Source organism: Hakea prostrata, chromosome 3 (assembly GCF_041222555.1).
Source record: "Hakea prostrata isolate BN-2017 chromosome 3, UWA_Hpros_2, whole genome shotgun sequence".
Classification (NCBI taxonomy): domain Eukaryota; kingdom Viridiplantae; phylum Streptophyta; class Magnoliopsida; order Proteales; family Proteaceae; genus Hakea; species Hakea prostrata.
This window is the reverse complement of record NC_142602.1, coordinates 71,037,853-71,109,941: the sequence shown is the minus strand read 5'-3', so window position 1 is coordinate 71,109,941 and position 72,089 is coordinate 71,037,853. Positions and strand designations below refer to the sequence as shown.

Here is a 72,089-nt window from a genome sequence, read left to right as displayed (position 1 = left end):
CAAGTCAATACCATATGCTCAAGCTAAGTCAAAGCCAAAATCATGCCAAGATGGACATGAAGATAATCATGAAGAATGTAATACAAGAAGACTCAAGAACTTCAATGATCAAGACTTAGGCTGAATTAGGGCTTAGGACACTCTCGCACACACATATATGTAAATGCATCAATTATATGTAATTCATGCTACTAGAGTGACCTAGGACATGTTAGTGAGGTGTACAATGCTTAGGGTTGACCAAAAAGTCCAAAAACCCAAGTCATGTCCCAGCCCCAAACTTGTTCAACAAAATAGAGCTCAAACGGTGGACCATCTAGTCTATGTTTCTAATTTTTTAGAAACAGAAGGCCAGATGGAATTTCTATCTGGGCTAGTCAAGCCAGACAGACGACCGTCTGGCCCTGACTAAGTCATAACGGCTAGTTTTTTAACGGATCTTTTCCAGACGGACGACCGTCTGGGCTGAAAACAGGACAAAAATTATGTCCGTTTTCTATCCGTTGGGGATTGGGTTTAGGCACTCAAAGGTGCTCTATATAAACCCAATTTACCTCATTTGAGATGGTGGAACCTCACACTTGATCAACTACTCCCCAAATAATCTCAAGCTCTCAAAATACAAGAAAGCCATTGGGTTTTGTCTCTCACCCTCTCTCCAACCTTGAAGAATATACAAAGGTGTTAAAGTAAGCTTGTGGAAGTCAAGCTTGAGGTGATTGAAGGCTTTGGTGGTGCATGCATTTCATATCTTGAGCATACAACTCTTATTGCATCACACACACACAAGAGGTAAAGTGTCACACCTCTTGTTAGGGTAACATCCTTCTCTTGTAACTGTTTTCAATTCTAGTCTAGGTAGATTAGAATTGGTTTTGGGTACTCTTGCCCGTGAACAAAGATTGGTTGGGTGCTCTTGCCTATGAACAAAGATTGAAGAGGGTGCTCTTGCCCTAAGATCAACAAAGATTGTAAAGGGTGCTCTTGCCCCATAACAAAGATTGTAAAGGGTTTGATCTCTACCCATTGTATTGAAAGATAATCACTAGTGGAATACTCTCTTGAGGCCAAGAGAGGAGTGGACGTAGACTTGCAAAGTCGAACCACTATAAAATACTTGTCTTGTGGTTGATTGTATTGTTTAATTTCATTTGAATTTTCAATTTACCTTGTATTTCCGCACAAACTGAAAAATTGGGACAATCCACTAGTTGCAACCTAATCACCCCCCCTCTAGGTTGCACCAACACAGACGTTGGAGATGCTTCAGGTGAGAACTCTAGCAGTGTATGCGGGGGGTTCAGATGGTGCACCATGAAATGCATATCCACATCTCTATTATCCTGATGAATTATTGCCTCGGAAACTGTGAAACCCAGCCCTAACCTTGACCCAAAAACCCTGTTGTTTGTAGGTCCGACAACCCGAAGTAAAGCAAGAAGTCAACTTTGGACCATTTTAGTTGAAGACTTGGTTACTGGCTTTGAATCCGTGAGTGTTGATGTTAGTGTTCCATTTATGGAAACTGCATCCTGATGAAGATCGAATTAGTTGATAGACTTGGAGTGCTCTCTGTCTTGGTTCAAAGGCATTTCTACCTACTAGGTAAGTCACTTGGTGTGTGTGCAAAACCCCTTTATGTTTGGATTTGATATAGCCTTCATTTCCTGTTTTGGACTTGCTGTCCTCATTGGTCGACTGGACCAGTTGACCAATCCAATCGACCAATGGGTTCTGTTTTGCTAATTAGGTCTTTGCTTGCTCTATTTAAGTCCAATCTCGAGTCTACTTCGTATTTTCTGCCTCCAAACTCTTTGGAACGTACCAGAGCCCTTTGCAAGTCATCTCCCTTGCATCCTTGGTGATTATCTTGACGGATCTTCGTCAAAACTCGTGCTTTTACACAAAAAGGTATGTGATCATCCTCTTCTGTGTTTCATCTTTGATTCTTTATTATTTTTATTTCCTTTTCTGATTGAGGACAATAGTAGTGATGTTGTATCTCTGTTGCAACCATCACTATACTCTTTCCCTCTCTTTTCCTAAGCATCTAAAGCTTGGTGGATGATCTTCATCAAGATCATTACTCGCTTTTGAAGGAAAACTTGTATACATTCGCTTTCCTAATTTAGATTCATGTTCTTTAGTCTTATCTAATTTTCTTGAAGATCTATGCATGTTATTTATGATTTCTTATTCACAATCAGTTATCCATCATCCTATTGTTCTTGTCCATGATTTTTACTATGAATTCTTCAAGCACCATGATTGATCTAATTATGGTAACTTTTTGTTTCCTAATTTATAACTTGAAAACTTGATTTGATTAGTGTTTTAAAGTCCTCTATATACTAGTATGCTGCCATTGTAGTTTCCCCTTTGTTTAGTACCCTTTTGAACCACCAAATTCGGTTTCATATTCTAAAAACTTTGATTTTTTAAGGCCACTGTCTCTGTTGGTCGACTCATTGGTCGACTGAGGCAGTAGACCAAGTTAATCAACCAATGAGTATAGTAACCTCATATTTGGTCTGTTTTGGATGTTTTGATATCTTTCCTTCTAGGTATCTTTCCTAATATGTTGTATACACTTGTTTAGACTTTCTTCCCAAGTTTAGTCAAGGTCTTACTTGATTCCCTAAGATTCCTTTGCGAGTTATATAAGGTAAGGATGGTTATTTCCTTAACTACATAGATTGCATATCCTAGTTTCTACATTTGAATCTTGTTAGTTTATTTCCTTAATTAGATTCTTACAATGATATACTACTGTTGCATAGTCTTGATTACAGTAGCATTACTTGTTATTACTAAATTGATTCATGTATGATTTACTTACCAATTATATGCAAGTTATATATTATTATTGATTTCTTTCCATATATGAAGTTACCATATATGTGATGTTATGGAATTCTGTTTGTGTATGATTAAGTATGGTTTGGAAAGGAGAGGTGTCCTTTTGACACTTATGTCCTTGGACTACTACGTGAATATTATGGGATGTTTCCGGAGATGCCCTCTGGACACCTTCCTAAACTATTGGATGACATATTTAGGACTGTCTAGTAGTGTTTGGCTAGGATGTCCCGTTATGTCAGACCCTAATCGGAGGGGTATTGAGACAGAACGACCCGTGGTAGCAATGGGGATTCATGGGCGCTCAAGACCGGTAACCAATCCATGAGAGGACATGAATCACATTGTGGGGACCATTTATCGATTGGGTTGCATATGGTTAGACTTGGGCTCATGGGCGCTCAAGACCGGTAACCAACCCGTGAGAGGACGTGAGAGCTTCCCGTTTACCATATGTGGATGACCTATAGGGTTGATGAGTCCGTAGTCAGGGACTATGAGGACTCTAGTGTGAAGGATACCGGAAAAGATCGCTAGGGGCGAGGAATGGACGTATCTAGATTTGATTTGATGTAACTAAGTAGGAGACTTGCATTTGGCTAGGCTTTGACCCTCACATGCGCCGGTACTTAGACCAATGGTGATGTGAGAAAGTGGTGACCTATACCCGCAGCCAAGGAATGTCCCGAGGGATGTCGGACCCACTACCAAAAGGCATTGTGTGATGAGACCTTCCTAAAGAAGTACGGTGCTATGACTTGAAGCATATCTACCAATAGAGACCAACATACATAGAGTTAGAATCATATTGCATCATGTGTTTCATATCATATAGCATTTTACATTGCTTTGAAATCCTACCATTTGTGTTGTTATGGATTAACTACCTTACTGAGTTTCTTTGAAACTCATTCATTTTGTACAATGTTTTGTTAGACTACTCTACAGGTTCTGAGTATCATGACTGCACGTATGAAGAAGCGCAAGGAGAAGAGGCATATCTCCAGGAAGGTGATTGCGGTTACGACAATTACACTGAAGATTCCGCAGGTGGTTATGCTGCGTACGATGCTTAGTCCGACCATAGAGTGGAAGCGCCCTTGCGCCATTTTTGAGATTTACACTTATAGAGATGTTATCTATGAGATTGAGAACGATTTAGTTACTTATTGTACCTGCTATTGGGATTAGTTTTCATTCTTTTTCCTTTCCTTTTAGTACTACTTTCCGTTGGTTGTAGAGTGGGATTCCGCCTCACTTTACTTATTGATTTAGACATTCTAGTTGTCTTTCGTACTCTGATGATATATGATTTAATCTTTCCTTATTTGGATCTTTTGTTTATCTTTCGCACATTGATTATTATTGTTCATGATTATGTTATTGTCTATGTGGGAGGTTGATTACCTCGATACTTGATCTTCGGGGCTGTGGATTACACACTCGGGTATGCCAGGTAGGGTACCGGCTGGGTGGATGTGACAGAAACCCTTGATGGTTGTAGATCCGGTATCACCCTTGGTGGTGTAACTTCTCAAGGGATCAGGGCACAAACGTTATAGATGAATGCCAGTTTCAGAAAACTATGGGTAAGAGCTTCCATTCTACTAGTAGGAACAGGATCATCATGCAAGACTACATTGTTTCGATCCCTCCGGATGGCAGCCTCATCATAGGCTTCCATGATGAGCTTAATATGATTGTTTCTTTTAGGAGGAATAGCTACAAAAGGTATATGCGAAGCATGAGAAGATGAAGCCCCCCTTTGTTGTTGCGCAAAGATACCATTTTGTGAACCTGACAATCTGTATTGTTGTATCCCATTCGGATACAAAAGGAGCAAATAAGTGAAGGCCTAAGCTCATAGGCGAATTTCACTTGTATAATTTCCTGAGGAGTAACTTCCAACAGAACCGAGGGAATGAGATCTTGATAGAGAGGTATGATAATGCGAGCGGCTGGAATAAAAGGCATAGCACCATCCCCACGGCGGCACTCCACCTTGATCACATAACCCACTTTAATCATGCTGAACACATCATGATCGTAGAAGCGCCACAGCAATTTGAGAATCTGAACCCACATGATCACATAACGAAAAGACATAACTGAGGCAGGGATGTTGTGGTCCCAAGGCTGAAACACAAGCAAGTGTGCCTTATAGTTCCATGGCGCCTGAGCAAAAAGAATAAGGTTTTGAGTCTTCTCATTTCGGCATTTGACAGTAAACCGATCAGAGGCTCCTTCCAGTTGGTGAATTCCATCTACTTCAAAGAAGTCAGAACTGAAAGCTTTGTTGATAAAGTTATGGAGGTCATACATTGTGAAAACGATACCATCAACCACCCACCCAAGAAGCGTATACTTCATGTTTTCTTGAATGTCTTTAAGTTTACTTATAAGCAGGGACACGGTTTCCATAGGACGAATAGGAAAATCCAGTTTAGCAAAATCAGAGGCAAGAGAAGCACAGCGAGAAGAATACATGATAATACTCCTGACTCACTGCAAGAGAAGCGGCCTTGAGTTACTGAAAACGAACCTCCAGTTACAAGCTCCAGCTCTCGGTTGAGGAAGCAGACTTGATCTCCATGTCCCGAGTGAATAAATAGGTAAGAAGATGGAAGAAATCCCATCTGAAATTGCATATGAGTCGTGTGTTGCAAGACTCACCGCCTCTGATAGACTAATCCCAGTAAGACAATCCATTCGATGGTGGCAGAAAAACCATATCCGGTTGCCAAGTAACCCAGCAAACTTGAAATTTGTTTGACAGCCTTTGAATTCGTGTGATCCGTTGATGACTTCCATTTAAGACTCATGCAGTGTTCTTTGAACAAATACCAATAACAACAGCAAAGAACCAGTAAGAAGTATGGTTAAAATGACATACCTATAGGAAAGTGTCGACTTAGAAAGATGGCTTATGCCAAGTAATAAAGAAGAGCCCGTTGCATGTAGCCTGATGATGCCACACCATAAGAAGATCAGAGATAGAGTTCCGTGAATTACGGAAACTCACAATCGCACCCAATTTCAGAACAGGGGACTCACGATCTAACTTCTAGGTATCATAGAGGTCTTGCTGCCTGAAGGTCGAAAGAAATTAAGATAAGAATTCTCCTGCTAGGTAGCGATGGCTGTTGTCGCAACAGTCTGCGAGAGGATAGCTCTACATAGATTGGTGAGAGCAATCGGTGTCCATAGCTAAATCAGCTACCATGCATGAAAGTAAGGGATAAGCACATTTGAGATGCAAAAAGACTACTGTTCCCGCAGCATGCAGATAGCAGGGAGAAGCTCAAGTTGCAGAGCTTCTCTCTCCTCCCACCGACTCTCCCACCGATTAGAAGTTTTATTCAAATTTTAGCGCAGAAGCTCATCACAGTAAATCTTTTTTTTTTTGTTCTTATTGTTTGAAATACCATAGTTTTAGTTTTGTACTCTCTTTTTTTCTTTTCTTACTTTTGTGTGAATATTTTTGACATTTTAGTTTTTTAATATTAATAATAATAATAATATAGCATATAATATAGTATGATATATAATAAGAAATCATCTTTTAAAAAACAGGGTTTCTCTGAATCTCTCAATCTCTCTCAACTTCCTCCGCTTCAAAACAAGGTTTCTCTCACGAAGGAAAGATGGAGCCATAGTTTCTCTCAATCTCTCTCAACTTCCTTAGCTTCAAAACAAGATTTTTCTCTCGAAGGGAAGACGCAACAAGTGTTAATGATATCAACCCATAAACTTTCCTTAGCATCTTGGTTAAACTCGTAAACCACTGAAACTTCAAAAACTTGATTCACACCTCACCGAGAGACTTTGAGGTGGATTAGTTGAGCTATGGAGTAGAGATTGGTGACTTCCAACAATGAGTTATCCTACAAGGCCCAAATTCGACCCCTTGCGGATTCAAGGTAATTATTGATAATAGTCCAACTATGCTCAAAAGCTTCCGCAACATAATTGAACTTGCATGGTTTTACTCTTGTTTCCCGGAGGCCCCCAAGAGAGAGTTTAGTTTTAAATAACCATTCAGCAACATCTCCATGTTTACTCGGGTCGTTGAGACCTCAATTGTTCCATACACCAATCTTCATTATCATGGATAAAATTAGAGAGAGTGATGAGGGGATGGTCAAACTTAATCTTTATGGATAGGACTCCTATCTCTGCAATGCGGGGAGCATTCCAAATCATCCAAAATCATTATCCTTCTCCTGGAAATCATCATCACCGATCAAACTCTGGAATTGGTTTCCAGTTCTCTCGAGCAATTTTGAAATTTGAAGGAGTTTGCCCAGCCATAAGAACTGTAGGTTGAGTTTGGATGTGTTGGGTTTGAGTGTCTTGTATTCTGTGGGTCCATGTAATTATGGTTTTTGTTGTATTTATAATTGAAACAGGGTTTGGGTCAATTACTAATACTAGGATAAAATTGTAATTACATTGGGATTAGGGTTTTAGGTTTCCCTATAAATAGTCTCTGTGGGATAACCTAATAGGCACAAAAGCAAAGGGTAATACTTTATGGGTGGAAGAGTGGTGTGAGGTTTTCTGAAATAGTGGAACTCCTTTTCTCTCTGGTGGATGTAGGCAGGATTTTGCCGAACCACGTTAAATTCTCTTTGTGTGTTTTACGTGTGTTCTTCTCTGTTCGTAGTTGTGCATCCATTATCATTAACAGGATGGTCCGGAGCATGTTAGAATGATCTTGGCCAACTTGAATAGCTAAGGTGTTGATTCTTTAGTGGTGGGAGAACTCACATGTTATGTAGACTTCTCAGCATCTTGGAAGCAATGGTAGCCATTGGATTCACATATATGTTCTGTGTTTTTAATTGGTATTGCTCCACAGAGAATTTTCTGGTTTCTACATAAGCAGTAGTCATTTCAATTCCATAATGACGTTTGGCAAAACTGTGAACTTCTTTACCCATCAGTGTTACTGATGCAGAATCAGATCCATTTTCAGCTTCCCAGTCATCTTCATTGTCCTCTAAAATTTGTCCACCTACCATGTAGCAAGGAAGTTCTTCCATTGGACAAAACTTGGGCTTTCACATGCACTGAGCTTGGGCAACCAGCAGTGTGTTTCATGTATTTTGCTGAGAAGAAGTTTACAATGAGGTTCAAGCTGTTGGAAAGGAAAGAAAATTTAAGCATGGATATATGAGTTGTCAGGAGATAGAGTTTCTGGTGGATATTTTACCTCTGCCATTCAGGAAGATTTAGCATTGTGTAAGCAAGCTTGATTTTATTGACAACCCTAGATAGGAATTTGAATTCTGCAGCTGCTTTTCTAACAGCCAAAGACTCCTTTGGATGCTGCCAAGCCCACTCAAACTGGAATTTCAGCAGACGAGTACTTTAGTTTGTCAAAAAGTGAAAGTTAAAGTCTTATGAAATTACAGCAAAGCATTAGATTATTTGGGTGCCTTAATGAAATATCATCTCTTTCTTTACACTTCTCAACAAATTACAATTAGAACTCTGGCAGAAGATCACTTTTATTATCATGACTATCAGGAACTGTAGCAACACCAACTATCAGATTGACCCATCAATACAATTGTTATGCAGCCAATAAAACAACCAGCTGACTACTGATTGAATAATTTGAATCTATGGTTAGCTAGCACATATCTCTTCTGTTTTGGAAAAGGAAAAAGTACTACATATTACATTGATCAAAGATGCAAAAGACCATTTCAACAGAAGTAGAAGAAACAGCTTAAGACAAACTAAATAAAGAACTTCTAAAAACAATTTAGGGTTTAGTATCTATAACCTGAAGTGCAGATACTTGTGATGGGAGACCATATATGCAGAATACCATTTCCCACGGGCGCTTTGTCTTTGTCCTCCATGCGCAATAGTTTATTTCACCATTATGTTGAAGTCCCTTGGATGAATCCATCTGTAGTACCTTATTATATTAGTAATCCATGACAACATCTTCATTGTATCCATTTTTTTAACTCTCTATGTATGCAAATATTTTCTTTTGAGAATTAAGGTTGTCTCATCAAGAACGTAATCCTTTTACCCAAACAAAGAAAAAGAAAATCAAGAATGTAATCCTTGAATTTTGTTATTCCCTAGTTAACCATCCATTTTCTTTCAAATTTTCAAAGCAGCAAGTCTTCTTGTCGCTGCAGCCCTTCTTGGAGAAGCTCCGCTGTTGTGGATCACTACGGACAAAAGGCTCATTCTCTGTTCTATACCAAACAGCCCAATAGGTAGCAACAACCACTCTACTGTCGGATGGATGGGCAGCAACAACATGCAGGTACAGCTTGTAGCTTTGTTTTCCTTCTCTGTCTCCCGGTTTTTTAACACCAATATCTTTTTTCCTATATTACTTCTCTCACCTCCTTCAACAGTTTCCCTTCTTATTTCTTCTGTTGTTCCCTTGTTACTTCCTCTCTCATACATGCACACATGTCCAATGTAGAAGAGACAACTCTTTTTTGGCAACACAGGAAATGAAAGCCCACCGGGACCACAATAAACTCTACCTAGAGCACAACAATGATGGGATTTTTAAGTCTAGTAACCCCCCCTCGGAAACCGCCATCCGTCTGGATTAACTAAAAGAAACTCTGGGAGCAACACTTAAAATAGTCTACCTAACAGGTCACCTAGAGCACGTGATGGGTCTTGCCTTATTCTTCAGTCTTCACTTTTTCATTATTTCTTGTATAATCTCGTTGATACTTTACTTGCCGTTCATCCATTACATTGAAATTTATCGGTGCCCATTGTTCATCATGTGCATTCAAGGAATAATATTGTTTCAAATCCTTGTTGTTCTTCATTGAAATCAATCGTATCTTATTTGATTTATTTAATGCCTTAATTTTTAGATTTAGATCAATGTCAATAGAGGATATCTTTATTAATATCGAACAATAAGCAAATGTTGTCATTTAGGCTTTATTTGTTCGTGCAATAATTTGTAAGGTTTGCAAATGTTTATTTCCTTAATTTGTGTTTGAAACTGTTAGTCACACATTTTGATTGTAAAGGCATTGCTTTACCATATTATATTGTTGGGAGTTAATCATCTTGCATTTTAGGACTCCTTTCTTGAGTTCTACCAAAAAATGTTTTCTTTTGTTGTTGTTGGATCCGTTTGTGTAATTTGAATAGTTTTATTCTTATTAGAACTTAGCATGATCTTTCGTCCTCACTTAATTTTCTAGTAGGTTAATGTTTGGCTGAAAAATTTATAGCATTTTATTAATTATTTGAAAATTTATGAAAAGCTTATGATCATGGGTTTATTTGGAGCCTCACTTTCATCTCTGCCATGCTCTCAGATTCAACAATAATGAGGTGAACGATTGGTTGGTGATGAAAGTTTCTCTAAAGGGCCATGAAAGATAAATATCACCAGAGAAGTAGTTTTGCCTAAAACATGACATTAACAAGGAAGTTCTTGTAGATTCGTTACACGGGTTTACTTCTTCTCTTTAAATCTAAAAACTAATTCATTGTTTATTATGTATTGTCATCTTCTAGATTCTGGATGCTTACTTAAGTTTTCATTGCTTGGATCATTTTGCTTCAATGGAATTCATAGGTTAAAGCTCCGAATTTGGTACTAAGAAGGATTGTCTCAAATTAGGGGTGTCAATTTATAGCCGGGGGGGGTAACCCCCCCCGGGGGGGGGGGGGGGGGGGGGGGGGGGGGGGCCCCCCCCCCCCCCCCCCTTTTTTTTTTTTAATTATATATTATTTTTTCTCAAATGAAGTTTTATTGAGTGAAGTAAAAATGTGACTCTTTATTGCATGCTTTGCATATAGTTGAGTTTTATTGAGTGAAGTAAAAATGTGACTTTTTATTGCATGCTTTGCATATAGTTTAGTCTATAATGTTGTTTCTTAAATTGTTTGTCATACATTTTTGGAAATGTGATCCCAATAAAAGTTGTTTTAATTGCAATTTTTTGTTCCCAAAATCTGAATTGATGGTAGGGTGCATGTTTGATTTTCCAATTGGAAGGGGTTTCCTACACAAGTCCTACTGATTACAAATATGTAAAACATTGATTGCAAGGTATATTTTACCATCCAATAAGTAAACATGCTCAATCATTTTTTATTAGCTTTTTCTAAGAGAGGAAATTGGATGATGAATCAACAGCTTCCTTTGAATTATTGCTTATCCTACTTACCGTTGTGGTTTTTTAAATTTTTGAGCAATGCTCTTCCACTTTGATTATCGCATACGTTGCCTATTTTTGAAAGATATTTGTCTTCAAATCTTTTGGTCTAAATTTTTTTATGAATTATCTATTAGGTTGTTGTTTTCATGTATCATCTCTAATGCCATGCTTGAGTTATGTTTCATTTTTTTCCTTCCCTAAGGCTTCATGAGGCCATTGCTCGTGAAAGGTCTCAAGAGTTCAAAAAGGCATTATAATCCAAGAACCATCTACAGATGTGCACTCAAAAGTCCCCTCTAGATTATTTCTATTAGCTTTATGACGAGTACAGTGAGTCCTTTAAATAATACAATATTTAAATGATGTACTTTTTTCTCGAAATTTTGATTCTATAAAATCCATGTATTTTATTGAATAACATATCGTGTGACTTCCTCTTCTCCAAGCCACATGGAGAACGAGTAGAATACCAAAACTCGGTCGATCTTCTCCAACTTGCATAGATCGAAAGTTCTCTCTGAATCTCTCTATCTCCAACTCACATACAACGGAGGTTTTTTTTAGATCTTTAGAATCAAAAGTAGGTTTCTCAACCAATATCATATCGAATTCCAAGGTCTCCATTTCCTCTGCTTTCCAATCTCTTTCTAATGAAGGAACTGTGTAAAAGTTGAAATACGTAAATCTTTTGATGATTTTTTCAATGGAAAAAAAAAACATTATTTAGTATATAAGGGTAGACGAAATTAATTAATTTTAATGTATCATATTAGATAATTAAAAAAAATTGTTTAAGATCTTTTTTAGGTTAAGTAAAGGATCAGACTTTTATTAGAATTGTAATAATGAAATACACACCCTCATGAATTAAAAACCCTCATTCTTGCAACACAATTGTTCCATATACACTCAAACTCACTGGTTCCAAAAGAATTATCAAAGAAAATACAATATACGAAGAATCCATTATGTTCACCTAAAACCTGAACCTTGGGAGATCTAAAACATCCAAACGCAAGTCATTCATGACATGTTTAAGCCACTCCACTAAAGGGGAAGAAGTCTGATTCTTAGCTGCTGATTTTGCCAAAAAAAAGAATCAAGCAATAAGATTTTCCTCCTTGTAACAATGGGTAATCCTCCAATCAATTTATTCCATGTAAGCTCTCAATCCATATCAGAGCTGCAAGACAAACCAATGATTTCTAAGCTCTTTCATTGGCAACACCACTAACACATAATCAATCTCAATCCAAAGCATCTCAACACCTAAAGATCGAGTAGCAGCCAACCCTTTCATCAAACCCATGAATTATGCCTCTAAGCTTGTCTTCACACACAAGTACCAATGTAAAAAGGACATAATATGACCAAAAGTCGATTTTCAAAACATTTCCCTTCTTACCCTACATGTATGGTCACATGCATTTGCACGTGTAGTTTTTACAAAAATATATATATATATAGCGAAGCTCCCTTCCCCCCCCCCCCCCACTTTTTTGATAAGTTCTCTTTCCCCTTCTAATTTATTTATATTTTTATTTTTGAACAAACCCCTTCCTTCGTGTGAGAAAATTTTTAACAATAAAGATAATGGGTAGAAAGCCCATTGTGTTTTGTAACTTCTTATTGTTTTTATTTTAGTAAAAAGTTAATATAGATTTTTCAAGAGTTTGAATTTCATTGAGATCAACACAAAAGTCTGTATATATAAAATAGTTATCCCCCATTATTTTCATTAAAAAATTCATCCCCCATTATTTAAAGCTACTATTCCCAAAAAAAATGATTTTTCTTTTGATTGTGTAATTACTCCTATGTCCAATGACTGTTAAATAGCTAGCCTTAGTTTTCTTCCTTATAGTGTCATGGTCATCACCTTGAGGCACTTTCTCTTTTCAAATTTTTTTGGGGGTCATCATCCAATTAGGCATAAGGATTGGGAGTCCGTAGACTTAGAGGATGGAAAAGGGGGGGGGGGAGTGTGCAAGAATAGAGGTTCGAACCCAAGATTTTCTTGGACTTATTGCCTCTATATAAGGTACTTCAAAGGTGCATTAGGTGGGACACCACAATATATATATATATATATATAAACAACCACAGCCATAACAAGCACTAGCTACTGCATTTTCTTATTTCCTTTCCCTTTCACCCGTGCTCTCAAATGGTTGGGTGAACCTCACCAAAGGAAAAAAGAAAAAAAAGGGTTTGGTGAATGGTTCACACAACTCAACCCAAGGTCCCACTTATTTTGTGTCCTTTTTGTAAGCCTAATCGTTCACCTGAATGAACTTGGGTTCCTTACCCACGTCTTGATCTATCATATGGGCCTAATCTAACTTGAGGCCCACTAATGCCTTTTTCTCCAAGTTCACCCCGCTTGATCTTGTTGATATAGGAACTTCTTCCTCTTCCTCTTCCTCCTCCTCTTCGTCTTCTTCTTTTCATGGAAATCAAATTTATTTGAAAGATTAGAAAGAGATCAAGACATCGTGTTTACAAGCATCCAGAGCCAAGGAATGGTTAGGGGAATCCAGTCTACAATAGATGACCCCAACCTTGCTAGAGAGTCGTGTAGGATTAAATCAAGCCAAGATCAAATAGATTGATTCAAAACACCTTTGAAAAATAATATAGTATAAATGTGATGAAACATACCTTCTTTGCGATCAATTGAAGACGGAATGCAAAGGAAACCTTTCTTCAATCTCCCACGAAGAACGAACCTCTAGTTGATTCTAAGATCAACTTGATACTAGGATCTTCTCTAGCAGACTCCTCCCTATTCACTAGCTCAATGGAACAACCTCTTTAAGCTAATGATTTATGTGCAGAGAATAATATGATTCACTGGGGTCTAGAGGAGGGACCTAGCATCTCCTTATATTGGCAAATTCATTTGACTATTCATTAAGATTTAATGGTTCCCATTAGCCCACACAAGCTAGTCCATATCAAAGTTCTAGCAAATGTATATCTTTCATATCAGAAGTCAAAATTAGATAGAATCAATAAGAACCACCTTATATGGAATATTTTACTAATATTCTAACATTCTCTCGCTTGGGATATTTTGATTGTAACCAAATTAAGTTGAGTAAAATAAAATTATCTTTGTTTAAAAAAATTGAAAAACAAGTTGAAAACTTTTAGACCTTTATGTGCACAACTTTATATTTGTCCGGAGATAATACTAAAACTCAACCCCTTCGTAGAGAGCGTTAAATACCGAATCATGGCAATAAGTATATCTTTTAAGCAACACAGGACCATCCAATGTCACACATACTCTTAACTTTACTGAAAATGGATGCAATATAGTAGTGTGGCAACTGATGACACTTTATAGAAAACCCTTATGTGTCATTCTATTGTCGATCCAAATCTTTCACTTTATGTGACTTAATGCCATGAGAGAATAAACTTTATGGTTCCCACGAATCTGTATGTCATCCTTTATAACTCGAGTTTAACTTTGTGTTTAATGACATACCTTAAGGTTATACATAAGTGTCCCAACTTGTGTTTAAGATTAACATATACTTAAGACTTGCTTTATATGCTACATGATAATACTATGAACACCTATTTGTCACCAAAGAACTTTATTGAATTTAAACAACAGATTATCAATGCATATACAAATAAAATGTCATTAAGCAAGTAACTACATAATAAACTCATAATTCCATAGTGACTACATGTCTTTCAAAGACATTAGGGCAGAGATCCTTAGTTAAGGGAGCTATAACCATATCATCCAAACCAATATGTTCTATTTTGGTGTCACCTTCTTTAGCATTTTTCATAAAGATCAAATACTTGATCTTCATGTGTTTAGACCTTGTGATACCCTTATTATTGTTATTAGACAACACAAAATAATTGTAACAACTCCCGTATTTCTAACTCGGAATCCGTATTGCAAGTCCGATAACCCAAAGGTCAAGTAGGATTAAGTTGTGGAATATCCGGATTGAAGTCCAAGATCCATACCCTAAATCCATGGATATAGATTCTCTTGATGATGAACCTGCCTTGCTGGGAAAGTGGAGTTCTAGTCATGATCAAGAGGTGTTTGAAGGTGTCCGGATTGAAGGTAAGACCTCCCCCATGTGTTGTTTAGGGTTAGGTTAGAGTTGGGGTGATCAACCCCTTGAGCAAAGCACCCATGTACTGCAAAGTACTAGGGGGCGGTTGATTGGGCCAATCAACCGCCCCAAGAGACCGCCATGGTCTGCTTGCGGGAAATTGCCCTAATTTGCCCCATGTTCTCTATATATAGCAAACCCCGACCTTTTAACACATTGTTATATTCGGGATTGCTATTGTGGATGGTTAGGAGGCAGAAGACACGTGCTAGAAGGTGATAGAAGTGTGGATTGCGATCTAAATCCATTCCCCCGTCTATTTTGCAAATCTAGTTAAGGTAAGTGAATCCCTTTCACTCCATTCTCTTCCTTCAGCTTTTGGAATGGATTAGATTCACATCCTTTATGTTGGGGTGAGCTAATTGTGATTGGTTCTATTCCTTAATCAATGATTTTGAGGAGATCATGTCCGAGAATGAATCCCTGCATTCGAATAAAGGATGGATCCAATCAAGGGAGATGAATTGGGTAGTGAATCTTTATAATTTTAGGTTATTGATTTGCACTTTTGTTATAGACTTTTTAAGAATGAAATTCGGACTTGAATCATCCCAAAATTGGATTGGAATTGGATGATCAAAAGTCAGAATTTCGGACTTTGAAAAATATCTGTAACAGGGGCGGTCGCTTGTGGAGGTCGCTTGACCCAAGCGACCGGCTGGGTTATAGTGGCTATGTGAGTTCTGTTTTTGCTTTGATTTGACTCATGTCCTTAATAAATTCTTGTAACCCTATGTTTAGGTGTTCTTTGAGTTTGTTGGAAGTCTTGTAATTGTGGTTTGATTGCATTCTAGTAAGATTTTACATAATTACAGGTAAGGACACACTTTCTTGTTTATATGCAACAACATGTTATATGATGAATCGGTTGTTTATTACATTATTCATTAAGCATGTAAGTTGTAGTTATATAAGTCGTTGATATACTATTGAATACCTAGTGTATGTGTTGTTTTAATATACTTTATCACTTTATGATATTGAACAATTGATTATGTTATGATGGAGAATAATGTGGTGTAGTTGTGATGGAAGGGTATCCAATTGAGTATCCATTGCTTGGGATATCAAATGGTTGTGGTATGGGACACATGCTCATTGATGCCCCTAGCACTATTATGACTGATGGATGACATACCTAGGGAGTCTAGATTGCATGGCTAGATACCCTACATGCTACCCTTTCGGTAGGGGAATTGAAGCCGAATGACCCGTGACAATGGTGATGTGACTCTGTTTCATCATATAGCAGTAACCAGTCTATGCGGAGACTCAGTGGTCCACTATTGATCATGCAATGGTAGGGTTGCATATGTTAGGGTTGGGCTCATGGTCGTCCAAGGAGCGGCCTGGGTGTCGTGAGGGGTCATGAGAGTATTCCGCCCCAATAATATGTGGATGACCATAGGTTTAGGGAGTGAAGTCCAACAGCGGTAGCCAATCCGTGAGGATTCTCATTCCTAGGTTGCGAAGGATATGGAACCGAGTTGGTTGGTGCCATTGAGGAAGTATCTGGACCTCATATAGTGTGTTACCAGTAAGACCTTGCATTGGATAGAAACCCCAACATGCGCCAGTACTCATGCCAATGGTTGTGGTAAGAGAGTGTTGATTTAAACCCCAGCCATGGATGTCTGATGAGGAGTTAACCCCTTTACTTGGATCCCAATAGAGGTAACCAATCAGTGAGAGATCAAAGTGACTAGACCTACCCAGAGGAAGGCTGGTGTTATATCTTAAAGCATGTCAATTGTCTAGAGACTTGCATAGTTAGATCTTAGTAGCATTCATATTATTGCATATCATTCAATTCATATATGCATTGCTGATTGTGTTGACATATGTATGAGAAATGTGTTATCATCACTGAGTTCGTCAGAACTCATTCCTTTCTTTGTATGTTATATTAAATTGTAAAGATGGTAGTACATCGTCAGAAACCGGAGAAGAACCATTTGGGCCGAACTTCACATATGAAGAGGATGTGGCATCTTTAGTGGGAGACGGAGAGTGGTCCACGAAGCCTCCTACGGATGTTTGGCGCTTATAGCACCCATTGATGGCCGGAGAAGGCAAATCATCAGACATTTTGAGAAGTCCCTGGAGAAGAACTGGAGGACTCCCTTTCTTGTTATTTTAGAAGAGAAGACTTTAGTTTTGGAGAAAGAAACTGGAAAGAAGATACTTTAGTTTATTTAATTGCTTCTGCTGAACTCGATATTTCTTTTGAACTTTGATTCTTTATTGGAGTATTTGGACTCCTATAACCCCTTTGATTAATTATTGAACTTGCTCTCGCTCTTGATTATCTATTTCTTGCATTTATTATTATTTATGGATAAGATTGTGGATCCTGTGACGGATCGCACCCACGAGTTATCAAGCGGGTAACCGAGACCCGCTGATGAGGTGTGACAACAGTTGTCATAATACTACAACTAGATGGATTTATCCACAATGTTCAAATGAAACTGTCAACTACTTTATGAGACTATTGACCCAAACTATCTAATTAGCTATTCCATAGCACGTTAGCTACAAACTCTGCCTATACAATGGAGGAAGTAATTATACCCTACTCCAAACTTTTCCACAATATTGCCCCTCTTGCCATCAAGGAAAACAACCTAATGTGGACTTCTTATTATTCTGACAACTAGCAAAGTCAAAATTTGTATACCCTACCGCTGCAAATCTAGAACATGATTGTAGATCAACATTTTAACTCTTGTCCTCTTCAAGTACCTCAAAATAAGATATTTTAGTCGTTGATATCTCTCGAGTATCATTTATAGGACGTCATAATAAGCTCAGTTTTTCTACCTTAAGAATTCGAACATTTCCATGTTTGCCATCTAGCATACTGAACTTCTTCTAATAAAAACTATATATGTCTTGTGAGAAAGATCCAATAAATGGCATGAACGTTCCCTATGGATCTCAATGCTTAGCACAAAAGGTGTCTTATCGAAGTCTTTCATATCAAAATTTTCAAATAACAATTGATTGGTCCCCAAGCAGTAAGCCAATGTCACTAGTAGCAAGCAAAATGTTATTGACATAAAGAATAAGGAAGACAAAATTCCTTTCACTAACCTTGCCATGTATATACTGATCTAAGTTCTCAATAAAACCGAATGAAGTTACAACACTGTCAAACTTTAAATACCATTGTCTGGAAGTTTTCTTAAGACCATAGATGATCAAAACCGTCCAGTGCAAAAACCTTAGGCTAAATCATGTAGACATCCTCATCAAGTTTTTCATTTATAAATGCAGTCTTCACATCCATCTAGTGTAACTCCATACCAAAATGAGCCACTAATGCCATGATCACCTTGAAAGAATCCTTAGAATAAGAGACAAGTGAGAATTCTCAATATTCAAGTTCCTCTCCTTGAGTAAAGCCCTTAGCTACCAGTCTTATTTAAACTTTTCAATCTTTCCTTGGGAATCCTTGTCCATCTTACCCACTTACAACCAATAGGATTGCAACCTTCGAGCAACTTGACAAGCTCCCAAGCTTCATTGTGTCTCATCAATTACATCACATCCCTCATTGCACCCAACCACAAATCTAACTAAGGATTTGAGATAGCTTCCTAGGTCAACCATAATGCTAGTGTTATAGTCATGTTCATCCAAATATATCATACAATTTATGAACACAAGCTACCCTTCTCGGCTGCATCAAATTCCAGAAAACTAATTGTCTAAGGATCCATAATTCTGGTGTCTCCGTAGGGGATGATAAAAACAAAATTTGGGTAGGAAAATAATAGCTATGAGTACCACTAGGTTATAACCTTTCCAATACTGGACTATACAACCTTAACTTTACAGGACAACCCCAAACTCTAAGATGGTTCAAGCTAGGTTTACAACTAGTCCATAATTCAAAAGGAATCAAAAGAACAAATTTGGAGGAAACAAATCAAATATATAAAGAGTTGTCTTCAAGGCTTCATCCTATAATATTCAGGTAAATTAGTCCTATTAACCATACTCCTCACCATATTCTTAAAGGTGCGATTGTGCCTTTCGGCTACACCATTTTTCTCAGGATTGTCAAACATAGTAAACTGACAAACTATATCGAAATCCTTTAAGTATTTGGCAAATGGACCTCTTAGTAACGGCCCCCGGCCGTGTCAGTCTGCATGCCTCATGTCAAAACATACCACAATATTCTCTTTTTCGGTTACTAACATCAATTTAAAATCCATATTGATACTGAAATGATGTCTCCCACTAACTCTTCTTCTACATGTGTCCCCATTAAGAGCTTTGTATCCCTCTTTATTGGCTTCCAACTATTTTTTGAATCCATGTATTGTGGAAGTACCACTATCTAGTCACCAAAACTAGATGGGACAAGAGAAAAAATGAATTATCAATCAAGCGTAAAAGAATCAATACCTTTATTTTTGCATTTGGCTAACTAGGCCTTGCACTTAGTACAATTAGTCTTTATGTGACCTTCTTCTTACGGGAAAAACAATGATCAACTCTCTTTTCTGAGGAAGCTTTTCTCTTAAGTCCCAAATTGTTAGTATGACCGGATTCTTTATCATTACCCTTGGCATCTTTATGAGTATGATTCTTGAACTTCTTTATTCTTTATGGGCGTCGGGTTAGATGCAAATAAGACTATATTGGTTTCTTTTCTTTCTTTAGTTTCTCTTCTTCATTTATAATCTTGTAAATCAAGTCATTTAAGAACAAGGTTTCATCTTGGTACTATGATTATGTAAAGAATATCAATTCTTTGTGCTCCTTATGGATTGTTGTATTTTATATGGAGAGGAACTTGATTCCCTATACATCTTCAGCTGTTTGTACTCACAAGGCAAATCCAGTCCCTCTCCTCTAACAAGAAAAAAAAGGAAAAGAAGGATGCATCGTAGGTTTCAGCATTTGGTTTTTACTGTTAACTCTTCCACAAATACATTGAGAATCTAAGCAATAACATTGGAAGAGTTGGAGTAGATTATTGTGCCAATACCGCCTTGACGCTCAAGTCACTTGGTGCATCTTGAGGCCAAAGGGAATCAAGATTAAATGTAGTATAATTGATGGATCAATTATTGTGGAGGATGGTTCTTCTCTAGCCCTTGGGCAAGGGCATTCACCAAGTTCTATAGCACAAGAAGTTCAGCAGTTGCTTGCACAACCATATCTTCAACAAAAGAAAATGAAAAGTCATCAATGGGTATTGGCATAGATTTTGGTCTTCTCCTTGGAAATGGGAAAGCACGAAGCTCAAAGAAACCTCTTGGTGCTATTGTGAAGACATTGGAAGCAAGACCAAATTTGACCTCAAATCTGGTGTCGCTAGTGTCACTCCTTGGATCTACCGATCTGAAAGCAACCTTGAGAATCCAATTATGATTGGAATAGGCCTACTTGTGGATAAAGGATCTACATCATATCGGTGGAAGCTTGGGAGCTAACATCATTCTCCGTAGCATCCTCTATGTAGCAGTGGCTAGCTTGCCTCCAAGTAAGTTGTTCAAGCTGCATGAAACAATGAGAGGTAGCAACCAAACATTGGATGTGCTTATAAATTTTGGGTCCATCAGTGCCCAATGCATTATGAGGGGCTGTATACCTTTGTGGTACAATATGTTGGGTTTTACCAATGCATGTGTAATGAAGGAAGATCGGAAATAATGAGCATAGTGATCTACATAAAACATATGAGCTCTTGGCACTAGTGTCCAACCGCCATTGCACTTATGTATGTAAGGTTATGTCTTGCAAAGCTTTCAAGTGAGGCCTAGGTGGCAATTAATGATGTAGTATGGTACTATAGTTAGTACAGCTATGTGCATGTTTGATGGGCAATAAATTTTATGCATGGCAAACCCAAATTGTGGGGATTTACGTTTATCGTGAGATGCATATAATTTTGTGTGTTGAGGCTCTTCTCAAAGAGACAATTATAGTAAAATGGTTGATTTTACTTAAAAAGAAAATGGGATGTGCTTCATATGCATTTGGGCACCATATGTAAGGTGATATGTAAAGACTCGGGGTGGAGTATGTTTTTAAATTAAAAATATAAATTCCACCAAATATCACCAACTAGATTATGCCCTTGTAAGAAGCTTGGAAACCTCGAAGAGGTAATATATAAAACATGCATTGGTAGGTGATTATTATGAATTGTTGTATAAGTCCCTACTTAGTGTATGACTTTATAAATCTACCTAATCCAAAGCCACAAGGCTAAGGTGACAATGAAAGATACATGATGGTGACCATTAGAATAAGCATTTACATTAACGATAAATGACATGATCAATAGAGAAGGTAAGACATTGAGTCATAGAAGCATGTATCTATTAATGGAAGGGACATTATGTTTTATATATATATGTCTAGTGAGTAAAATAAAATAGCGCTTTGCGTGGTCAATAAAATAGTTTGACTAACAGTTGTGTAAAGCCTCAAAATCACTAGTGTAATGTGTTTGGAGGAATGAGTCATGAAAGCCTATCCAAGGTCATGTGATGGACACCCAACCTATGTGAAGAGGTTTCAATCCTGAATTAGGTTCAAAGGGTAAACAACGAAGTCACAGGATGGCCTGAGGAGTACTACTAAATTCATTCCAATATTATGGTAAGGTAGTACCATCACAAGGAATGAGGTTAAACAAGAGGTTCTTAATTAGTTGAAGCCTACAAAATATGGGGATGTGTTAATTGTGGTGCACACTGGCTAACCTAAGGGGATGTAGGAGATAAGGTCGCTTTTCGATGAGAATTATATAGGCAAATTCTCTAGACATCCATGAGATTAAGATCTAGGACATGGCCTGTTTTCTTTTAGAGGAAAAAAAGTCCCAAAAAAGAAAGTTTTTATAAAAGGGTTTATCACGTAAAGTTGACTCATAGGATATGGCTAATGAGCTTGTCAACTACGCACTAAGGAAAGGTTCAAGAAGTCTGACTTCACCCATACTCTATAGTGAGGTTCATTATACCTAATATAAGTTCAAGCCCAAAAGACACCTATAACGATGTGTCCTATTGTGACTAATATGTTCACCAACTTAGTGTTTTGTTTTTCCAAAATTTTTTGAATTTTGTGGGGGATTGTTGTAATTTTCATAATTTTATTTGAAAATTCAAATAATTTATTTTCCTAAAGGTTGGGTCTTTTCCTAAAAGACACCTAAATGGCCAATAGGTGTCCTTGCTAACAAACATGCCTTAAGGGGAGAGGTTTGTTCTTTAGGAGACAATCGTTGGTGGTGTCTCTTACTCTTCTATATAAAGGTGAGAGATGTTTTGTTTATTATTGCGCACAAACATTTTTTGAGAAGCATTTGGTTTTCTTCAAGTTGTGTCATAGAAAACAAATTGGTGAATATAGCTTTAAGGATCCCTTAGTCCATCAATTATGAAGTGCACCGTCTACGATGGATGGGTTGACTGATCTTGGGGGTGAAAATGTTTTCTTGACCAGTGTGCATTACTCGGGGCATTTAAATACCTTAAAGAAATTTCAACTCTGTCACCTTTGGTGTATCACTAGATGAATGTACACAATAGTGTTTTTCGACAAAGAGACTATTCATGCCATTTGAAAGAGATAAGTTCTTATACTCATATTTTTGTTTTTTTTTGTTTTATGTCTTATACAATAGCCCTCAACATCATATTACTAACATCCTTATGCCACAATGTGCAAGACTATTCCTTAGGGAAAGAGGTTTTTTAGGGGCAACTTTTCATCATTATAGAATACATAGATATCCTTATTGAGAGTCAGATACAATCTATATAGTCTATATGACATGTGTAGCATCCAACTAATTTGAATTAAAAAAAAAAAAAAAAAAAAATGTTGTCTTTCACTTCAAAAGAACAACAAAATGAACAATTAAATTCCTGTAAATGTAGGTATATAGAATGTGTCATCTAACATCAATTTAAAATCAATATTTATACTGAAATGATGTCTCCCACTAACTCTACGTCCTCTTCTACATGTGTCCCCATTGCAAACTTTGTTTCCCTCTTTATTAGTTGCCACCTGTTTTTTGAATCCATGTATCGTGGAAGTACCACTATCTAGTCACCAAAACTAGATGGGACAAGAGAAAATTTGAATTATCAATCAAGATTTAAAGAATCAATACCTTTATTCTTGCATTTGGCTAACTAGGCCTTGCACTTAGTGCAATTAGTCTTTATGTGACCTTCTTCTTACAAGAAAAGCAATGATCAACTCCCTTTTCTAAGGAAGCTTTCTTAGGTCCCAAATTGTTAGTGTGATCGGACTCTTTATCTTTACCCTAAGCATCTTTATGAGTATGGTTCTTGAACTTCTTATTATTTATAGGTGTTGGGTTAGATGCACATAAGACTATATATGTTTCTTTTATCTTTCTTTAGTTTCTTTTCTTCATTTATAATCTTGTAAATCGTCATTTAAGAACAAGGTTTCATCTTGGAAAATGTAATTAGTCTTTATAATGCCAAACTCTAGCAGAAGGATGTTAGAGGCTTGACGGACAAGGAAGAAAAACATTAAGGGCCTTGAGTTTTGGTTTAAAAATCAATAATCCTAATAACACAATCCCTAGTTCCTCGAAAACCATTATACCTTATAATAAAGAACTCCTACAAAAATATATTTATATATCTAAATGCGATATATATACTAGCTTTCGTAATGGTATGTTTTGATCTTTTCTCTACTTAGTATTTAGTTAACACTTCGGGGATCCATAAAGCGAACCCTAAGTGGTTAAGATGTAGCTTATCTTGAGCCTCTGTTTGTATATATTCTTTTCTATTAATTTCTTAGAGGAAGGATTTGAGGATGAAAGCCTACAGTCGTGCTTCTATCATCTCTCCTAGGTCCCTCTAAATTTTGACATCATACATCATCAGAGCCCCGTGATATATTCTTTCATTAATTTCTAGAGGAAGGATTTGAGGATGAAAGCCTACAGTCGTGCTTCTATCATCTCTCATCTCTCCTAGGCCCCTCTAGATTTTGACATCATGCATCATCTACACTTCATATGTATATTCACTTCTTAATTTTTATTTTCTATTTTATCACAAATTTCAAAGGAAGTTTTATCTTTGTTACCGGGATGAATCTGGCATAAATTCCCTATAAGACCTGTGTACTAATTAACTTGAGCACTACATGATCTTATGTGCCAGTCCTAAAGTCCTGCAAGTAAGTCCGCCTGCTATGTGCATTAGGGCAACGTAGGTAGTGGCTGGGCATCTTGATTGTGTAAAGATCAGTTAATATGGAAAAGGCATGTGGTGCACCGAAGGATTCGGAGTAACAATGATTTAATCAAATCTGAGATTTGAGAAAAATTTTATTGTCACCACAACAGTCCTGGTCACTTGACCCTCACGTCTTTCAGGCAGAACCCATTTCTGTTAATCACCGAAAGACAAGTGCATGGCACTCACACACACACTATGGTTAAAAAAAATCAAAAAAAAAAATCAAAAAAATCAATAAAAAATCAAAAAAAATCAAAAAAAAATCAAAAAAAAATCAAATCAAATCATGTGATCAACGGTGAGGAGATTAAATGATTTGTTCGCTCTCGCCCGTGTGTGGCTCTCACATACGCGCTATATCACCCACGCACTTATGATGATATCAGAGCCTGGTTGTTGAACCTAAAGCCTATCTGGACATGGTTTGAAGGCATCCCTCAATGCTAGGTAAGTTGTTTGAGGTGTTGTATGAAGCCCATGCAAAAATAATGAAGTCTGGACCACCAAATCCCATTTCTGGAGTTGCTATCATGGCCAGTCGACCAACCAATCGATCAACAGGGATAGAATGGTCAAAGTTGGAATTCCTGGTAATTTTGGGAATTCTAATACGATTTATAGGGGGGAGACTCCATGTTTTTCACTGACAATCAGTTCTAAGCCTCTGGAGAATGTGGGAAGAACCCCAGAACCTCTCCTCCAAAGCCAAGGAAGATCCTCAAGCATCCGTTCGAGTTTCTTTGTCAATTCTTCTTCTTAAAAGTTAGTAATCAATTCTTTTCTTCTTTGATTTATTCTTTCTTCTATACTTCTGATCTTATGATTATGAGAAAGGTATTACACTACTGTAATGGCCTCTTATTTGATTCTCTTAACCCTAAAGTGAATCCCCCAATTCACTCTATATATTCTTAAAACCATATGGTGATGTTTTATGTCTATGATCTTACCTGAGATCTTGATGACTCTTTCCATGATTTTCCTACCTATCTTTATGATTGTAGGGAAGCTCTTATACCATTACCATGACCTTCCCTTGTGCCCTCATGATTAAGGGATTGATCCCTAATTTTCCTTGGACCATGGGAAACCAAAAGTAGGGAGATTTTGGGAGGAAACCCTTGGGTAACCCTCATGAGAGGGTAACCAATTTGATTAAAACTATTGTTTCTATTAATTTGATGGATCCTCCCCAATGCCATTCTTGATTTTGAAATACTAATTCTATGTTTCCCTTACTCCTTTTGAACCTACCTTGGATTATTTTGAGAGTTAAAATTGGGTAACCCTCATGAGAGATTATCCAAATTGGGTAACCCTCATGAGAGAGTATCCAAATTGGGGAATCCAAATCCACTTTTAATTCATTGGGTCCTCCCCAACGCCTTTCTTGATTATGTATTTCTACTCTTCTTTCCCTAGGGTGAATCTTTATTCTCCCTACCTTTCCATGAGAGCCATAGACCATATGTGATGAAACCCTAATTTTATAGCTCAATCAAAATCCTATTTTTTGACCATGTTTGATGCCTAGACCTTCTTAGATAGTCTTAATATGCTATTAGGAAACTCCCTTTCGAATTTCGGTGCAATCAGACTTCAAACGAAGAAATTATGACCAAATTTATACCCGATTGGTCTATTGGTTGGTCCACTGACCTAATCGACCAACCAAGCTACCAAATGTAACAGTAGCTTGTTTCTTCATCCAATTCGATCCGTTTGACTTCTAATCTTCTAGGGCTTATTCCTAATTATTATTATATGTTTGTTTAGGGTTTAATTGCTAGTTTTGGACCTCTTCCTTATTATTCTACGGAATTCTACAAAGTTACTTAAGGTAAGAATGGTTGATCCCTAATAACCTAATATGCATGTCTTTGAATTAGATTACATGATCATTACTACTGCCATATCAACTTTCTTATATTTGTATTGCTGCTGTAGTTTCTCAACTACAGTAGTACTTATTCTTGTAATTCATTTATTATTTCAATTAAGTATGAATGATTACTTATTTATGTTTTATATTATCAGTTGTGCTTGTGAATGACTGATTGGGAATGTGATTGCCTAGGTTGTTATTGAGGATTGGGGAATGCCCTTTTGGCCTTTTTGTCTTTGGACACCAGTGGAGGTGGTATGGGACATTTTCCTATGGTGCCCCTTGACGCTTTCCCTGATTACTGGTTGACATACCTAGGGCATGTCTTAGAAGTGTTTGGCTAGGATGTCTCTGTTATATCAAACCAGATCGGAAGGGAATTGAGACCGAGCAACCCGTGGTAGCAATGGGGATTTGTGGGCGCTCAAGACCGGTGAGTTATATCCGTGAGAGGACATGAATCATATTGTGGATACTCATGAGAGGCCATTCATTGGTACGGTTGCAAAAGTGGAACATGGGCCCTAGAACTCAAGACCGGTAACCAACCTGTGAGATGGACACGGAACTTCCTGTTAACTTGATGTAACTGACCAATAGGGTTGATGAGTCAGTAGTCCGAGTTGGTTGTAGCCATAGGATACGCTGACTCTAGGGAGAAAGATACCAGAAAGGATCGCCCGGGGCAAGGAATGGAAGTATCTAGATCTAAGTTGATATAACTATGTAGAAGACTTGCATTTGGCTAGGCTTTACCTTGACATGCGCAAATACCAAGAAGTTATAACCAGATTAGGGTTTTATACCCCATTGGTCTACTGACCCAATCGACCAACCAAGCTGCCAACCTTTCCAGTAGCTTATTTCTTCGTCCGATTCGATCCGTTTGACTTCTAATCTTCTAGGGCTTATTCCTAATTGTTATTATATGTTTGTTAGGGTTTAATTGCTAGTCTTGGACCTCTTCCTCATTATTCTACGGAATTCTACGAAGTTACTTAAGGTAAGGACACGGAACTTCCTGTTAACTTGATGTAACTGATCAATAGGGTTGATGAGTCCATAGTTTGAGTTGGTTGTAGTCGTAGGATACGCTGACTCTAGGGAGAAGGATACCGGAAAGAATCGCCTAAGGTGAGGAATGGAAGTATCTGGATCTAAGTTGATATAACTAAATAGAAGACTTGCATTTGGTTAGGCTTAACCTTGACATGCGTCATTACTTAGACCAATGGTGATGTGAGAAAGCGGTGACCTAAACCCCACTCATGGAATGTTCGAGAGGGATGCAGGACCCAACTACCACCGGCAAACCCAAGATACCAAGATGGTTGAGGGGGAGTGATTTGAGACCTACCCAAAGAAGTATGGTGCTATGACTTAAAGCATGTCTGCCAATAGAGACCAGCATACATAGAGTTAGAAGCATATTTGCATTGTCTGTTTCATATAATTTTGTTTTCTGTATGATTTGCTATCATGTGTTATTATGTTATTATGGATTGAACTGCCTTGTTGAGTTCTTTTGAACTCACTCCTTTTTTTGCAACATCTTTTGTTAGACTTTCCTATAGGTACTTTTACTGTTGATTATGATGGTCAGTACTATAAAGACCAGGTTGATGATTCTTATGGTACTCAAGGTACTGACTATGGTGACTACGTCGGTGAAGACTATTAGTACAAGATTGATGTTTATCAGGAGTAGTTTGACTTTTGCACTTGTGTGCCAGCAATGGGACATCGTCTCATCCTCTTTTTTATCCTTATTAGTTTCGTTGAGACCTTAGTTGTTTGTTCCCCTTTTATTTTGGGAACCGTTTGTAATCTTTTTGATCTACTCTTCCGCTACTACTGTGGAGTGAGTTTCCGTCTCATTCTGCATTTTGATTTATTCTATTGGTATCATTTTCCGCACTTTGATTGTATTCTTGAACCTTATCTTGATCTTTTGATTAATAAGTTAACATTTGATTTAATCTTGTTCTTGATTATATTGTTGTGAATGTGGGAGGATGATTTCCCTCGAATACTGAATCTTCGGGACTGTGGATCACACACTCGGGTATTCCAGATAGAGTACTGGCTGGGTGGATGTGACAAACTCACATATTCAATTTTGGAGCCCTAAATTCATCAATCAACATCGTTATGGGTCTTTAATCAATTTTATGTTTGCTCTGATGCCATATGTAGGATTAAATCAAGCCAAGACCAAAGAAATTGATTAAAAACATCTTTGAAAATATCAGTACAAGGTGATGAAACATCCCTTCTTTGGGATCCATTGGAGACGGAATGCAACGGAAACCTTTCTTTAGTCTCCCATAAGAACGAACCTGTAATTGATTCTAAGATCAACTTGATACTAGGATCTTATCCTCTAGACTTCTCCCTATTCACTAGCTCAATGGAACAACCTCTTTAAACTAACACTTTATGTGCAGAGAATAATGTGATTCATTAGGGTTTAAAGGAGCTACCTAGCATCTTTTTATATAGGCAAACTCATTAGGCCGTCCATCAAGATCTAAGGGTCCCTATTAGCCTAGACCAACCAGTCCATATCAGAGCTCTAATAACCATATATCTTCACATATCAGACCAATGAGGAAGCCAAATCAAAATCAGATACAACCAATAAAACCCACCTTATGTGGTTCCACATTTCTTTAATATTCTAACAAGTCGGCAACAACATTATCCTCTCTAGAAACAGCAAAAACACTAGACCCATCAAAAGTAGTAACCAGGGCCCTAATGTCCTCAACTGAAACTTTCTGTTTGCTACAAATCCATACTGCTTAGGGATTTCAATGGTTCATTGCAAGCAAGATTTTTCTTTATTTTTTCTCAATTAATACAATTTTTCTTTTCAAAGGATAGAAGATGATATTTGTTCATTCTTTTGTAGCAAAGCCTTCTTGTTAGCATGTAAGTTGTGTTGTCTATTTTTGCTTTTCTGGTTTCATTTTTTATGCGTAAATGAAGGAATTTTATTTACTAATACTCATGCAGTTATCAAGTATTTTAAAAATCCAATGACTAAAATTAGATGTGCAAACAGATCAAATTCGACTTGGATCGATACTTTACTATTTGTATCCAAAACCAATAAGCAAAACTATAATCCAAATCTTTTCAATATCCGTGGAAATCCACATAAGGTATCCAATTTCGAATCCAAAACTTTATCGGACGTCTGATAATCATCCATCTCTGTTTAATTATCCGAATACTGATTATCAATTGTCATTCTTTCGATTTCCCATTTCTTGTTGCCAATTACCGGTTTCCAAAATCGGTAATTAACCTTTTTGAAGGGAAAAATATGTTTAATCTAATAGTTTTTCCACCGTTTGGCCAATTGCTATCAATAATTGATGGGGTTTAAGGTGAATTCAACCTATTAATAAGGGTTAACCAATTTAGACTTTAGTGAGTGTCGAAATGTCACTAGGTGAAACACCATTTAATATTTAAACATACTATATTTTTTTTTCAAACTAATAAAAAAGTAAACAAATTAATAAAAATAATAAAAAAATAAAAAACCTATCAGCTAAGATTTCAACCGGATAGATATTATTCGAGAGGATAAGCAATTATCTGAGTCCAACTCCAGCTGCTTATCGAATTGATACAAATATTTCCCGGTAAGAAAATTTCAAATTTAAACACCCTTAAATGAATTCGAATGTGAACTGCAGATTTAGGGTATCCATCTACAAGTTTAATTATTATAATCCCCCTACCCTTATAATCACTTCAGTGTGGGTTGTAAAAAAAATTCCAAATAGAGACATGCTTCTCTTTGGGGGTAGAACCGGTTCTCATCATTAATAAATTTATAATCTACCATTTTTATTTTGGTAAAATAATCTACCATTAAGATTCATATATTTTTGTCATTAATTGATATTTATTTTTTTGTCATTAATTGATATCAATTTGTCATTAATTGATATTTACTGAAGATTAAAGCCCAGAAATTAAGTTTCTGATTTTCCAGATTTTCCAGATTTCCCGAAATCCTTTTATAAAGACCACCAATTTGGACCCATTTCTTCAACTTTGAATCTCAAAGACAACTGATTTCGTTCTCTCCTTCTTTCCTTGTGAAGTATTACATGGCTACCCAAGGACTAGTCAGTGCAACAGCAGTCACGCTTCTGCTTTGCATTCTGATCTCATTCAAGATTACTGATGCTGCTACTTACATGGTTGGTGATAGCGCAGGCTGGAATTTTGGTGTTGTGGATTGGCCTACTGGGAAGACCTTCCACAAAGGTGACAAACTTGGTAAGATAACATGAACCATCACCAGATTAACTTTTTCTGCGTTTGTGTCGATTCAGACTAGATAGCTAACTGAATTGATGTGTTTTTGTGATTTAGTTTTCAAGTATGAACCATCTGTACACAATTTGGTGATGGTGGATATCCATGGCTACGAAGAATGTTCAGTAATTCCCCCAGACTCTAAGATCCACACTAGCGGAAATGATACGATTGAACTGGAAGTTGAAGGACATAACTATTTCATTTGTACTTTTCCTGGGCACTGTGAGAAGCAAATGAAGATTGACATAAATGTCACATAAAAGAGTTGAAGAACAGATTACATGTCCAACTTGTGGTTTGATGATAAAGTTTGGAGTTGCTGTTTATCTAGACTGTACTGGAACTGAATAAAGAAAATGTTAATGTTTGGTGAACAATATTCTTGTCATACGAGAGATGGAAGAGCTGAACAAGATCGGGAAAAAATCATTCTACTAAATGATTGGCTGAGATTAAAAACTTGGTTTAAAATTTTAAAAATCTTCAATAGTCTTGTATTTACTTTGTTTTCTTAGCCAATCATTTTGTATATATGTACATTGCTATGGATGATTTTTCCAACAAGATTTAGGTGGCTTGTGAAGTATCTATGTTTTGTTAATAAATTGAATTACGAGATTATATTCTTTAATGTTTCTTCCCATGGGCATCATCCCAGAGATATGGTGGAGATAGCGGCTAGTAAATAAAGAGGATGTAAATTGTTTGAAGCTCTCTCTTAACAGGGTCATATTGGTCATTTTCTATTCAAGTGGTTTACTTGTGATTTGTTTTGATTTAGAGGGGCATTTTTGTCCTTACTAGTGTTGTATATATAAACCCCTATTTCATGTTTAGGGTTTCATAAGTCATTTTATAATCTACATTGGGTTCTCTCTCTCCGAGATATGATTCTTCTCTATCTCTCTTGCTCTCTGGTTTGAGGCTTGGTGTTTCGTTTTCTCTATGATTCGATGGTGTTCTAGCCTTTAATATTTGGTTTCGTGCTATTGTTGTACATTTCTAGGTGAGATTGTTCTATGGTGTTTCGGTTGTAATGCCATGTCTTTTTTATTGATCTCTTGAGGGTTCTTTTTAAGAAGTTGTATATGTTATTTGAGAGTTCCTTTGTACCCAACTTTACATTGATTTAGTTGTACTTATTATCTTGAATCCATTCGACCCTTCCTTGGATCGATGTAGATCACTTGACCAAACGAAGTAAAATCTTTGTCTCTTGTCTCTAATTTTATGCTTGATTCCACTGCACATATAAGGGTTTTCCTAACATAAATGAATTTCTTATGTGAATTGCATAAATCCGGCCAAGAAATCTAGACAAAAGTTCAACTCACAAACATAGTGTTCCAATGTAATCCTTCCAGCTGAACTCAAATTTCTACAACTAAATCTTCTACATTCCATGAAACCCAGAATAGGCCCTTGACCATTTAGATTGCCATCTCTGAATCTGTCGAACCTGAATGTGATATAAATTTAACACTTATACTTTATGTATCCTAGCATCAACTGTCATGTAATTAAGCTCTACGTGAACTTCATAAATATTGTCATCCATGGACTATCAATATCGCTTAGGAATTTCAATGGTTCATCAAGCAAGATTTTCTTTATTTTTCTCAGTAAGTACAATTTTCCTTTACTTTTAGAAGAGAGGAAATGCTATTAGCTGATTCTTTCCTAAGGGAAGTCTCTTGTCATTAGCAAATAACATGGGTTGACCTATTTTTGTTTTTCTTCCTCAATTTTCATGTTGTCATGAATAAATTTATGATTTACCAAAGGAATCAAATCATTATAGTCATTAATTGATATTTATTGAAAGAAAATCTCATAAATTAAGTTGTTTTTAATGTCAAAACTTAGAAGCCATTAATGGACATTTAGTGAAATAAAACTCACAAATTAAGTTTATATTTTTAAAGATTTCCTCAAGTTCTTTATAAATAAACCATCAATTGGACCAATTTCTTTAACTTTAAAGCTCATGTAACTGGACTTACTTCTATCATAGTGGCAACTTTCTATAGAAAGACAATAAGGACAAGGAAGTCTTAGATTCGAACCTCCGTCCCTCCACACCTTCTCTTCCCACCCCCTTCCTATCCCTTGGATTATGAGCCTCTAATCCTTGTAACTGGTTTGATGATGACAAAAAAAACATCTCATGCAACGACAACATTGTTTGTAATCCCGATTTCCTCATGAAGTTTACCGAAGGACTAGGCAATTCAACTCAATCCAATTGACAGCGATAACAGACATTTTAGGGGGAAAAAGAAGAAAAATATAACATAGTGACACAAGATTTTACATGGGAAACCATTAAAGGGAAGAAAACTCATGGCCACCAACAATTTATTAATTTCAATTTTCAAAATACCAGTTAGAGAGAGAGGAGAATTACATATTTGTATCAAAAACTTAAAGTGAGACATAATCAAAATTATACATCTCTCGAGATAATCTTGGCTGTCGGATAATGAATCCGAATGCAATTTGGGCTCCTCAAAAATAAATTTTGGCACAAAGCTTAGGCCACCCTTATAAACTTGGCCTTCACTATCTTTGCAAGAGGGAACTCAGCTTGTTTCGCGATATATAAAAAGTCCCTCATCTGCTTTGCATTCTGATCTCATCCACGATTGTAGATGCTGCTACTTACATGGTTGGTGATAGCTCAAGCTGAGAATTCAATTTTAGGGGTCGACCTACTGGGAAGACACTTATGGTAGGTGACAAACTTGGAAAGATAACAAGGCCATCACCAAATTAAACTATTTTGCATTAGTGTTGTTTCAGATTAGATAGCCAAATTGACGTGTTCTTGTGATTTAGTTTTCAACTATGATCCCTTCATACATAATGTGGCAAGGTCGATATCCAAGGCTATAACAATTGTGAAGTTTCCTCAGGTTTTCAGATCTTCAGTAGCAGACTTGATTCATAGCTATTTCATTTATGGTTTCCCTGGACACTTCAACAAGGAAATGAACATTGAATTGACATAAATGTGACAGAAAAGAGTTGAAGAAAAGATTGCAGGTTCAACTTATGGTTTGACGATGAATTTACTGTCTGGAACAGAATAAACAAAATGTTCGACCTTTAGTTAACGCTTGCTTTCTTTTTTTTTCTTTCATCATAGAAGAGATGGAAGGAGATATATATGAACTAGATCTAATGGCTTACTAAAGATTCTAAGTCTTGTTGTAGTAAATAAAAGAGAAGAATGGGATCAGACTTATTTATAGCAATTGTATTAAAGAAGTGTAAAAGGGAATAGCAAGATGATTAGGTTGAGGTGCGCCGATGGACACACTTGCTTAAGACCATATGTAGACACCCCTAGTAGTGCTTCCATGTAGAATGCGAATTAGCCTCCAAGATACAAGAGCCATAATAGTTTTCTTTAGTAAACAAGCACTTAGCCTACTAATAGCCCCTCAGAGTTTTTCAAGCTAGTGCCCAAATTGTAAAACAGACATCATAGTTGATATAAAATGTGTGTCTCTCTATGTGTGAGAGAGAGAAGGTGAAACAAATGACCCTCTATTTATAGAGGAATGAAACCTTTTGGTGAGAAGGTGCAACTCTTAGTGGAAGAGACTCGTCTTCCCCAAGAGACACCAATTGTGTCTATTAAGTCTCAATGAGACACTCTTAGCTAAGGACACCAAAGGTACCCATTAACCTCAGAGAGACACCTACCTTGGGTTGGAACCAATGTATATGGATCAACTCATTTCACCACATCCAGTTGGGTTAACCAAATCAACCCATTTAACAATCCACGTTTTATACGTAAATTATAGAACCAAATCAAGCCACGCAACATCATCATCAATCTACCATTGATGTTTGTTTAAACTTATTTTCCTTCCAAAACCAACACTTGTTAAAAAGCTACATGATGAGCATACATAATTGATGAAAAACACAAAGGTACCAGGAGATTTATGTTGTTCACCTAAAGACTTCATCATATGGTCCAACGTTATGATGATGATTTCAGTATGAAAATGAAGAAGAAACAAAGATTACAACAGAAATTTGTTAGCTACCTCACTCTTAGATACATGAGATAGTGTTCATAACAAAATATGGAAAAACATACTTCAGAGAAAAACCAAATAATATTCAAAAACGATTAGAAACACTTCCAATCATCATTTCAAAGAGCTTAAAACTCTGACTTATTCATTGCCTACCTTCAGCAATGCATGTTTAGGCCCATTGGCTTTGGAACATTCTGAATGATGACATTGGCATCACCAGAACAAATCCATGAGAGTTTGCATATATAACATCCTTGACAAAGTTCAAGGAAATATAACTTTAAAGCTTCATGATGTTTCTTTCATCATACAAAATAGGAATATGTTTAGTAACCCTAAAATTGAAATTTCAGATGATATATATAAGCTATATTGCTTTGAACTCCCATATCTAGTTCATTTCTCCTTAGAGAGAAATAAAAGATAAAGTGAGCTTACACATCAAGGGAGAACATATAATTAAGAATATATCCGCACTGAAGGAGAAACTTCAAAAGGAAAATTGAATCATAAAAATGTTGAAATATTTAATTCAAAGGAAAATCACAATCATCAGCTCATGATCTTGACATAAAAGTCAATGACAATATCATTTCTCTGGATGGGCAGCAGATTTATGGTTGACTAAATTTGGAAAAACAACACCACCATCGTCTATTTTATGACCTCAATGATAGAAATATATGCTTTAGTTTTCATATTTGTTTCTCCCTGTGACCATCAAGAGGACATGATGATTACTTATAGGTGATTCAATAATAGGGGAGTGGCACTATAATTACCAAATCATGAGTCACAAGTCATGACTTTTGGGTCTGAGAAGGCAGAAGCAGTACCTACCTCAAAACAACTTGTCAAATAATTTCTCAAAAATCAAAAACAAAAGGTGGTCATTTTGCAGATCTGACACTGCTGCCTGTGGCTCATGCTGCCATCTTTATCTCCATGTCGTCCTCTGATCTGAATCATTCTTCAGAGCTGTAAAGCAAATTGGAAAAGGAAGAACACAGAGAAGAGCGGGGGGAGACTCCATGATATGCTTTTCATAATCAATTAATGACAATATAGAGATCCATGTCCATATGAATGAAAGAAGATTGAGGAAATTGGGTTCTCATAAAGCACATATCTTAACTAAGAAACTAATTAATATATGAACCAAACCAATCACATATACATATAGATAAACTGTAAATTTTTTACATTAATTCATCTTCTATTCCTCTCTCTCCCTCAAAGATCTCTGGAGTAACAACACTACCAAAACATCGCCCTATATGCTATATAAAATGAGTGCATACAAATACTGCAAAAAGAAAGAAAAGAAAGAAAAAGTACTACTTGGTATTCATTTCTAGAAAAAGTGAAGAAGTGTATGAAGACGATGACAGCTGCAGTGATGATGATGGTGACGAAGCTTTGTTAACCTACCTGTTGGAGATGGGGTTTGGACCACTGGGGACCTCATGTTTACCTGCTTCAAACTGGTTACTAGTAGAATTTGATGAAGAAGTATGAGTTGCCTTGGTGTTATGTTGCGGATGCGAATTCATAGTGGTTTGAGATCTAGTAGTTTTAGAAGTAGTAGTAGTAGCAGAAGCAGTGGTGTTGGTGGATGAATCTGAGAGAAGCCTCTCTGTTGGTAAAGAAGAAGCTGCCATGGACATGTTTAAGATCCTGGACTGGTGTGAAGGATGAGCTAGGAGAAGAATGATGAGGAGAAGCCCAAGAAAGAGCATGAGCAGAGTTTGTAATCTGTGAGAGCTTCCTTCGCTTGATGTTGTAGTTGCTGCCATGCAATCAGGAACGCTTAGAAACCACCCCCCCAAAGAGCCCAGAAGACTTCAATATCCATCAACCAGTTGGAACACCAGGGCTATGAAGGAAAGAAAGAGAGAAGCTTGAGGTGGAAAGGAAGTTCTGAAATTCGAACCGCATTTGTTGATGATAGGAACCAAGCACCAACTTAACAATAGAACGTATGCACAACAATGTTTTCAAGATATTTCACAAATCACCAGATTGCCCTACATTTAAATTACTAAAGTATCCGTTTCTTTAGGAAAAATCCATGATTGGAAATTTTGATTGTGATGCCTTTTAAGCCCCAACATTTATTTGGTTATATTGAAATCTCTATTACAATTACCTTAATAATATTAGACTAAATTCACAAATTCTGTACAAGTAGTAAATCCATCTTGTTTTACTATCAAACCCATATTACATCAAGATCTTAATTAAACTATTCATGCATCATCGATATGAGCTTCAAGGAGTTTGTCTCAAGATTCCATCCGTCGCAAAAAATATATCAACATTGAGAAGAAAATTTTCAACAAATTATATTGTCGTAACTTCAATCTCCTCGATCGGAATAGTTGATAAACAGAGGCTCTTGCCCTAATTCTACTAGGTTTGATATTGAAGAAGGAAATAATAGTTCTATATTTTATATGAACAATTTAATCTCAAACCTATAGATATATGGAGTATCCTCTTATTTTACTTGTACTTGACAATTAGTTAAGGTATGGAGGGACTGAAGCCCGAACCTGAGACCTCCTTGATTTTATTGTCTCGATATAAGAAGCTAACACTATTATGTATTGAAAACACATACATGAAGAATGATCATTTACTGGTGAGTAATTAGCATCAACTTCTCAATCAAAAGAAGAGAAACTACTTACAAGTTAGAGAGTAAGAAAAAGAAATAAAATACTAGGGGTGCATTGGTCAAAACCAGAAGAACATAAGGGCAATGCCTTAAATCCACATTCATGCAAGACCTTGGGCAGTCTTGTAATATGGATAAGAAACAAGAGAATCTTGAAAGATAAAGCCAAGAGTAAACTTGTACAAGTGAGAGAGAAGGAGAGAGGAGGGAGTGGTAGCTTTTTCTAGCTTGGCCGGTTGCTCAAGAAATCTCCTTCTTTGACTTTAGAGAACCCTTTTAAGAAGGAAAAAACACATTCATGGCAAGCTGGTTCTCTTTATTTTTTTGGCTTTGCTTTTCAGAGACGAAAATGAGAAATTAAAACACACAAAGCGAAGCATCGTATTCTCTCTATCAAGCCATCCATCACCTGCAACTCTCTCTCTCTCTCTCTCTTTTTCTTGTGAGAAAGAAGGCATAGCTGCATAGGACATGTCTCTATAATAGGTGGCATAAGACCCCACTAGCACTAGTCATTTGTTCAAGACAAAGACTGTACATTAAAGGGTGTTTTTGTCATTTCCATCAATGGCTCTTTTTCAGTTTTTCTCTTTTCCATTCCCTTCTAGGTCTCCTGCTGCTTTATCTGCATTACTACACTGTCCAGCTTTCATATGGGTTAGGGCTCTTAGTAACTTTTTCTATACATGTCTGTGTATGATGCAATTTGATCAACTTAAGACTCAACAATTATGAACTGGAGTTGGAAAATAAGGATTCAAATCCCCAACGTCCGATCTTGTCCTTCCAACCGTTGGATAAAGGCCATGTTTCTCTTCAAAGATTAGTGGTGGAAGTCTTGTGCATTAGTTACTGTTGTAATTAATAAGAGTAGAATTTCAGTCAGTGTTGATTTAGTCCACAACAATCAATACTTTTTGGTGAAAAGATCACGAGTTTGAATTTCTTTGAAAGTACATATAATAGTTCTTGGTACAAATCAGAGTTCTCAAGTGGCTTGCAATTTTTTTTGAGTTTCAAATATGAAACCTGAAGAGGGGCAAATCATCTCATCAAATGCCAAAGAATCAGGAGTGATATACTCTAGATGTTGTATTTTCTTCTTCCAGCGGTTAAGCCTCCACCCCATTGTCACCCATTGTCAACCCAGGAACTTCCAGTTAAGCAAACCAAAATCACAGGCACATTTGAGGCCTTTTCACATGTGGGTGTCCGGTGTTTCAATCATAAGTGAATATATTCAGAGGTAGAAGTCCTCGGGAACTGTTATACCCTCAAAGTTAAAAGTCTTCGGGAACTGTTTTTTTTAAGTTTTTTATAAAATTTCAAAAATGCAGTTACAAACTTACAACATGTATGCATGTTGCAGACTTGCAGTTTATGACTGACATAGGAGCTAAGACAGGTACAAATCCTCATCATTACACCATATCTCTTGCACTAGATTTGCTGCTGATTTTTAAATTTGAATTTTTGTTGGATTCCATGAATTAAAACGTGTGCCTTTGTCTCTTTGTTGGGACTCTCTTTATTCATGTGTTGTATTTTTCCATTTCCTATAACTTTAATACTCCAAATTGCTCCATCTACCCATGAGTTATATACGCCTTTGCAAAGAACAAAATAGGCACATGTATATTTTTTATGCCATAACATATGCATATATTGATATTTTCATTAGGTCTATCATGTCTTTCTTGAGTTGAAGACATGGTTGGTGAGAGTTGAAGTTCCCCCACCCATCTAGAGATGGATTGTAGTGCCATCCCTTTTACTAACTCACATGATTGGATGCTCATATCTAAAAATAAATTCCTCTTTTTTAGTAAAAGACTGAGAAGAATTCAATTTAGATTCCCTTTTACTGGCTTAATATTAAGAATGAATTTTACTTTTACCCAAATCTTAACAAAAGTTTTGCTAAGATTTTTTATTATTATTATTTTCTTTTGGGTAAAACCGTTCATATTTACGGCAGAAAAATTGTCTTAGGGCCGGTTTGGTTACATGAATCTAGAGATTTGAAATCTCTGGATTCATAAATGCGAGATTTATACCCGTTTGGTTGTGAAAACCTCTAGATTCGTGAAATCTAAAGATTCATCTTTTTACACTAAAAACGTGAATCTGTAGATTTATGGGTATGGGGTGAAATCCAGAGACACTAAACATTTACCCATTCACAAAAATCGTTAATGAATCCACATATTCAGTTAACCAAAAAGTTAATTTTATAAATTATGACTCCATAGATTTGAAATCTCTATATATTTAAAATCTCCAGATTCACGTAACCAAACAGGCCCTTACGTCATGAATAATACATCCACGGAAGTCTCAATGCTTCTTTTTCTTGTTCTTTCTTTTTTGGGGGATTGAAATTAACTCTCATTTTGATATGACTAGGGAATTACAAAGCCGGGTTTAAAGTCCAAGGAATCGCTTCCAAAAGCATAAAATGCTGACAGTAACACTGCAAGTTGATTCTTACCCCTAAAAAAACAAGAAAAAAAATACAAGTTGAAAAACTGATCTTCTCTCTCTATATAGCTGTGAGAATGAGATCCCCACTTTCTTTTGACAAATAATGGGTTTTGTTCAGATAGGAAGATGCTCTGGATTCACCTGAATTAGGTACGCATTCCAGCCACGGCCATGGCACAATATCTTCTGAATAGACCACACATTATAAAGGCCAATCAAATCAAGTTGAGAAAACTGAAAACCAATCCTGTTCAAACCCATTATAACTGGTTCAGAATCTGAGATTTACTACTTTTGGCCTCATGGCATATTATCTTTTTCTGGGTTGCTATTGAGTTAAGCCCATAATACAATTTGGTGAGAGGTCAATTTCAAGAGAACAAATTTATAATCACACTGACAATCTCAAAGTGGGCCATATCCTGCCTATTTGAATTCTAGGTAATGGTCATGCTCAGTAGCTAAAGCTGAAAAAAGAAGCAAAACTTACCAAAATGTAGGGGGTTGTCCTCTCAAGTATTATAGGGTGGTGAACTGTGCTTAGTCAAATACCATAGGGAAAGTAAAGTAGGTTTTATTTGTCAAGTGTTTTCTAATAATGCTCTCAAATCTTAGTTTATAGTCAAACAATTATAATCTACTCATCTAAAACTGGATTTTTCGATTAGTCAAATGTGTAACAACAAAGCTGTCTGGAGGCCAAAAGGTGAAAAGATGTCTCTACTCCTGTGGTTAGCTCATAATCATATGTTATTGGTCATTAGGTCTTATCCACTTCCAAAACATACAAATCATCTATCATAGGTAACACTATTGCAAAAAGAAGCCTAGTTTAGTATCAACCAATGCCTAAGAAGAAAAGTTCTTTTTGCTTGCAGCTTAATCTCTTCTTATTTTTAAAGATGACACAAAAAAGAAGAAAACAAATCATGGGTACTTTAGAAGGTGTCATCTCCTATTGACCATAAGAGGTTTAACTCTGGCATCATCAGGGCTAGCTTCTTTGCTACCATTGATTCAACCCCCATATACATGATATCAGATAGGTTTCTCAGATTCCCCCCCCCCCCCCCTCTTTTCTCAATTATTGATGTGAGATTACAGAGAATAGCATTCAGCAGGAATTAATACCTTGCCTTAGATTTAAGGGATGTTCTGTAGAATCATTAACCCAGTCAGGGACCTACTTCATCCCCTCTCATTATGTATTCTTTTTCCACCCACCATGTCAAGTTTTCTGATGAAATTTTTTATAAAGAATTTAAACCACATCTTGTCAACTTTGATTCCTTGATTAGTGCACCAAAATGCTATTCTGAATATTTTATGGCTTGATTTATGGGGGAGAAAAGAAGTAGTTCCAAGTGGAAACCTGACTTTACAAAAAGGTGTGGACACCACTAGAAGGTTAAGAAGTTTCTTAGGAGAAGACATTAACATGTAATGATGGTGGAATATATAAGGATAAAAAAAGGGATCTGAAGAACTGTACTTTTGCTTTCTATTAACTTTCTAAAGTAATTATCAACTCTGTGACTATGGCTTTCCTAAACGTGTGTTCCCATTTCTGCTCTAAATACGTCAATGACATGTTTTTTGAACAGTCTAAACAATCTAAACAAATCAATAGTTGATAGATTATAAAACAATCTGACCTAACTAAGATTTTAATTCATCCTAGGATTATAAAACCCAAAAGCCCAGTGCAAGAAAAGAAAAGATGCTTACATTATTTGAGCTTCATCTGGATACAAAGTTCCATTATCTAGAAGAACGAAAAGAACAACTACTGGGTTTCCTTTTGAGAATGAAATTTCGACCATTCTACATATCCTACAGGATTAAACAAAATCCAGAAAAGCTGCAAAGTTGTCCACTTTTTGCAATCTAGGTTGCCATGTCTCTTTAAGAAAGGAAAAGAAACACTCATCTTCCGACAGGGCACGTTCTCAAATTCAATTCCTCCTGTATTAGTCTAATTCTCATAGGTCAAAATAAGTTTGTGAACCATTTTAAAGATCAAGTGTACCTCAGTCAAGAAAGTTATCATCCCCTGACAAAGTAAGAGATTGTAACTAAAGCAAGTTCCATTACAAAAATCAATAGAAGCACACAAAGGGTAATTCCAATCCTTCTCTGCATGTAAAGAAAAACTCAGAATTTATATTACCAAACAAACAATCTCCTCTTCGAGGCACAAAACTTAGCTCACCTAATAACATTTTAGCGATTGCACAGAGCCATGCGACACAACATATACAACCACACCGAAACAACAGAGAAAAAACACAGACGGAGGAGCACGCTGGAAGTTTTCTCTGGGGCATTCTTTCCCCTTACAGTGCAAACTCCCTCTAAATATGCATCATGAGGCATTCCCTCATATGTTCATTGGCTTGACACCAGAGATAACAACAAACGGGCAAAGTGTCAATCCCTCCCCATCCTTGAATCAGGAAGAAACAAGTTGCTGGTTCAATCAAATCAAATAATTCAGCCATCTAGCACCAGATTATGTTAATGTGTGATGACAATGTTGAAGGGTTTATGTTCTTTGAGTAAATGAGTGGGTGGTTGGGTTGGGGGAGGGGATAGGCTGGGAGAAGTATATGAGGTGGGATAGGTAAGCAAGCTAGTAACACCATTACTTCTTTTTCAATAGTAATAGCTGGCTCTCACCAGTGTTTTGTGGGCCTTTTCAGCTAGCAGGCCATGAGTGATTGATTTGATGAACAGGTCAGCCAATTTAGGGGTCAACAGAAAAGGTCTAATCATGCATGACCCACATATATTATTCATCAATGCAATGTTAATATGTCAGTTGAACTAAAAATCAGCAGAACTTCACACCCAATAATACTGCAAGGTGCAAATTAGACATGGTACCTGAATGGGCACCTTGCCTGCTAACAGAACTATCAGATACTAGTCAGCCAGTAAAAGAATCGATCTGAACCCTTGAAATCCAGTACTAACTAGCCACAACTAAGAAAAGCCAATTCCAATCCAGAACAGGAGACTAATCATTTCTTCAAGCCATACTACTTCTAGACCCCTGATTTCTTTCTACCATTCATTTACTCTCTTGGTTTTCTTCCCAATCAACATGAGTAGTGAGTCCTGTTCTGCTCCCCTTGGCCTTGAGGCTAGTATCCCACATCCATCACCATACAATCAAGGGGGTCCCAACTCGTACTGTAGTAAAATATAACACCTTACCCTTTGCAACATAGTTCATGGATTAATCCAAATAAAAAGAGGACAAAACAAGCATCTCATTGGTACACTTTCATCTTATAACGAATAACAAAAATATAAAAGTTGTCATTTTTTGTATTTTGTATTCATCTCCATTTGTGAAATTTTAATAATTAAAATTAACTTTAAATCAGAGTTCAGCAACTTCCCTTACCGAGCAACAAATAATGAAGTATTATAGTTCACTAGGCATAGTGACACGTAGAAGGACCTTTGCCACTTGAAGGCCCTGTCTTTTATAGATAAAGCTTTTTTCATGCGTAGGACATTTTATATGAAAAAAAAATTATGTTAATATGATCATTTAACACCATCTGATCATTAGATCAGAACCTAAGCGTGACCATAAATGCAAGTTAACAGTAATATGAAGTGCCAATGCAGCAAGATGCTAATCAACATAATGTACCCCTGTTGCCCATCTATTCTATTCTGACCAACTTGAGTAGCTCATAAAACATTCCATGTCTTCTACCTAGAATACTTAATTTACAAAACTCACCCTAAAATAACAGGCAGCACCATGCTTTGATCAAAAACTGGCAATATCATCAACATATTAGTCACCAAAGACCACTTGCTCACAAAAAATTAGCAACAAGAAGGTACAGGAAAATATCACCAAAAGAATGGACCAATCTGTAAATGAATGATGTAAATCTAAGAGAACCAGCAAGTAGAAGTTGCGAGAAAGAAACTTTCAAATGAACATCCCTGATGGTATTACATACTTTTACATATTAAACCATCAAACTGGATAATGCAAATCAAAATGAAAAAATTGAAAATTTGAGAAGACAGAACGGATACAAAAAGAGAGTAAGCCAAAAACACGATGCTAGATCTCACCGCCATCCCAGAGATTGCCTTAAGCCAGTATAGATTAACCCCAAGGACCTTCCAATCAAGGACACAAGAAAGAAAGAGATAGCACTGCTAATCTTAGCAAAAATGACTTTAACTACGGGCATTGTAATATCGGAGAACTCAAGGAACAAGCTGAAATAGTATCTCCTGCAATCAAAACCAATCAATCCTACTCAATCAAGCTCCAAAAAAAGGATACCATAAGCATTATATTTGATTGTGCACGTGCAAGTATTGCATGTCATGTATATTCATAGAGTATAAGCAGTGTGTATTCTTCCTAACTCCAAATTAAGAACTGGACTCCAAGCTTTCTGGACCAGAAAAGTGAGTCAGATCTGGATTTGATATGTTGGTGCATGTGCATGTATGCTTGCTAGTATATTGGATAGAATATAAACAGTAAATTCTCTTCAAAACTTCAAATTGCACAACTGGCTTCCAAGCTTTGTGGAATCAAAAAATGCCAGATGCAATTTGCATATTTCTGAGAGCTGAGCATGCTTATAACAATGCATGTGGTAGGAATGAAAGGATGCACTACAGAATGTATGCCAGGGGGTAAGGACGTACCACCCAGTCAAGGCTCTCAGCTCATTGATCCTCTTAAGGGAGATGGACAATTGAGTGATAACAACATGAAATAACGGGTCTAAAGTTGGCTTAGACATTCCGCGAGGTAGCTTCTTCCACCAGTTGAATTTTTCCATCCCGCTCTTCTTATGCTCTTCGAGGAACTGAACCTGAAGAGTGCATAACTCGAAGCGGTCCTCATACATCAATACAATGGATTCCATGTTTTGATGAAGCCACTGGTTCAATGCCACCTGTGACAGAAATAGGTATAAAAGTGAAAACCTAAGTGGAACCCCTCCTGAAACGGGAATATTCTCCAACTAATAGATGTTGACTCACATATCTCAACATAATGTCAGCATGCATCAACCATCTTCATGCATGAAAATGACCAAGCATGATGACAACAAAAGGAAAGCACAAAAAACAGCCAAAAATAAAAATAAGGCACAAAAGCTACCAAAAACAAGGGATGATCCATGCATAAGTACAAAAAAAAAAAGTACCAAACCTCATTCCGTAATCTTTGAAGTGAACGGGTTGACAAAGAGCACAGAGTCAAACCCAAACTATTCATTTCACTGGACAAGTTACTGTCCACAGAAATAAGCTCTATATAAATGCTTGCAATTCCATCTGCTAACATAAGAACCAAGTCTTCTAATATGTCAATCCCATGTTCAGTCAACAATTTAGAGTCATAACAGCAAAGTTCCCTGAAACAAAATGCCCGTGAAACACATTAAATCACATGCGACGTTTATTGCAAAAACAGTTGTCCCAATTAACAAGGGGACAAAACAATATGCCCAACACTATATGACAGCAGGACATGAAAAAATTACAAGTTCACAACAAACACTTCTTACAATAACATGATTACAAAGGAAGTGCATACATAAATTTCAACAGATAAGATGATGCTGGCAAAAAGGGAAATGAGTGATTTGATCCTTTTTAGAAAGAAAGGACATAACTAAAACTAAAATAAAAGGGACAACCATTTATAATAACCAAAAGCTTCAGACTATGAGGAAAATTGCACAAATTAATGTTCCAAAACCATTGGGTAAACACAGACCCCAAAGAAAGAGATGAGAAAAGTATTAATTTTTTATGTGAACCAGAGATCTAGGGTTTAACAGATTGATGCAAACCCTAGGTCTAGGTTCACCGTCAGGTTCCTATTCAAGTGAATCAGAAGTAAACTAGGGTTGGTAATACCCTACAGTGGAGGGAATTTGGCTAGTAGGGGGTTCTAGGGTTGGGAATGGGGTAGGGTTAGGTTCAGCTAGGGTTATGGAATACAATACTAGTCCTTCGCTGTCTTTTTAATTTCAGAATTGAATTCCAAATCTAGGGTTCGAAAATTATGGTTTCTAGGTTTGAACTCGGGCTATGGTTAGGGTCGAGTGTCTCCTAGGATTGAGGGAAGATGATCCTAGAAGGGGCTTAGAGTTTGGATGAGAGATTAAGGAGATTTAGGGTCTTGAAGTTTTAGGGTTAGGTTTCTAAGGAAGAAGATGAATTGCAGAATTTCTGGGGTTTAGGTGAGGAAAAGGATGGGGGAAGGGATCAAGTGTGAGTAAGGGATGAGGAAGGTAATCCTAAAAGGGAGGGAATTGGGGGTGGGATTTCGGAGGTATAGGTGAACTAGGGTTTAGGAGGGTTGGAATGATTCTGGTTTTGAATTTTCCTGGGTTTCCTAGACTGCCAACTAGAAGGAGGAGGAAGAAGAAGAAGAAAAGACATGAGGGGCTGAGATTGAAAACCTAGGGTTGGGAATGGAGGGGGTAAAGAGATTAGGGATCAGGGAGGGGATAGGGGCTGCCGCAGGATAGGGGAAAGGGGAGGGAAGCTATGCAATGAGGGAGGGGGGCTGTAATGGCTGAAACTAGGGTTTGGAAGGGATGACAGTCGAGGGCCAGATTAGAGGGAGAGTTGTGTTTCCTCCCCTCACATGCTGTTTTATTAATAGCTGAAGAGAATCCAGAATACTTCCTAAATCTGGTTAGACTCAATTTAATAAAAAAGGGAAACTAATCTCCTTAAGATTGCTTCCTAGTGAAACTACATAAAAATAGAAAGTGATCTCCTAATCTAATTAGTAGAAGCTAAGGAAATAAAATAATATCAGATCTTATCCAATCAAGGGTGGACCCCACATAATGTGGTTACAACTGAAGTGGTAAGTCACACATATCTTAACACAGATTGAATTAGAGAGCAGAGGATATACTTTTTCTTTTCTTTCTACAATTTTTTTTGGTACCTTTTTCCTTTCTAAAATTTGTTAATGAAATGCATAGTTGTCAAGGCACTAGGCCTTCCAAAGCATTTCGAGCTCTTGCTTAAGCGCTTAAAGTCACCTTTGCAACGCTTAAAGTTACATAAACCGCATCCAAATATTAATTTTTCTAACATATACATTATGCGTTCATTAATAATAGTTTAATAGGTAACAAATTCCAATACGGTGACATTAAACAAATATACTAGTATACCCCAAAAAAAAAAAAAACACTAAAAAACTGTCAAAGAGTTATATCACAAATTTACAATCCACAACATGATGTAAAACAGAATTATAACAATAAAGGAAAAAAGGATATTGAAGACTTAAATCACAGATTTACAATCCACAGCATGATGACATGTAAAATAGAATTATAACTATAAAGAGAAAAGGCTATTAAAGACTTAAATCAAAACCTGTGATCAAAATTTTGCTTGTCTAATCAATTAAAACCATTTGTCTAAGTGTTTGATAAAAGAAAAGATCGATCCCATGTCTCAGTGTACAAAGTTCCACGTAAGTTTACAAATGAAAGGTTACTACAAAATACACAGAAATAAGAGAAACTAAATAAATAAAACAGATTGAAACTAATAAATCAATATCTCCAACACACACACACAAAAAAAAAAAAGGAACCACTTTGGTGTACAAATGCATTGGTTAGGATGGCAAAGTGACACTGCTGACCAAAGCAGACGACCGCTTTGTCCTCAGAAAAGCATTTTGTCTCCTAAGCAGTGCCATTGGCAATACTTTGACAATCATGATGCAATTCCAAATTATTGGAAGGAACAGAAGGCAAACCTCAAGACATATTTTACCATAGATCATATGAGAACAAATCTCTTTGATGTTGAAACATGAGCAGGAAAAACTAAGGCTCTTTTTTTTTTTTTTTTTTTTTTTTTTTTGGGGGGGGGGGGGGGGGGTTTAAAACCCAAGTAATATTTGACATCATACTAAATGATCAATCCAAAACTGTTTTGACTGTGGAAGCAAAGGGGCAGTAGCGATCAACCAAAAGGGGGAAAAAAACTCAGCCTTATGCTCTTACCCCAACTAAATGGCAAAAAAGAAAAAGAAAAAAGAAATTACTCAGCATTATGCTCTTATCCCAACTAAATGGGGTTTGGTATCATCCAACTTCTTTGGTTTCTCACTCTTCTAACTGGCCTCTTGATTCTTGAATACTATGTTAATCCTTCTTGTCCTCATAACATCTACTAATTCCATCCTCCTGCAGTCCTACATGTTAAGGGCCAGAGTAATCAATATCTTATCAAAGAGACATTTTGATGGGTAGCATAGTCTGGAATTGTCACATAAAGTTTCCTTCCTCAAAGGAAATTAAAAAGGCAGGTAAGAATAAGACCATTGTTCGAAATTTCAGTTTCGAGGCCGGTTCAACTGGCCTTGAAACCAAGTTGGTGTCAAACCTTTGACCAACTGAGTGGAACCTGGAAATTTTTCTAGGACATCTTGACGGGTGATTTCGGCCCTTTTTGTGGGTTTTTGACTTAGGTTTTTGCGTACACCCTAATTAAAGCATAAATAACAAAATGAAAGAGGTATTTTGGGTAAACCAACAAAAAGTACTCATTCATATCCTACTTGTTGAGAGATGTGTGTCCATTTCGACAAATACAAGGAACTGTAGATTGTAACAAAAGTACTGAAGTAACCCTGCGTTTGGGCTAAAAATCTTCAGGATCTCTCCTTAAAACACCTCCTCTGCCGCCTAAGCAACTTAGAGCAGAACCGAGAAAAGGGGAAGGTTTTGTAGAAAATTCTGGATTGTAGGAGGGGAACCGAGAGCAGAAAGGAGAAAAGGCTTGAACAAATAGCCAAAACTGATCCTCACTTACAATCGCAGGCCTCAAAGAGCAGAGAACTTAGGAAAATTAGAGGGTTGAAGCACAAAACCAGCTGCAGGTTCCCCACGACTCTCTCAGTCAAGTAATCAAACAAAATTTATTCATCAAAAACTGTCTTTGCTTAATGCCCAAATTGGTATTTATAGACTCTACTAACTCTTTCTTAATTTGTCAAACACTCAAACAAGACTCTTGCAAAAGGAAATAAATTTTTCCTATTTTGAATCAAACTTAAAAATAGGACTCTTTGTTTTAAAAAGGAAACAACTGCCAAACAGTTTACTTAACTCAAACTCTTACCTAACTGGGACTTCAAACCAAAATAATAACCCTACGACTCTAGCTGGACCCATTCCAGCTCTTAAGACTTGTCCTAGGGGCAGTAAAAGACAGCTTTACCCCCACCCCTGCTTTTATGAATTATGCTAGGGGCTTTAGCCCCTCTTTCGGCCCTGCCTGGGCTGCCACTGGCTGGATACATCAAGTACTCATAAGTAAAAAACATAAATATCATCATCATCATAAACTACACCAATAAATACATACATAGTTGTACTAATATTCCACTACTATTTTTAAGGGGGAGGGGGGGAAGAAGAAAATAATTGGTATTTTTATCATTTTTAAATAAGTCCAGCTAATATTAATAATTTTCAAATAATTCAAACAATTAACAACAGAGAAATAAATTCGACACCATCACAACATAGATTGAGGGATGGTGTTTTGCATATATTAGACCCAATGTCATCTATCATGTAAAAATACTTTTTTTTTCCAAAATGCATTATATGGAAATTAATTTTTGAAACCAAAAGTTTTAAAAAAATACTACCACTCCATACATGCAACAAATAAAATAAAATAAAGAAGAAGAAGAAGAAGAAGAAGAAGAAAAATGTTTAACAATGTTTAATGATTTGAAAAATCTTGACTTATGGCTCAATGACATGGCAAGCCTTTATTTACTAAGAAGGAGAAGGTTTAACAATGTTTAATGATTTGAGAAATCTTGACTTATGGCTCAATGACATGGCAAGCCTTTATTTATATTAGTAACTTGCAAAGAAAGATACAGATATTCCTGAAGTGGGACTATTACAATGAAAATAACGAAAATATCCCTACAAGACAATTCTACCCTTATTAATAAAACTACCAATACTACTGCCTTACAACACACCCCCTAAAGTTGAAGCAAGATTTTTATCATGCCCAACTTGCCAATGATATTACTGAAGACTTCGATACTCAAGTTTTTTATAAGAACACCAGCCATTTGATTGTCAGACAAAAGTAATACAAATCAGTCTAGCCTCAATCTTCCCTTTGATAAACTGTCTGTCGATCTCCCCATGCTCGGTCCTATCATGTTGTATAGGATTGTGAACTATGCTAATTACTGATTTGTTATCTGAGAACAGCTGTATAGGTGTCTCTGGGTCTGACACAAGCTCTTGAAGCAGCCTTTTTAACCGCAGCAATTCACAAATACCTTAAGCGATTGCCTAGAATTTGACTTCGGCACTGGACCTTGCAACCACACCTGTTTTTTGTTCCTCTAAGTCACCAAGTTGCCTCCTACATATGTATAGTAAGTAGAAATGCATCTTCTATAATCAAGACACCCTACCCAATCTACACCTGTGTATGCCTCACTTTTTAAGTATCCATGAGCTGAAAATTAAAATTCCTTTTCCTAGTGTAGCCTTCAAGTATCTCAAGATCCGGTACACTGCATCCAAGTGTCAAGAGTAGGTATCATGCATGTACTAGTTAACAAGACTAACAGCAAATGTGATATCTGGTCTAGTATGAGACAAACAAATCAACTTTCTTACCAACTTCTAATAGCTTGTCTTATCAACTGGTTTTCCTTTTCCCTTCAAGTCTAGATTGGGCTCAATAGGAGTCTCAGCTGACTTAGACCCTAAAGTTTCAGTTTCTTTCAAGAGATCCAGAGTATACTTCCTTTAAGAGAAGGAAACATCACTAACCAAATATACTAATTCCAGCCCTAGGATGTATCTGAGCTTACCCATGTCTTTAATCTCAAATTCGGTTCCCAAAAAGATCTTCAAGTCTAAAATCTCCTCCTCATTACAGCCCGTGATCACAGTGTAATCTAAATACACTAGAAGCATAGCACTATGGGAATTCTCTCTCTTAATGAACAAGGTATGATCTGCATTACTCTATTTATAGCCAATGGAAACCATGGCTTGATGAAATCTTCCAAACCATGCCTTTGGAGATAGATTTATCCCATACAATGCTTTTTTCAACTTGCAAACTTTCCCATGAGTTTCAATGGTTGCATATCTAGGAGGTACATCCATGTATACCTCCTTGGCTCCTTTTGAATTTCTCTTATGGAGAAAAGCATTCTTCACATTAGCTGCTGCAAGCTCTACCCATTATTCATTGCATATGAGAGAACAACCTAAAATATATTCATCTTGGCAACCATGGCAAATGATTCCTGATAATCTATCCCATAAGTCAAAGTGAAACCCTTGGCTACCAATCTTGCCTTGTATCTCTCTAGGGTTCCATCTGCCCTTTGTTTGATGACAAATACTCATTTTCACCCAACAGTCCGCTTTCCAATAAGCAAAGACACCAATTTCCACATCCTTTTTTTTTTTTCCCAGATCTCCCATTTCCTCAACCATGGCTTCCTTTCAGATTGGGTGAGACAATGCTTCCTGCCACGTGTTAGGAACAGAAGGAGAGGACAAAGAGAAAACAAAGCTTTGAAATTTTGGGGATAAGGACTGATAGTGAAACAAAATTGGAAATAAGGTGTTCAGTGCATGTATGTGGCTACTTTCTCCATGCAATTGGTAATCCAAAGTGGATTAAGAGATGGTTCAGAAATAGAATCATCAGGAACTATTACATAAGGACTAGGAGCAAAGCCTCCAATTGGCACGGTACAGAAGGGGGATCTTCTCTCACAAATCGCCTTTAGTAAGTCTTTAGAGGTAGTTACTCCCCCTGTACATCACTATTTTGATCTGCCAGTTGTTCCTGTCCAATCACTCCATCTTCCAAGGGAGAATCATCAGCAGAAATCTCAAGAGAAAAATCTAAAGGAAGAACGAGGACCGGAACCTCTTCACTAGTACTCTCCCCCTAAAAAGGTGTAAGGGCAAACAAAGGAACTTGTTCCTGGAATACAACACCATGGAGACAAACATACAGCCAAAAGCATGGTGATAACATAGCCTTTCTGGGCAGCAAGATAACTAAGAAAAATACATTGTAACTAACACGGATCCAACTTACCATGAAGATGATGGTTTCAAGCAATCAGGTGGTACAATAAAGGTTGTTGTTCTTGAAAGAAGCTCAAGGGGACAACATTGTTGCAATACAACGGCATTTGGTTGATCAGATAAGCTACAATAAGGACAACAACCCCCCAACCCACAACTGAGGAGGCACATTCATAGTAAACATCAAAGATTGTGCTACCTCAAGGTGTCTATTTTTGCATTTGGCAATCCCATTTTGAGATGGGGGTGTCAACAACAACTAGTCCAGTGGATAATCCCATGGTTAGTTAGGTAAGATGGAAATGCCCCACCTAGATACTTAGTTCCATTATAGGTACATAGGATTTTTATTGTGGCTCCAAACCTTGTGCTAACCATTTTGTGAAAATTTTTGAAACATGAAAAAAACATCACTTTTTTGGTGGAGTAAGTAAACCCACGTGGTTCTAATGCAATAGTTAACAAAAGTAAAAAATCACCTATGTCAAGAAATAGAAGGTACAAGATAGACCCCATACATCAAAGTGAATAACAGAAAAAGGAACATTGCTACAATTATCTAAAACTGGATAAACATGTCTAATCGCTTAAAGCTAAAATGCAAGCATCACAATGAAAATCATTCAAATTAAATGCTTAACTAAATCAGGAAAAAAACTTAGATAACATAGGTAGGAGAATGTGGCCTAAACGATGATGCCAACATAACATAGTGAAAAAGAGCAAGAGAGGCAAACCGAAGGCCGTAGAAAAAGCTGATGGAGACCCATCTAACAAATAGAACCCCCCTTGCTGTCAACCACTACTAATTGTATGCCCCATTTGAGGTCCTAAAACACATAGCGAGAAGGGGGAAAAAATTATTTTGCAGTTTATATCACAAGTAAGGCTAAAGGACAAAAGATTAGCAAAAAACTTAAGAACATGCAAAACAGAAAATAACGTTAATGAAGGTAAACAAATAATATATCCTTTCTAGAGATGGGGAAAAGAGGCCCATCAACAATTCAAACAAACTTGGGTTAAGGGAATAGAAGAATATGTACGAAACAAATATGAAGAGTCAATTATATGGTCGGTTGCCCCAGAGTTGATTATCCAAGAGGGATAAGTCAAGTTGACTCTATGACAATCGAAGATACATGTAGTAAACAACGTATTTAAAAGGGGGACCTATGGCAAAAGCAACACTCGCACTGAGAGTTAGCGTAGAAGAGGATACATCAAGGCTGGTCATCAACTGACGAAGGTGCCGAAGCTCGTCAAAGGAGAAAGGTGCTGGAGTACTCAGGGTGTTAAAATTAGCTTGATGGACAAACGCTTGGTTTCCTTCCCGACTTAGCATTCCTTCCTCCTCCAGGGAATTAGTTGGACGACCAAAGCAACTTCCAACACTTGTCGTTGGTATGAAGCTCTCAACCACAAAAGTCACATATAACTAGTGTGCAAGAATAGTCACTTGTACGATTTTGATTAACCAGTACCAGCCACCAACGCAGATCAATCTGGCATCTGATTGTGCACCATCGCTATCTTGTGGTTGTGCTCAGTATCAACGATAGCATATGCTTGCTCTAATGATGGAAAAGGTTCTCGTGAAAGGATCTAAGCACGTATCTAATCATACTCAATATTCAGGCCTGCCAGGAAATCATAAATGCGAATTTTGTCTTCCCACTTATGATAGTCAGCAACATCAGCAACACAAAATGGAGTAAAACACCCATAGATATCAAGGATCTAATAATAACCAGGAAGAGTATTGTAATACTATAGAGTGACCTCCTTCTATTGCAAGTTGATAGATCTTTCCGAATCTCAAAGCATTATACATCGTTTCCCACCTTTGAATAAGTCTCCTTGGAAACTTTCCAGACTATAGCAGCATCAAGGAGAAGAAGATAACTTCATGCAATACTTGGTTCAATGGAATAAAGAAGGAATCCCATAACAAACACTTATTGGTCTCCCACTTGTCTTGCGCCATGCCAAGAGAAGATGACTTGACAAAGCTCCCGTGGTGATGGCCCAGAAGACCATGAGCACCCACTACAAGAAAAACGATTGAGACCGAGATCCCAATGTCCTATTTAGTTTGGTCAATTGAAAGGGGAGAAATCACGACCCCGAGAAACAAGAAGAAATGGGAATATCCTCCATACGAGAAAAGGCAGAGGTAATTGAATCGGCCATCGTGCAAAATACACAAAAAACTTATCCAAAAAATTAGATCACAACATCAATAAGAAAACAGGATCCCTTGGAGGGAGAAAGGCCAACACCCACACACCCCACAGGGGGGCGGCGCCCAACGGGGGCCGCGGCCAAACAACACCCACCCAAGGCGGCACCCCAGCCGCCAAGGAATACACCTCCGCGAGCATAGGCCCGGCGGGCCGGCCACCCAACGTACTTCCGGGGCCCTCCGACCCCAATGACGTATCTTCCTCTAGTTTTGCCCTCATCCATCTTGCTCCTCTTTCGCTCCTGTTTCATATGATTTTTACGCCCCCGTTGGGGGAGAAAAGTGCTTACCACCAAGGGAAAATAGACATGAAGGAGTTCTTTTGGGACAAAAAGGTTATAGACAATCAATGAGAGGGGGAGATGGCCCTAAGAGCACTCACAAGGTGAGGCAATAGCCCTAGAACCAATAGCAAGTGATGGCAGTAAGCAAATGCAGCCATAGGAGCTTCACAGGGTGTAGGCAATAGCTCCTAGAGTTGCACTAGGGTTGGGATGGCTGGATGGGTGTTGTGACAACCCTAGGAGAATCACAAGTGGTTGGCAATACTCTTAGGGGAGATCGCAAGTGAAGGGGGTCCAGGGGTAGATGGCAAATGCCCTAGAACAATCACAAGTGAGGGGTGATAGCTCTACAGCCTATCACTAAGTGAGGGATGACGGAGGTGGTCTTGCATTGGTGGTGGTGGTTGTCAGTATGTCACTAGGCTAAGAAGGTGCTCGTGGTAGTCTAACAATGGGAAGAAGAAAAGATAGTAGGTGGTAGAAAGTGGAAGACAGCCTGCGATGGAGGTGTTTTTGGTTTTAAGGTTTCTTAAATCTGATGATCAGTTTTGTGGCTCTGATACCATGTTGAATGATTTGAGAAATCCTGACTTGTCTAAGTGACATAGCAGGCCTTTATTTATATTAGCAATTTGCAAAAAAAGAAACATATATTCCCGATGTGGAACTATTACAATGCAAATAATAAAAATATCCTAATAAGACAATTATACACTTAATAAAACTACAAATACTACTACTTACCACAAACAACATAAATTCATAGATCATGCTCATAAAGTAAACATATATTGATTTGAAAAGAAACAAACTTTTTTGGATGCATCAACCATCAAGAAATAAAAAAAATTTGGGATGAATACACATAGCTAACTTCATGGTGTGTTTAATCCCCAACAATCCAACAAAGTGGATGTTTGTTGAAAAAGGACTAAACGAATGCAAGGATTTGAGGGGGAAATAGTGATTTGAAACAAAAAAGTTGGATATTAGGTCAAAATTTGCGAAATTGGAGGGATGGTACCAAGATGAGATCTACGAGCCTAGGTAATTTAAAGAAAGAAAATGGACCAAAATGGTCGAAACAAGTGAGACAATCAAGATTTGGTCAAAATTTCAAAAGAGAGAGATTGAAACCTAGGAAGAATATTTCCCCCAGGTTTCATCTTGGTTGGCAAAAAAACTGAAAATTCAGTGGATTTAACCAAAAAATAAAAACAAACAAACAACTAAAAGTGCTTCAATTTGTCTACCCTAATTGTCATATAATCATGATCATGATCAAGTTTTCTATTAAACAGAATCAACAAAATTCAAACAGTTGAATTGATAAAGAAAGAACAGAAAACATGGACTGAAAGAAGTAAAAGAAATAATTTAACCAAAGATAAGTGAATCTACAATTTAGTTACCTAAGGTAACCAAATCTAAGAAACAATAGTACATCCGCATAGAGATCCTCCTTGCCGGACTTTTTTATGTTCTGTGAAATACTGCTATTATCTTTCAACTTCTCAAATGTCAAAGAAAGAAAAGCCTGTCAAGAAACACATCCACTTGAACAAATTAATGTTGCAAAACATGTGTTAATCTAATGCATTAACTAGTCCAAACTCCTAGCATACCTTGTCAGGATTCCTGCCTTCCAAATAAAGTTCATCTTCTAGCCATTTCAGACATATTGATTGACCAGACTTCTGAAAAATTTTGGATAAAACTTCCACCCAATCATTCCTAGTAATTGTAGCACATTTCATTGAAATACTGTTAACCTGCAAACCCATTTTGAGAAACCATTACCCAAATAGAAAAATGAATGTTACATTCATTTTTAAAAAAAGATCAGAAATTTAATCGTGAAAGGATAACATTATAATCCATTCTATATCTTAGTTGCATTCAGAAAGGCAGTGATGAAATTACAAGTCTTTTTCTCCCTTGCAGCTAAAATTTTGATGCCATAGACATAACATTATGACATAACCAGCAGTTAACCATGTCTGAGATTCACCATGATCCTATGTATCAAGAAGGGTTCTAAATTGAGTAAACAGTCATTCCACCCTTTATCCAAATCAACCTGCAATCCAAGTTGCAGGCATTAGTTTCTTCCACGATGTCCAATACATTGGACTTTCACAGATCATTATTCTATTGCATCAGTGTAGTTCACAATATTGTATATAAATTTTCACCTTTGGAGCCAGACACACATTTAAGGAAGAAAATATCACTTCACCGTATCCAAAGGCTGCCTGACTCGATTAATTTTAAAGGCATTATCCACAAAATAAAAATTGCCATTGCCCTCCTTTCGTTTCTGATGAATTTATCAGAGAAAAATGACATGAAATTGACAAAAAAAAAAATTCCAAAATAATGGGAGCAAAAACTTCCTCAAGGTTACAGAAGAGGTGTTCTAGAAAAACTATGGGACACCAAAAGCGTAAGTTAAAAATCTACCATGACACTGAGAAAGCTCCAAAGAAAAGTGGAAGGCATGACATAAGAAATTGGAATGTAAACCAAAAGTATGCAAAGGCATCCTCTTGGATTGCATATAGGAACTAATCAAGATGGATACTTAAAGGCATCATAGTAGAAAGGTACTCCACAAATCCACAAATGCAAACTCTTGGAGTAGAGAGGAATTAGTACTATCATCGATGGAAGAATGGGGAGTATAATAGGGCAAGTAGAATGGAGGATATCTGGTGCAGACCTAGAAGGCTGACAGCCAAGATCGAATCTGGTATGATGAAGGATGCCGGCCAAGCAGCGCGCCCAACGCGGAAAAGCCACGAAGGCATGAAAACAAGACCGAGTAAAGATCATGTGAACCATAGCAAATAAGACGCCAGTGACAAATGTTAAATAAAAATAAAAACAAACAAAAGAAGAGAAAGCGACTAGCCCCCCCCCCAACCCAACCAACCCCCCCCCCCCTCCACCCCGGACACCCAGCGGGACAAGCAACCTCCTCCTTTCGCGACATAGGACCAAGGTGGTTGAGTAGTTGGATGACGGGAGTCGATATTAGTTTTTATTATATAAGATATGATAGATTTAGAGTGAATGAGAGTACACAAAATTTCCACGCCCCGCCGCGCGACCACGCCTAATTGCCTAAACCGCGCGCCCCGCCGGCAACTATGTAATAGGGCAAGTAGAATGGAGGATATCTGGTGCAGACCTAGAAGGCTGCCAGCCAAGATCGAATCTGGTATGATGAAGGATGACAAGAAACTAAAGTTACCGTGGTAGCAAATAGAGAGGGGAAAAATGTTAAGGAAGTGGGATAAGGAGAATATGAGTGCTTGCTGATTTTCTTGATAAACTTGATGATGATAGATAAGCGGATGACCCATATGTGGACATGAAAAGGCTAGATGGAAGCCAAGAGTTCCATTATTAGAAGATCTGATGGCACCAACTTGCATCTGCAGCATTGGAAAACTGAACACTTCATTAGATTAAATTTAGTTTTTATTTTAGTTGCACCCAAGATTCTGAATTTTTTTAATTCAAGTAAGTTTCTATTTTTGTTAAGGATGTTAGCTAGCTCAGTAAAAGCTAGCAGTTTCTAGATTGTATGTAACTTGGTGAGCAAGTATTAGCACTCTATGAATATGTAATAGGCTGTCCTCAGCCCGGAGATTTATGAAATTGATTAATGAAGCTTTCCTTTGCACTATTATCTTGTCTCTTGCTTGAGTGATAAGAAGAGTGAGGCTCTTGCTGTTGAGAGCTATATACCTAGGTCTGAGGAACCTAGCTGAGACTGAGAGAGCTGAATCACCTTTATCTGTTTACTTTCTATTTTCCTATTTCTTCTGTTCTTCTCTTGTTCGAACTCAACCTGATCTCAAGACCACCATCTGCTGCTTCTATGTGAAGAAAACTTAAACACCATTGTGAATTTGCAACTAATCAACTGCTGAGCATATGTTGTTGCTGATCCTCCCAATCGAACATCTCTTGCTGCTACTTTTGAGTGTTAACTACCAGCTGAAGCCAACTGTTAATGATCTTGAGTTACTAATTTCTGTCCTCAATTTTATTTCACTGTTTGTGAGTTATTTGGGGCTAAGTCATCCTTGATCATAGCTTTAGTGCTTTACACTACTTAAGATCTCTCCCAGCCTGAAGTCTGACACATGGCAAAGAATTCCTTGTGTAACAGATACTCCTTGGTATGGTTTGTACTAATAGTGTCAACAGAAAAGACATGTAAAGTCAACACCTATCTGCAAAGTGCATCCACAGCCACATTCTCCTTACCAGCCCTAATAATCTTAATGGTGAGACAAACTCCAGCAGTTAGCTACCCAGTTGGCATGACAAGTACACACACTTCTAGGAATGCAAGTTCTTGACAACCTTATGATCATTGCGAGTATGCTTGGATGCAAGGGGAACTGAAAGGAAAGTGAAGGGAAGGGAAGTGAAGGAAAGTGAAGTGAAGTGAAAGGAATACTTTTTCCCTTTTATGTTGTTTGGTTGCAAAGCCAACCCCATTTAGTTGGGACAAGGCTTATTATTGTTGTTGTTGTATGTTGTTTGGTTGCAAAGGGAGTAAAGTGAAATTAATTTTACCAAAGTTGTTTGGTTAGTGATAAGACCCTAATCACAAAGGATATAGGGGGAGGGGGAGGGCAGCCCCCCCCGGGGGGGGGGGGGGGGGGGGGGGGGGGGGGGGGGGGAATGTTAGCTGCAAAATTGATGTAAAATTACCGTAAACATTTTTAAAATTTAAGAAAAAAATTTACTTCATTGTAGTGTCTTGATTATGGTATTCCATGACACAAGACTCTTAATGCAGGGTATTGCATTGAAAACATCAGATGCCTTGTCAATAGACCCACACTCTGTGTACATTTTGATGACTGCATCGCAAACATGGGCGTTCACGTCCATCTGCTCATCCCGCATGAACGCATGGATGGCCTTATCATCTGGCATTTGTAATCTCAGGCTTGAAAGGCGCAAGGAGAGGCACAAATAGGTTTGTTTTCCACTACCAGCACTCTTATTGAAGAGAGAGTAGAGCGTTGACATTCCCTAGGTTTTTAATCTACTTATATTTTTTACAAGTAGTTTTAAATTACATTTTCATTTGAAATGTGAAAATTATTCTACCTGGAAAATTAATACCCTAGCAACCAAACACCTAAATTATTTTTCCTCAGGAAATATATTTCACTTATATCAACATATTTGCATTCCACTTGCAACCAAACAATCTGAGTAAATGTAAATCCTATTGATGTAAGCCCAGGTTTAGGGTTAATCTTCCAGGATCTTCGATATAGTTGCAGCAGCTGATTGGGGTCTTTAAGGCTCTTGGCTAAAGGGTCCTAGAAGGCTGCTGGAACCTAGGAAAAGTCTGAAAATAACAGAATTTGAAACCCAAATTCAAAATTTTGAATTTGGAGAGAAACTTAGGGTTCGGTTGGGATGGAGGGGAAGGCTGTGGATGCAGATTCAGAGGTGGTACGGTGCTGTAATTGTGTTTCCAGAAGTCCAGAACAAGTTTGAGAAGATGGGGATAGGAAGTAGGAAGTTTCTGAAATTTTTTGGAATTTTGAATTTTCTACAGCTCTTCCAAGGAAGAAGATGAAGCGCAGGAAATTGGAAATCAGAAAACTGAGGCTGCTTTGGGGATTTAAAGGTTAGGAGTTAGATCTACTGGCTGGGACGATTCTAGGTGAGGTAGAATGAGGGCTTTTGGGGAAGGAAAAGAGGGTATCCTAAAGGGGCTGGGATGGGGTATCGCTAGAGAGGAAGAAAGGTAAAGGGGCCACGGTGGTCTGGGGTTTGGGTGGGTAGGGGCTGGAGTACCAGGGGAAGGTTGGGGGAGGGATTGTACTTACTTGAGGTTGGCTTCTGATACAGGAGTTGCAGAAGAGAACTTGAAAAATTGCAGAAAACTTGCACCAAGCCTGCCACAGGTTTCAAGGGAAACCCACGACCCCATTTCTCAAACTTTAACTCAATTCATTAATCCAGACTGAAAATAACTTACACTAGAAAAGCTATTTATAGCCTGAAACAAGGGACTCTGACTCCTACTGGGTTAACCTGACTGTTACGATCCCATCACAACTTAACTTGGACTCTGAAAAAAGGTATCTGATTACAACGCATTCTCAGCCCTTGGATCTGAGATCTCACTTAAGTCACCTAATGCTAACTAAATAACTTCAGATTACAAACAAACTGGACCTAAAAAAGGAAATAACTCTTCCTACTTTAAGTTATCCTTAAAAGTAGGACTTCTTAAAAGAAAAACAATGTTTTCCTGAATTAACACAACTCTATGACTCTTTCCAATTGCAACTTCAAAACAAATGACTTGACTCTCACGACTTCGAAATAAACTAAATTACTGGAGTCTGGTCTTCATTATAGCTCGATCCAGGGGTAGGAATTGACCATTCTACCCCTGGATGGATTCAGCCTCCCTGACTCATACTTGGGCTTGGCCCCATCTTGGGGGTTCCAACCTGGGATACATCACCTATACACAAGATGATAAGCCATCTCATTACTAGAATCCCATCTAAATTATCAACAACAGCCCTTCTTTAGTTTTCCCACTATCAAACAGAATGGAGAACTAGGCAAAGGTGCGAGGAAAGGAATTATCAATAGCCTCTTCATTCCCATAATCACCCATTAAAGAGGATTCTAAAGAGATGAAAGAAAAGAAGAAGAAGAAAAAAAAAGGAACAAACTCAAAGAAGGTGACATCTTTGGAATGAAGGGGCCTACAAGAAGAGGAATGCTAGCATCTGCAGGCCTCAGAACAGGAGGAATATACAAAAGACACACTTAAGGGCTTAAGGCCTAGCTTAATCTGAGAGGATTTATTAACATGGACATAGCATACACATCCAACACTTCAAGAGGAATAGTAAAGATAGAAGAACATTGGGAAAGGATCTCCAAAGGAGTTTTAGAACGAAAGACTTGGGTAGGTATGCGATCGATTAGATAAGTGGGAAAAAGAAGAGCATTAGCCCAAAAAGCTTTGGGAACATGCATGCCAAACGAGAGACTCCGTGTGGCTTCAAATAAGTGCCAAATTTTCCTTTCAGCCACACCAATTTGTTGTGACGTATCACAACACAAGCAATCTAATGTATGCTGCCCTGATACGTAAAAAACCATTGTAACCCCATAAATGTATTCACCACCTTTATCAGATCGAACAATTCGGACCCAAGTATTAAACTGGGTATAAATAATTTGATAGAAAGTAGTGAAGGCAGCACAACACCTTTTTATTTCATGGAAAAGATCCAAATAGACCAAGAATAGTCATCAATAAAAGGATAGATTAATGATACGCAACGAGAAAGTGGTGAAAGCTAGTCCCCTAACATTACTATACACTATAGAAAGCAGTAGATTGATTACCATGATGAGCAAGAATGTTTAGCAAAAATACATTTTTCATACTTAACCACGTTAGAAATGGAAAAGATATAAATAATGAGCTGATTGTTTCCTCAATGACAAAAGAAGGATGCCCAAACTACTGATGCCATAGCATCACAAACTCCATAGATCTATTTTCATTCCTCCCACACACATAAGCTGAACAGTCGGAAAAGGAAATGACAGGGGTCGAAAAGGTAGAGGCCTTTCTCTTCACGTCCATAGTCAATAAACCTTTTCAACACTAGATCCTGAAAAAGACAGTGAGAGGGAAAAAGGTGACAATAATTCAAGGATTTTGTAAGGTCACCAACAAGTAAGAAGTTATGAGCAAAGTTGGGCACATGAAGGACATCAGTAAGGGAAATTAATGAATTTACCCGAAAATTACCTTACCAAAGATTAAGGAGAGTAAACCATCTACAACTCTAACCTTATCCCTACAAGACCAAATGGAATAAGAATCATAACACTAGGACAAGTCATGTGATCCGATGAACTCAAATCATGAAACATATGGGAGCCAAAGGAAAAGCAAGAGTAGAGGTTCAGGGGGCTAGCTATGACAAAGTGGAGGAGTAAACGTGAGACATCATCCTTTAAAGGTCTGCATGTCCTCAAAAGGAGGCCATAGCGTGAACCTGAGCAACTCCCCCTTTTTTCACCACACTGCCAAGTGTATTGCCACCAATATGGGTTGACCATGAATTGTCCAACATTGGTCGTTTGTCAGTCCAAATTCCCACAGTTATCACACCCGTCTTAATGATCTCTCTTTGGGTTGGCCCTCGGCGTCTCCCTTACCCTCAAAGAACACCCCCCCCCCCCGGGGGGGGGGGGGACTTTTCCCTTCTTTATTGGTAGTAGAGACAAGGGAAGATCATTCTGAAGGTGAAGCAATGGTAGTGGCATTCATAGAAACTACTTGATCACATCACAGTTTAGATAGCATGCCTCATCCAAAGACAAGAGCACATCTCCCTAATAGATTCAAATTTCAGATTCTATCCTCTAGGTAAAACAACCAGTTCCTTTTCAAGAGTCTGACATATCTTAGCCTCATCATCAGTAGTAAGACCGACCCAATAATGATCATACTCCTCCTAGAGACCTTTTGTTTTTTGGTAAAGCTCCTCCAAGAGACCTGCGACAGTATCATAGTACAAAAAATGCCTAGGTTGCCTAGTTTCATAGCGATTACCTTCTAAAGGAGCTGATAAGTGTCAGTAAAATCACTCTCCTTGTCATATGTCTTACAACACTATCCCATATATCATTGGCAGTCTCCTTGTGCAAAAAACCTTCAACCAATCTCAGGATTCACGGAAAAAATCAGCCATCACAGTATCACAGTAGAACTTTCAGTACCCCATTTAAAATATGTGGGGTCAGCCATGTCTGGGGATATGATAGAACTAGTAACATAGCCCAACTTCCCTCCACTACATGAGCACAAACAAAATGAGACCAGCTCAGATAGCTATATTACCCAACCTAACAAGAGAAATCTGGACATTGGGGCCCTCATAAACAGAACCAACAGGATTGACCGTCCCAAACTACTCGCTGAAGGTGGAGTAGACCACAGAACCTTGGAACTAAAACCGCCATGGTAATAGCACACCAAAAAGCAAAGAATAACCTCATAGAAGAGCTGATCACAGTGTGGAGAACACTCAACCAAAACGAACCAAAGCAAAAGAGGTACTTTTAAAACTAAAGAGCACATCACACACAAAGTATAACCAATCATCTCACAATAGTCATTCATCCTTTCAGCAAAGAGGAAAATATCCAGAGAAGAACAGAGTAGACGACAACTGTAGAGTAGAAATAAGCAGAAATAAGCAGAAGAAAAGGAGTTGATCGCTACACCATCTCGGTATGAAAGACGGGACCTCAGAGCTTCGAAGAAGCAGTCCTAGGCAATTCCATAGGACCTAATCCAAGCCACTTCATGGTCTGAGCACAGAGAAACTACAAATATAACAAGCAGCTGGCTATAAACAGAGTCCTGGGCCACAAAATTATGGATTGTGATAAGCCTCTAATGGCTAGGGTGTATAGGCGCAAGAAGAAGAAGAGCAGCTCTGAGTCATCCGCTACTACAGGGGATCATCCCTAGCTGAATTACCTTTAGCTTATGACAAGGACAGAGAATATGGTCCAGGTGGCAAGACAGGATTGGTTAGACTACAGCAGTTAGTTAGTAGGGTTTTTGGGGACTATATAAAGGGAGAGAGGTGAGGGAGGGTTTCTTCTTATGCATGAAGTTTATAGTTAAGCAAGGAAGTCTTGCTTGGGGGGGGGGGGGGAGAACTGGGTTCTCAGGAGAGTATTAATGTCTGTAATAACAATTTTGAGTTAATTCTAGTGATACAGCTGTGCTATCAATCTATGATTATTTCCCTAGATTTTGTAACTTGCCAATGGCTTATTGAATGAATCAAACGCCTGTTTGCTATCAATTCTGCGTGTACTGTTGATGTTAATTGGGGTCCAGAAGAGGAATTGTTGCATAGAGATCAGGGGTCTTAATAGATTGCTTTAGAGCTTCACAACAGCTTGCAGACTTGGTCGTAGCACTCTATTTGCTTTTGAACGGGGTAAATATACCTCAAGGAATTCTCCTATGCATGTATCTTACATTGTATAGCCTCCAATGGAACCCTCTTCTTTACTAGGTTTCCAAAGACAGGAGAAGAAAAAGAAGAGCATGGTTGAACCCCAAGAAAAAACTCTGATACCAAGTTAGAAAATACTAGGATCAGTAATAAGTGATGAACACGGGTCAAGAAGGTTAAAGGGGATGAAACGTTGAGCAAGGTAGAGAGCTTTACATCATTTTTTGCTCCATATGAATTACAATAAAACCCCTTTTCTAAAACCCGTTTTAATCCTTTCCTGCCGTCAACATCGGCTCCCATAGAAGGAGACTCACCCCCAACCGTTAAGGACACCCGCTGTACAAAAGATAAAAAAGGTAAAGCCAAAAAAAATGTGGAGAGAAGAAAAGATTAAAGAGATCAACATATGCCCTCATTTACATCTGCAAGCTACAACTTAGAAAAGAAGTATCCCATTATCAGCGTATAATATATTGCACAAGGGTAGAAGGTTATTCTTCCAATTTTGCAATCAACTAGTTTATGTGCATTGTGTGATTCTCATTCTTATATGTATAGCTTCACAAAGCCTTCTATGGTACAACAACAACAACAACAATAAGCCTTGTCCCAACTAAATGGGGTCGGCTACATGGATTCTTGCCCTCCAATCAGTTCTGTTCGAGGCCATGCTAGATACAAGGCCTAAGCTATACATATCATTTCTCACCACTTCTCCTAAGGTTATCTTAGGTCTACCCCTAGCTCTTCTAGTTCCTTCAATATGGATTATATCACTTCTCCGTACAGGAGCATTTATAGGTCTCCGTTGAACGTGGCCGTGCCACCTCAAACGACTTTCTCTAAGCTTATCACTTATGGGAGCAACTCCCAACCCAACTCTAATATGATCGTTTCTTATCTTATCCATCCTAGTTTTGCCACTCATCCATCTTAGCATCCTCATTTCTGCTACATCGAGTTTATCTATATGATTCTTTTTAACAGCCCAACACTCGCACCGACATCATAGCTGGTCGAACAACGGTCCTATAAAATTTTCCTTTAAGCTTTAATGGAATACGCCGATCACATAAGACCGGACGACCTCTCACCATCCACCCGTTTAATCGGAAACCACCAAATCACCTCACTTATGATTGAACCAGGTACCTAAAACAATCACTCGAGAAACTCACGCAAGATCACCACCTCATCACGGCCGATCATGACTAAAGTTACAAACTAAATATTTGTCTTCGATCTACTAAGTTTAAAGCCGATTCCAAAGCTAACTCCAGACAAGGAAACCCACAGGGTCTCATCAATCAACACAATATCACCCAAAAAGCATACACCGGGGACCTCACTGAATGGTTAATATCCATTACTAGTGCAAACAGAATGGCAAAGTTGACCCGATGTAGCAAGTATCGGGAATAACGTCCCCCACGCAACACTAGTCACCAAACACATACATATCCAACTATATCATATATACGCAACACCTCAGACTGCCAAATAACGCCAGGGACCATCATAAGCCAGGTCAAAAATACCATAGAAGACCCCACATTCTCATACCTCCAAAGTCTCAAAAGTAAATAGCCTCGGTAGATCTCCGGCATAAACCCAAATGGCTCCAACGAGTTAAGTGTCTAAACGGTCAATATTCCATAACATCGATGGCTCATCAAAATGCCCCATAGTATACAACTTGAATATCTCCATTGTAAAGAACCACAAACTCCCAACATCGGCACGGCTATAATCATTAAACAACAGTCAACCAAACAGTCCAGGGTCCAAGCTCTCCATACAAGGGATATAGACCTGTGCGGAGTCACCCCTAAAGCACGACAAAATTCACGATATAAGTTCGGACCTTGTGCCTTGGTGAAAAGTGTAATCGTCCAAACATAAGTGCGAAGAATGCTTATTTAGTAAACTAGAGAAATAGGTCACTTTAATACCTCCCACAAACTAATACTTTACCATTCCAAATACATCAACATGGCAAGATCTCACTCTCCATCCCATCTTAGCTATCTATAAATAGACCCCTCCTGGCCAATATTATACAACTCCATACCGCCGAAAGCTCATACCAACCATACCTATGAAGATCTCAAATCAGTTCGCCATGCCTAAAACTAGCACCAATGCAACGAACCTCACATCCACCACCAGTCATAAGAATGAGTCCGATTCACCTAGAAATCAGCCACCCAATACACATAGATCACACACAGTATCCCCAAAATCCCACGTTTGACTACTCAAATGAAGGAAGAGTACTTCCAAATCACCACATCGGATAGTAACGACATTGACAACACAATCCAAGACCACAAGAGCGAAGCCGATAAACCACAACAAATCGACCAGTTAGGAAGAAATCTAGGCTTAGCCACTTGAAAGTAATTAAATGCACCCAAGTAAGATAAAAGATAGATCAAAAGAACAAAATCAAAAAAAACAAAACAACCCCAAAAAACGACCAAATGTAAAAACCAGATAAAAAACCGAAACACCAACCCAAAAAGCAGAAAAACGAGAACACAAAAAAAAAAGAAAAAACACACCCACAACACCACCACAAAAAAACAAACACCCATAGTACAACCAAAGAAAGAAATGGACCAAGGAGAAGCAAAACAAAAAAAAAGCAAAAGATATACAAGACAAAAAAAGAAAAAAAAAAGACGCCGAGAGGGGGGGACACAAACACCGGGAAGGGTTTTGGGAACGCTAGCATAGTTTATCATATAAGGCAACAGAAAAAGGTTTGGCAGATTTTTTCCGGGGCGGCGACAACCTCGTTACCGGGCTGGGACGGCAGCAAACATTTTCCTTCTATGGTACAAAACTTCAATCAATAACGTACTCGGATTGTGCAATAGAGCAATAAAAAATATAAGAAAAAGGCCAACTGGCATTAAGAGACAGTGCCTACCTCTTTCTCAAGTCGCTGTAAAGTGGCCCAAAGCAAACGGAATCGAGGACCCTCATCAATAGCATATAAACTTAATGGACGCTTTGCACTGCACTTCTCATATTCAGCAGCTCTTTTATCTGAATTACCATCATGTTCAATAGCATTCAAAGCACCAAGTAATTTGGTTTTCACTTCATCCCAAGCAGATTCTGAGTTGACTTTTTGATCATTCTTTTCTGCACTGCAAATGAGAATTATGTGCCCAATTTAACTAAGATAACACAAGAAACCTACAAACAAAAGGAAATGTATTCAAGTTTTACTCATAAAGTCATCATATTCTTATCTATATTAAAAGACATATAGCATGAGGGATCTAACAGTGGTCACAGACCATCGCTAAAGCCATCATTATAAATTTTAATAGTGTCCTTGTCACATAACTATAAGGACAAATAATTGAATGCGATTACCCTTACCTACCAGAAGAGGTAAAGTCTGCAGGGACCACAGTATTTCCTGCATTGCTACTTCTATTACTGAAATTAGCTTTCTCAGACGGCACCACCCCAGCCATATATGCAAGGACTAAACTTGCCATCAAAAGTACTTGATCAACAATGGGTTCCCACCCCAGGGGTGTTGCATTCTCAGGATTTGCCAAACTCCCCAAGAAACAGTGCCTTGAGGAAAACTCCCTAAAACACTGACCTCCACTTGAGATATTGGCAATAGGTGCACCGAGTCCCCATGATCTGCATGATGATACTTGGGAAAAAAGTTTCTGCGCCAGATATGAATGTTTTCTGCAACCACATAAATGAAGTGAAACTTAAAATTAAGAATTCTCATATCTTTGGATTCCCCTAGCATATTACCTACCTCGGTTCTTTATTAAAGGGAAAGAAGAAAAGAAAAAAAGCCATTAGCCAGTGCTGCCATCCCTTTTTTTTTTTTTTTTGGTTTTTGGGCGGGGGTTGGGGGGGGGGGGGGGAAGGGGTTCAACCTGGAGACTGTCCCAACCTTTAGCTTTTTCACGTAAAGAAGAGAGAGAGATTACACACATCACAATTACAAGTAATGAAGAGGACGAATTAAAAAGAACGAGAAGGGATAGATGAAGAAGAAAGAAAAATACACCTGTGGCCTATTTGGGTAAATGCATCCCTAGGTATGAAGGTGCTTCTCTTGTGGAAACTTCTGCACAAATGTAGTTTGACATATGATGGTAACACGGCAGATTCTGCCATTCAAAAAATGGTAAAACTCAACTGCCTTAGTCAATGCATCCTCTTTCCAGATGACTTGAAACAGCATCAATCCAATTTAGTTACTGAACACAAGAGCACCAAGCATAAGTTTATATGTCTAAGGTTTCAACCCTCATTTCATCAATTTAAAAATATGAATATGAATATGAGTACTGAATAAGTATCCAATTGCAAAACCAATTAGGTAAAAACACAACGGATAAATGCCTATGCCAAAAAAGAACCTATAGGCAATAGCGATCACAGTTCGTGTATCCAAATCCCGCACCAGATAAAAAATAACTAACAGAATGATCTTAAACATAAATGGGTTTCTGATCAGCTAACTGATAAAAGTTCACAGTAAGGTTTAACCTACTCTAGCGTCACTGCCTATGCATCCTTAATGGAAACAGAAACCACAAGTTTGGTTGCTATAGTTAATACAAGTAGCCAAAACCAATTCAAGTAACAGAATCAAAGTCAATGAACGACATTCCAACCTACATTTCACCAAAACCAATTCCTATATTGATCTCACTGAAGAAATAGCGCAGTGACATCAGTCTAGCCACGTAAAAGAAAACAACCACAAGTTTTCTGTAAGAACTGACGATCGGATTCTCATTATACATATAGAAATTATCGATTTAATTCCGTCGATTGGAAGAATGTAGAAATAAAGTGAAACCTGAAACTCATATCAATAACTTAACCAGACTTCCTCTTCCAAAACTAAAAAATCTGCAATACAAGCGCCAATAATGTATACGAATAACATGAATTTTGGAAATGCTTGAAGGGAAAACGATTTAGGTATTAATACTTGTTTAGTATTTAAAAGTCAAGCGACAAGATTGTTTCGAGGATAAACATAACAAGTACGAATTGATGAGATGAGGATTAAATTTGTGCGAACCTGGTTTCATTCAGTTTCAGGTGCACTCCTCTTGTTACTGTAGAATAGAATTGAGAGGGAAAGAAAACGAAAGAAAACGATACAAAGACGAATGACAAAGGCTGCCTTGTTTGTTGTAAGTATTTTTTTTGGCCCCAAAAAAATAAAATTGGGAATCTGTACTTTTATATATAATAATTGATAATTGAAAGGAAAAGAAAATGACATATATAACCCTTGGTTTACAAACTATTACGTTTAAACCTATTCGATTTGTTTGTTTTTTTTTTTTTTTTTTTTAGTAAGGAACTTGTATTAAAAGGGTAACTAAGTAAGAAGATTACAATCAATGGTATGGTTTTCGAGCAACATCATTACAGACGATAATATCCAAACCAAGAGTAACCCGAGTAACCCTCCCGGATCAAATTGTATCACTATGAGCTTGGAGTAACCCTACCAATAAGTTTACTCCTTGGTTCACGAGTAACCCTCCCAGGTCAAATTGTATCACTATGAGCTTGGAGTAACCCTACCAATAAGTTTACTCCTTGGTTCAACTTACAAACATGGTGTAAGATGAAGCAGTCTCTACAATTCCATTGAAATGTGCGAATGTCATCAACCAAATAATCAACATACCAATAAACTCTATGGGAACCCAAGATCATAAGAGTGGGCTCGTGAGAATCTGAGCGGATTTGAAGTCTTCAAGCACCACTCTGTAAAGCACGCTCTAACCTGCCTTTATGGCAATCAGCTCCATAACTAAGGTAATAATTGTTGCTCATATATTATAGCTTTAATTACTTGAACCCTTATTCCTTGTGAAATTACTATTACCCCTCACTTCTAAGGGTGGTATGGGATTGTTACAGTTGGATGTACGGTGTCTATTTTGTCCTTTGTTAGAACTAAGAAGCCAAAAGATTCTATCACCCTCATTTTTTGCCTTATACTATTATCATTTTCAATTTCAAAGAGGTTGGTCTTAATGAGATGAATAAATAATATAAATGTCACATCCAGCCAACCAGTACCCAATCTGGAACACTCGAAGGAGTGATCCATATCTCCGAATATCAAGTTTAGGAACAATCATATCCACTTAGCACAATAATATAAACAAAAGCAAGAACAAATCATTGTATTCAAGTAATTTAACAATATAAATCAATAAAGGATCACAAAAGAACATCAGAGTGCGGAAAATGATACCATCAAGTGTAGAGTGAGGCGGAAAATCACTCCATAGTAGCAGTGGAAAGTAGATCAAAAAAAGAATGAGACGATGTCCCATTGTGGAACACAAGTGCTAAAGCCGAACTACTCCTGATAAGTATCAGTCTCGTACTGATAGTCTTCACTGACGTAGTCACCATAACCAGTACTGTATGAGTCATCGACTTGGTCTTCGTAATACTGACATCATAGTCAACAGTAGTAGTGTAATATCCAGCCCTATTCTAACCTTGACCCTGACCCGGATCCACTGTTGTATTCAGGTCCGAGGACCCGAAGCAGTGGAAGAAGAGATTTATGGACCATCCTGATTGATGATCATGATTCGGAGACCGAGCCCATGGACAATGACAATGATACCCCTTGCTTAAATGCATTGTCAGTGTTTAAGGAAAGTCTGCGCATCGGAGAAGATTAATATGGTTGATGTACCAAATGACCTCCTGTGCACAATCCGAAGGTATTCCCCGAAACTAGACTTCTTGATTGAATTGTGGAAGAAAACCTCACTCAATTTGACCTTGTATAGCCTTTCAAATCCCTACTTGAAGTTGATGTTCTAAACCTGAGTTTTCTGCTGAAAATATTTTGGTCGATACCATCGACCAAAATGTCCCAGTCTGCCAAGTTAATGATTCCATGGAACATTCCTTTTCTATTTAATATGACCTCGAGCCTTGAGCCTTTTGCAATCATTTTTCTCACCTGGGAACGTGGGGAGAGCTTCCCAAAGCAGCTCCTTGGTTAGTGTGAAGGGTATTCCATCAAAGACACTTAGTTTATCATTGATTCTTGTCTTCATCTTTCATACTAAGGTATGACTCTTCATTCCACTCTCTACCCTACCATTTTCTACTCTTTTCTATTGTCATCTTGCTGATGGGACATTTGGAATGGTGCTGCAACCTTGCAACCACCACTCCAAGTGCCTACTCATGCTCAATCCATGATCCCCTTAGCCATTCATTGATGCTAATGCTTATATCTCATGCCTAGCATATGTATTCCATGATTTACCTATTAACATCATACCATTTGATATCAAACTGAGCTATAGAGTGTATTATGTTCATGTTTAACATTGCCATATGATTCCAATCGAATTTCTATTAATTTCT

At 37.7% G+C, this 72,089-nt stretch overlaps 1 protein-coding gene and 1 pseudogene across 5 annotated transcripts; one reads left to right on the top strand and one right to left on the bottom strand.

The window, feature by feature from the left end:
* Positions 1–30,474: 30,474 nt before the first annotated feature.
* On the top strand, positions 30,475–30,948 carry LOC149022947 (basic blue protein pseudogene; annotated as a pseudogene).
* Positions 30,949–42,245: 11,297 nt separating this feature from the next.
* On the bottom strand, positions 42,246–69,872 carry LOC149022946 (phosphoglycolate phosphatase). 5 transcript variants are annotated; one of them, XM_089150831.1, is made up of 9 exons: positions 69,751–69,872; positions 68,722–68,914; positions 68,061–68,387; positions 67,600–67,822; positions 56,220–56,366; positions 56,007–56,131; positions 45,123–45,327; positions 44,609–44,862; positions 42,246–44,182 (listed from the first exon to the last, which is right to left on the bottom strand). In XM_089150831.1, the coding sequence occupies exons 2-9, from the start codon at positions 68,829–68,831 to the stop codon at positions 44,014–44,016; spliced, it is 1,560 nt and encodes a 519-aa protein (XP_089006957.1). In that variant the 5' UTR covers positions 68,832–68,914; positions 69,751–69,872; the 3' UTR covers positions 42,246–44,013. The 5 variants fall into 5 exon arrangements, with proteins under 5 accessions (XP_089006957.1, XP_089006960.1, XP_089006958.1 ...); XM_089150834.1 differs by lacking the exon at positions 69,751–69,872 and adding an exon at positions 69,658–69,745; XM_089150832.1 differs by lacking the exon at positions 69,751–69,872 and adding an exon at positions 69,523–69,649.
* Between the last annotated feature and the right edge of the window lie 2,217 nt (positions 69,873–72,089).

Excerpts from the sequence above, each read along its gene's own strand:
- LOC149022946 (XM_089150831.1), bottom strand. The coding sequence starts at position 68,831 with ATGGCAGAATCTGCCGTGTTACCATCATATGTCAAACTACATTTGTGC. Across the intron at positions 56,132-56,219 it reads AAGGCAGGAATCCTGACAAG|GCTTTTCTTTCTTTGACATT; the intron begins GTATGCTAGGAG and ends GTTTCTTGACAG. Across the intron at positions 44,183-44,608 it reads CTGAGAGCCTTGACTGGGTG|GAGATACTATTTCAGCTTGT; the intron begins GTACGTCCTTAC and ends TTTTGATTGCAG.